The following is a 70,665-nucleotide window of genomic DNA, read 5'->3' on the forward strand; positions in this document are numbered from 1 at the left end:
TTTGAAATGCCGTGCACAGCCCTGGGCCTGCCGGGTGCGGTGCTGTGGCTTCTTCACCCTGGTGTTGATCTCCGTCAGGTGAAGTCACCAGGGCACCCATGCTCGCTCGTCCAGCCCAGCCCCAGCCCCGGCACAGCCTGAGCAGAGCTGCTCCTGCGGGGCCTCCCTTCTGGTCCTTCTGTGGCCTTGGTCTCATCCCACACGGAACTGGCTTGGTTGCATGTTCAGGCTGGGCAGCTGCTATTAATCCAAACAGAAGGCTGAATCTGAAACCCCAGCACGTGTGCTGCACATGTGGCTTTCGGGGCTGCCCTGATGAGCCGTTGTCCACCCCAGAGCCTTCGGTGTCCTGGGGAGCAGTGAGCTTGGTCTTGGCCACCAGAGGTGGACAGGATGGTGTCTGGGAAAGTTTGGGACAGGATCAGTTGTTCATGCTAATATCACAGAGCTGTATCCGCGGTGCCCACCAGGACACAGGCTGCTTCTTAAAACACAGAAGTGCTGGGGCTGTGCTGTGGTGTAGATGGTAAAGCCGCTGCGTGCAGTGCCGGCATCCCACATGGGTGCCAGTTCGAGACCCGGCTGCTCCACTTCCAACCTAGCTCTCTGCTATGGCCTGGGAAAGCAGTAGAAGATGGTCTAAGTGCTTGGGCCCCTGCACCTGTGTGGGAGACCTGGAGGAGGCTCCTAACTCCTGGCTTTGAATTGGTGCAGCTCCAGCTGTTGTGGCCAATTGGGGAGTGAACCAGCAGATGGAAGACCTCTCTCCCTCTCTCTATCTCTACCTCTCTTTCTCTCTCCCTCTTTCTTTCTCTCCCTCTCTCTCCCACTCTCTCCCACTCTCTCCCTCCCTCTCTCTCTCTCTCTCTCTCTCTCTCTGCCCCTGCTACTCTGTAACTCTACCTTTCAATAAATAAATAAATAAATAAATAAATCTTACAAAACACACTGACTGCTCCTCTTCCAGTTCTGGACCTGCTGCCTCCCCAAGGCCTCCCTCCCCTCCCTGCCCGGGGCTCCCCGCTACTCCGACTGCCCAGCCTCCTGCTCACCCTCGCTGCTCCTCCCACCACCCTGCGACGCGACGGCAGGATTAATGCTGGACCTATTCTGGAGACTCACAACGTCGTACCTTTGGCCCCAAGCAGCACACATTTATTTTCAGCATCCAGGTTAAAAATTAGAAAATGCAGAAATTCAAATCAGCCACTTTTGGCAACTTCTCCCTCCCGCTCTCTGCAAGTGTGAATGACTGCTTTTCCACCTTCCGGGTGAGATGAATCTAATGCCCCGATCCTGGTGGTCCTGACAGAACATTCCATGCAGAGGAAGGCGGCTAAATTGCGTGTTACGAAATCCTCCCGAAGCTGAATTGGAGAACGTATAATTAAGCCCTGGCATTATCAAAAAATAGAAAATATTGTTCTTCCAACTTTCCTGTGGTTTGAAAGCTATTCAGGGTTTTGGTGTTCATGATCACAGAACAGGTAACACGCCAGGGCTCCAAGAACAGCAGTGAGATGGTGTCGCGAGCCCAGGACGGCAGCCGCACCGTCGTGGAGAAGCGCCCATCCTCGCGGCTCTCGTCCAGTGGCAGACACGGGCAGTCCCTTCCCCAGGCTGCTCTGAGATTTTGCGACAGGTACAAATCTCCCCCCGCCACGGCCTTGAGACCCCTCCTGGTGGAGCAAAGACTGGCGTGGGCTGTGACGGCGGCTGAGATCCTGGCTCAGGACGGGTGCAACGGCTCCTTGTGGATGGTCCACGTGGGAGACTTCAGTGTGCCTTGTAGGAGGGACAACACACAAGGAAGAACAGACGGGAACGAGCAGAAATGTACAGCTTCCCGATTCTGCAGGTCAGAAGTCCGCCGTGTGACCCGGGCATCCCGGATCTGAGTGCTGGATTGTCTCCTGGCTGAGCCGCTCTGCTTTCAATCCGGCTTCCTGCGAAGGCATGACGGGAGGAGCAGATGACGGCCCAAGTGCTTGGGCCCTTGCCTCCCACGTGGGAGACCAGAATGGAGTTCCTGGCTTCTGTTGTGTGGCCATCTGGGGAGTGAACCCAGGGACGAAAGTTCTCTTTCTCTCCCCCCCCCCCACCTCCATCTGTTACTCTGCTGTTCAAATAAATAAATCACTTATTTATTTATTTATTTATTTATTTTATTTGACAGAGTTAGAGAGAGACAGAGAGAAAGGTCTTCCTTCCGTTGGTTCACCCCCCAAATGGCTGCTATGGCTGGCACTGCGCTGATCCGAAGGCAGGAGCCAGGTGCTTCCTCCTGGTCTCCCATGGGGTGCAGGGCCCAATCACCTGGGCCATCCTCTACTGCACTCCCGGGCCACAGCAGAGAGCTGGACTGGAAGAGGAACAGCCGGGACTAGAACCGGTGCATATATGGGATGCCAGCAAAGCAGGGGGAGGATTAGCCAAGTGAGCTATGGCGTTGGCCCTAATAAATCACTTTTTTAAACACAGGTGTCAGGTGCCAGGGCTCTGTTCCCCCTGGGACTCAGGGGAGGCGGGTGCTCCAGGTGCCCCTGGGCTGGGGCTGCCTCGCTGCACGGCTGTCTCCGTCTCCCTCCCCCGGGCCTGCTTCTCTGGGCTTCTCCGCCCTCTGCCTTTCTCCTCTCAGGGATGCCTGCGGGGGCTGGGGCTCATCTTGGGATTCACAGTCACGTCCGCAAGGATCCTTCTTCCAAATACGGTCACACGGTGCACGGGCACCGAGGTCAGGCCTTGGACGTCTATTTTGGGGGCTCCAATTGAGCAGACTGGAAATGCACATACAAATCCCCAGGGAGAGTCCCCAAGGGATTGGCGACAAGGGTTGTCACGGGGACAGAGGTGGGGAGAGGGGAGGGGGCAGGGAGAATTTTCCTCTATTTCATTTTTATGTTTTTGAGTCTAGTACATTTTTAACTTATTAAATATTAAGTAAGCAAGTAAGTCTACTCAAAAATAATAAACTAGAGGTATTATCAGTTGTGATGGCAATGCAGATCTTTAACACAATAAAGCCTAAAAAATATGCAATTTTTTCGCGTTTATTTTATTGTGAAAGGTGGAGTTACAGAGAGGGAGAAACAGAGAGAGGTCTTCCATCTGCTGGTTCACTCCCAGGAGCCAGCAGCTTCCTCCGGGTCTCCCACGCGGATGCAGGGGCCCAAGCACTTGAACCATCCTCTATGGCTCTCCCAGGCCACAGCAGGGAGCTGGGTCAGACTGGAACCGGCGCCCAGACGGGACGCGGGCGTTGAAGGCGGCGGCCTTCCCCGCTGCTCCACAGCACCGGCTCCATCACGGTGCCTTCGAAAAAGTCACATTCATTCTCACAAATCACGGTCTACAAAAAGTGTCAGCAAAAAGACAAAAAAAAAAAGGCGCCGACAAGTGAAATCATATTGGCTGGCAGGTTTTCTCCTTTTTTTTTTTTTTTTTTTCTTAAGACATTCATCTGTCTGTGCCCAAGCGACGGAGGGAGAAGCCCCTGCCCGGGGAGGCCAGGCTCTCCGTTCACGCAGAGCTCCGGACGCAAGGAGGAGCCAATGGCGCTGCGGGAGCGCCCGCGTCTTGGGGCCCTGTCTCCTGTGTGGTTCGGGTCCGCCGCTCCCGCTGCGAACGCGGACCTGCAGGAGCCGGGAGAGGAGCGGAGCTTGTTCCTTCGGGCTCGGGACGCTCGTGGAAATGCGCGCGTGGAGAAGAGAAATGAGGCCAGCGCAGTCTCTTCGAGTTTTGCAGCATTTCCGATGTTCTGGTAAAACCCAAATAAGAATGTGTGTCCGGGCTGCCAAGGGCGCATTTTGGAGAATTTGCGTGTGAGTTAAATGGACGTACATTTGCATTAAAACCTGGAGTTGCACAATATGAAGCGCGTTGGCAAAATTCGTGTTAATAATTCAATATTTTATGTTTTCTGTACTTAAAATGACACTAAATAGCAAACACACACACACACACACACCATGGCAAATTGAGAGACTGTGGAAGAAAAGAAATACCTTTATTTTATTGCATTTCTTGACGCTCCCTCCTGCATTTTGAACTAAAGGACCCATGTTTTCGTTTTGCACTGGGCCTTGTAGATTGCACACTGCCCCCTGCAGGGAGCGGTACCCAGTGCTCTGATCAGCCTGGGGGGCATGTCCTCCTCTCATCCAATCTGCTTGTGGGCTGAGGCTCATGTGACATTACGGTCCGGCTGTCTCTGCAGGCCTGGGGCAGCATCCTTGTAACAGAGGCCATTTTTTTTAAAGCAATAACGTCTTGGCAATCTCCCACCTCCCTTCACCCATGAGATGGCTGTTGCTTTGCTGTGTTTACACAATACCAGGCCACATTCCTAGCATGACGTCTGCCCCACCTCTCAAACCTCAGAGTCTCATTTTTCATCTGTCACCTTAAACTGCTTTGTTGGCTTAAACTGCACCCTGGGCTTTGCATTAACTAGAAAGTAACCAGTTATTGAAAGAAATGGTTTGAAGGCATTTAAACATTGCAGGGGAAGCTCAGTGCCCCGAGTTATTTCGATAACGGGTTTTCCACGCTGTCTTTTGGAAGGACTACGGATCCCAGTGACACTTGGAGACGTCAGTTGTGTCTTTGCTGTTTAGAGGTGGAGCTCTTCTCTTTCCTGGGCGGTGGGTTCTAACGTCCGCACCTCCCAAGTGCAAGCACTGAGGGTGCACACGGCATCCTTGCCTGGCCGTCCCCTGGCTGGGCAGGCAGAGCCGTCCCCACAACAGCAGGTGCCTGTGTTGGCCCAGGCTGCCTCCACCCTGCTGCCCCCGTACCTCCGTCTCTGCAACCATAACTACAGTCAGGGACCACTGGGCCCACCCCCGACGGCAGCCGCAAAGCAGAGCCCAGAGTCAGGAGGAAGTGAGACCTCCCCTCCTATGACGTCCCCGGGGAGCAAAGTGTCTGGAAGATTCTCTACTCCAGAGGCTTCACAGCTCTTGGTGACCCTGTTCTTTTTTTTGGGGGGGTGGGGGGGCGGGCAAAGCCAAACCGAGGCTCCTGTGTTTCCCCCTCCAGGTTCCACGTGGCGATGATGGCAGCACCCCTGCCAGGCAGGAAGTGGTTGGGTGACCTCCTGGAGCCTCCAGGTCCCCTGGGTTTCGTTCCCTGTCCTCGGCTCTTTGAACTGCACCCAAGCACCTGCTACATGATGTCATAATTGCTCACCGGGGACAGCCGCCGAGCTCTGGTTTCCCAGCATAAAACCCAGAGCACCTGGGCGCCACACACGCGCTCCTCTAAGGCTGTGACTCAGCCCTGGGATCTGGTTCCAGGCCAGAATCTGATAACACAAAGCCGGCGACACTTAACTGGAAAGAGCAAGCCAGGTCTCCAACTTCCCTTCTGTCTCTAGCCTTCACCCACATGGGGGCGCGTTCCCAATACTCCACCTGGCTTTAAGAGAACAACCGCCACCAAACGGAGGCGGTGACACCTAACTGCACCTGCCGTGCTGAGCTTGGAGCAGTGCGCGCGACGGCTGAGATCAGCTGAGACACACGTCCGCTGTGTGACTCTGCAACGCCTCCCACTCTCTGGCACGACATCAGACTAGCAATGCCCACCCCGCGGAATGTTTTCAGGATTAAGTGAAATAGCAAAAGGCTGTGGCTGCCTCTTTGCTCTGGGAAACACAGCTGTGGTGGTTGGAGCGGGCTGCTCCTCGCAGTCCTTCGAATCTTCTCTGCCTGCACCAGCTGCCCAGGCTTGACTGCTATTGGCTCTTCCAGGGCTTTGGGGGGGCGTGTCCTGATTGGTCTTAGCCAATCACATGTTCCTTGTTCCCTCTTCTGCCAGTATGATTGGCTGTGGCAGCTGCTGGCCAGAGTTCATCAGCATATGTTGGTCACGTGGCCACAGGACGGGGTGAGGGTGAGCCAAGCAGGGTGGGCTCAGAGCTGTGTTTGTCCCCATCTGGCTGTGAACAGAACGGCCGCGGCCCTTTTGGAAGGTGTCTGTGGCTTTGGGGGAAGCCTGGAATACATAGCTGGGTCAGGCAAGCGTGGAGCAGAGGCAGGGCCAGGACTTCCCAGCGACAGCACTGCCTTAGCCCTCTGATCCTCAGCCAGACCCCTGGGCTTCCACAGACAAGCTGGCCGGGGACGAGTCTCTCCAGGTAAGAAGGCCGCTCCCTTAGCCGCGAGCAAAACCAAAATCAGGCACCTGGTCACCCGCATGCCGTGCAAGGTGCCGTCATCATGTGGGGCTGGGACTGGAGCCCGGGACAAAGAATGAGGAGGTTCTGAGACAGAGCGGAGTCTAAGGTGGCCCATGCTGTGAAGAGAAGAGAAGAACCAAGCGTGTGTGCCGTGTTGTCCCGTTCCAGGACAGCCATGTCGTGTTAATTGATTTTTGTCCGTCAGTGAGTTTCGATTGAAGTTGCCTGAGAAGATGGGAACTGGCATGTGGTTTGCAGTCTCGTGGCTGGGCACATCTCCCAAGGAAAGCGAGCGGCTGCTGGAGAGGTTCTGGCGCTCCCACGTTCACCATAGCCGAGATGTGGAGTCAGCCGGTGTCGGGCAGTGGACCAAGGGGTGAGAAGACATGGCCCAGTGGAATACTATTCAGCTGTCAGAAAGGAAAAACCACACCATTTGCAGCAGTCAGAACCAACCAGCTGGAGGGTCTTTGTGAAGCGAAATGAGCCAGGCCCAGAAAGACCAGTGCTGCGGGAAGTCACTCCTCTGTGGAATCTAGCAAAATTCACATCCTAGAAGCTGAGAATAGCCTGGTGGTCACCAGAGACCGGGGTGCTTGGTGGGGGGATGTTGGGGAGATGCTGGTGGAGGATACCGACGTGGATTTATCAGGGTGAGTCTGAGATCTGCTGCCCCACACAGAGTTAGTCCACGCTGTCATCTTTGAGAATGCCAAGGCAGTGGTGGAGGCTCCCCCCCGGGAACACTTGAGCCATCACCCGCCGCCTCCCAGGCTGTGCACCTGCAGGGAGCTGGATGGGAAACGGAGCGGGGACTCAACCCGGCCACTCTGATCTGGGATCTGCTCATTGCCCTAAGCAAGGTCCCAACCACTGACCCCGATGCTCACTCCTGTCCATTTAAAAATGGAAAGAAAAAAAAAGGAAGATATTTTGGGGCGATTTAAAGTATTTTGCATATTATGCTCTAGCTTTAGTTGTCCATGCCAGACGAGACGTGGAAAGCAGCTCTCTGGCGCCGCTGCTCCGGATGCTCCTTGGTTTCCACAGGATGCTGCGAACCTGGTCCAATCCACAAATCCCTGCAGGTGCCTTTACATTTCAGCAAATACAGAAGGTTCTGGGAGGGTCAGATATATCTGCCAGAATCCATCTTGATTTTCAATAATCAACAGGCAGGGGTTCTCATTTCTAAGAATTAACAAAGAGAATGAATTTTAATGCATTTATAAAACAATAGTATAGAGAAAACTCCCAACCAGTGAACTGAAACACTTAAAGTCTTCTGGTGAAAAATACAGTTTCCTAAAGCTTAGCAGGAAACGCTGCAAGTTTGCTCCCGTGTGTTCCTTACGACGCTGGGAGGACACTGCACCTGCCGGCAGGAAGCAGCGGGGGGATGCAGAGATCCGGCAAGAATGTGGTGATGGATGCACCACGTGGGGCTGACAACAGCGCGGGGAAGCAGCAGGCAGCGCACCTGAGGCTGTGGCAGACCCATCCCTTAGGCGGGTGATGGGCGTGAGAAGTTGACCTTGTGCCTAAAGCGAAAGTCAGAGATACTGAAGAGATGAGGAACTGAAGATGCTGGGGGCCCTGAGGGGGACAAGGGTGTGTGAACGGCAGTCCAGGGAGACCGCGAGTTCCTGTCGGGAAGCTCAGGACCTGGGAAAAGCAGCAGGGGACAGGAAGGTGCGTCTGGAGCTACTCAAAGAGTTGGACTTTGACTTTGAAGCGACATTAAATCACACCCAAATTAATTAAAAGAACCCAGCGCCTACACTTAGCGTTGTGACGTTGTACATTTCAGGATGAAGAAGAGCATCATAACAGGGAGGAGAGACCACCACACCACACCACTGTCGTAAGCTCAAAAATGAGCCAGCAACCCCCAGAGATCCTAGGTCAGCCGGGCTTCCAGCTCCCCCAGCATTGAAACCAGCAGGCAACGAACTCGTGTCTTCAGATTTCTTTTTCTCAGATTTGTTTTTTTATTTGAAAGGCAGAGTGGCAGAGAAAGCGAGAGCCAGCCATCTTCCATCTGCTGGTTCACCCCCTAAGTGCCTGTTGTAGCCAGGGCTGGGCCAGACTGGAGCCAGGAGTCAGGAGCTCCGTCTGGGTCTCCCACGTGGGTGGCAGGGACCAAGCACTTGGGACAGCTGCTGCTCCCCAGTGCATCGGCAGGGCGCTGGATCAGAAGCAGAGGAGCCAGGGCTTGAGCAGGTGCTCTGAGATGAGATGCCAGCATCCCAAGTGGGGGTTTAACCTGCTGTGCCACAAAGCCCAGACCCTCAGAAATTTAAAAAAAAATTAATTAATTTGACAGAGAGAGAGAGAGAGAGAGAGAACACGAGAGAGCACGGTTATCCTCTAGTCCATTCCAAAATGCCTACAACAGCTGGGGCTGCAGCTGGGAGACTGGCACCCAGCCCAGGCTTCCAGAATGGGTGGGGGGAAGCCCGTTATTTAAGTCCTCACTCCTGCTTCTCAGGGCCTGCCTGGGCAGGAGACCGGAGTCAGAACTGGGACTCAAAGCCCGCTGCTCTGACGGGGGCCTCGGGGGACCCAACCCCTCTGCCAAGTGTCTGCCCAGTGTCCTCGGGTCGTGAGAGAACATGGCTGGGAAACAGAGGGAAGCTCTCTAACGGATACAGTCAGAGCACTGGACAACTAAGGCAGGAGTCGGGCAATAAACACGAGAGAAAAGTACTCCTTAATCCTTTCTGTTCATGAGTGCCAGTATCGAACACCTCTTAGAAATAAAAATATGAGTAAAAAAAGAGGGGTGGGTGTTGTGACACAGTGGACCCCTGCTTGGGAGGCTTGGGTTCAAGTCCAAGCCCCGCTCCCCTCCAGCTTCCTGCTCATGCACAGCCTAGGATGTGCACTGGGTCCCTGAGCCCCGGGTAAGAGACGCCCGTGCTGAGTTCCAGGCTCCTGGCTCCCACCCAGCCTGGTCCTGACTGTTGTGGCCTTTTGAGGGGTGGACCAGCCAGCGGAAGATCTCTCTCTGTCTCTCCCCTGTCTCTCTGTAACTCTGCCTTTCAAATACATAAAAACGAATCAATTAAAAATTAAAATAAGATAAACCTCAAGACAGAGAAAGCAAACGCTTCGGCAGTCCTGGCACCGGCCTGGCTACGACAGGTGTGGATCTGCTGGGCTGTGCATCCTGTGCAGGCAGCGTCTCAGGAAGCTCCCGGTGCTCCGTGGGTGCTGTGGGGCCGCATCTGCACTTCCGCGCTGAGCGAGGCCCAGGTCTCCTGATTCAGCAGGTGCCAGGCTCAATTGGGGAGCCGCTTGCTTCCGGTCTGAGGGAGCCGCCAGACTCCCGTGTGGCACACCTTGCTTCTGACTCTGCTCCAAAATGGTTCGAGTTCAAGGGTCGTGCCCGGCCTGGGAGGAGTGTGCGATGGTGCCAAGGGGTCTCGGCTGAGCCCACCCTGCCTCGCTCACCTGCACCTCTCTCCCCATCTTCTGCCGGTGCTGCCAAGTGCTTTAGCGTAACGTGACCTGAATACCCCTGGTCCCCAGCCTGTCGCCTCTGCTCCTGTCACTTCCACACCTAGAACTCACTGCATCCTCTCCATCTGATGTGTGAGGATTTCACCGCACTGAGAAACACCACCCCAGGCAGCGCCACCCTGGAAGCAGCCCCTTCCCTGGCCAGCCCGCTCTGCGCCTGGACATGGGACAAAGCCAGCCCTGCGACAGCTTTTCCTGGTGGAAAAACCTCACGTTTGCTTCCCAGCCAGCTAGCATGGGTCCCGGTGTATGAAATTTCTACCTCTGTTCCAGTTTCTCATCTGATTGACAGCTGGTGCCTTTGAGCTGTCTCGGGGCCTCCCCTCTGGCCAGTGCCTGTCTCCTCTGGGCTGTGCCTGTCTCCTCTGGCCAGTGCCTGTCTCCTCTAGGCTGTGCCTGGGGCTGGAGTGCCTGGGGCTGGCCCTGCTGAGCGTCTGGGACAATGCTGACCCCACCGTGGGTGCCCCGGGAAGGGAGGCCCCCGGCCTGGTCCTGCCCCTGGTTCTCAGCCCAGCAGCTGCACCTGCGGCCCTCGCCCCTGCACAGCCCACCTTTGAGCGTTGCTCTGGTTCCGTGAAGACCTGGTCTCGGCCTCTGCTCTGGTGCCTTGACCTCCTTCTCTGTCCCTTCCCAGAGAGACCCGGGGCTGCATCCTGTCCGAGGACAGCCTACCTCGCCACTTTGGGACACCACGCCATTCAGCTGGAGCTGGGGCACAGCCCTGCCTTCGATGTGCACTGTGTGTGGCTCCGCTTCCTCTCCTGCCCCGGCTGTGTCTTGATGTCCCCATGCCTCCCGGCCGACTGTCCTCAGATGTGCCAGCTGGGGCCTGGCCAGCTGTCCTTTGAGACCGAGGTTGGGTTGTCTCTGCAGATAAGCTGTGGCCACGTGTCTGTGGCCACATTTTCCTCTCTTAGTTAATACCCCAATTCCTTTTTGTTTCTTTAAATATTTATTGTATGTATTTGAAAGGCACAGTTAGAGAGAGAGAGAGAGAGAGAGAGAGAGAATCTTCCATCTGCTGATTCACTCCCCAAATGGCTGCAATGGCCAGGGCTGGGCCAGACAGAAGCCAGAGGCCTGGACCTCCCACCTATGTGTAGGGGCCCAAGCACTTGGACTATCCTCTGCTGCTTTCCCAGGCCACAGCAAGGAGCTGGATCAGAAGTGGAGCAGCTGGGACTCGAACAGGCACCCACATGGGATGCCAGCTTCGCAGGCAGAAGCTTTACCCACTACACCACAGCACCGGCCCCTAAGACCCCAAATTCTAAGCCACTTGCAGGATTATCCAGCAAGAAGCTGGATTACTGCTCAAGGTGATGAGACCCCCAAGACCAGCCTGTATTCCTCCCTGGGCACTGCTCACAGGGGCCCCGTCCTGACCCTGCTGGATGGGACGACCTTGGGCGGGCCCTGGGACCCCTCTGAGCACCGGTCCCCTCATCCGTAGTGCTTGGATGGCAGCGTCGACTTCCAGGACCGCTTTGAGAACAGAAAAGAATCAAAGGTGAGAGTGCAGGAGACTCTGTCAGTGTCACCTCCCTTTCTTTCCGTGCTTTGTCCTAGAAGCTGGCATCGGGCTGTTCAGGCAGGGGCCCGGAAACAGTAACCTTGACATTGAAACATAGTCTGGTTGTCCCTGATGTGAAACTGTTTCATATTTGTAAAAAAAAAAAAATTGGTCTTATTCATAATGCAGAAATAATCGCCTTCGTGGGTTTGGCAAATGTGAGCATTTTTGCATTTTCTGGGCCATATCATTAATATTGCTGTGTGCACGCCCAGTGCAAAACTGTACAGGTGAGGAGTCTGTGGAATGTCCTCCAGGAATCCGCCCAGGGCTGCTCTGGCTTTTTATGCCATTTCAAAGAGGAGAGGTTTTCCCAGGCATTCGACTGTGAAACATTTTGCATTAAAAATATGCAGAAATTGGTTATTTTTAATAGAAGGACACAGGGCGGGTTACTCAGAGGTGGTCGCCATGGGAAATCAGATGTTTTCGAATGTCCTGGAGCTGAGATCTGTGGCTCCCTCAGCAGGAAGCGAGCAGGGCAAATGGAGACAGATCGGCTTTGTTGGCTCTCCGCGGAGCCAGAGGTGGGAAGTTTAAGCCCAGAATAAAAGGAGCAGCTTCAGCCTGGGCGCTAGCAGATGTGTCTTTTTTTTTTTTCCTTTAAAGTTATTGAAAAGATGGAGTTAGATTAAACCAGTCATTGGCTGGTTTAATCCCCAAATGGCTGCAACAGCCAGAGCTGGGCCAGGCTGAAGTCAAGAGCCTGGAACTCCACCTGAATCTCCCATATGGGAGGCAGGGACCCAAGCACTTGGGCCATCTTCTGCTGCTCTCCCAGGCCATGAGTGGGGAGCTGGATTGTAGGTAGAGCAGCAGGGACTTGAACTGGCACCCGTATGGGATTCGGCCACTGCAGAGGGGCAGCTTAACTCGCTGTGCCACAGCGCTGGCCCTTTCGGGAGTGGCTGACTCAGCGCCTGGGGAAAGGTGTTGCTGCCGTGGACATGAAACGTCACAGAGGCATACACTCCTGGGAAGCCTTGCTCTGATTAAGCACCTCAATAGGGGGCTTGCTTTCTTTTAAGAAGGGCAGGTCAAGTTAGCACAGGCCAAGGTACTGGCATCAAAGGGGGACAGAGCCCGGCACATTAGCAGCAGCCTGGAGAGGGAGCTAGCCCGGCTCCCACGGCTCAGAGGAGGAGGTGAGCATCGCAGAGCTCGGGCTGGGACACTCTGTGGCTGGAAGGAGTGAGCAGGCAAGCGGAGGGTGGTCTGAAGGACCCACGGCAGGGGACACCATTAGACTGCCCCTAGCCACCTGCTGTGCTGGGCACACGCTTTGGGTAAGACAGTGAAACACACAGCAAGAGCCAGCGTGGAGGCACAGACCCGAGTCTCCGTGCCAAGGAGGTGCCAACTCTGCGCCAGGAAACCGGAGGGCGCTGAGACCTCCTTCCAGCAGGCGAGTTGGTCGGAGCTTGCACTAAAATTTCACTTATTTATGAGAGAGGGAGGGAGAGACAAGCAAGCTCCCTTTTGCTGATTAATTCCTCAAATGCCCACCCTCGCTGTGGCTGGGCTGGGGTCAGAGCCAGGAGCCAGGAACGCCATCTCCATCTCTTACGGACTTGAGTCACCACCTGCTGCCTCCCTGGGTCTGCGTTAGCAGGAAGCTGGAGTCAGGAGCCAGAGATGGGATTGAACCGAGGCTGCCTGCTCCCATCTGAGCCATTTAGTGAGCTGTGAGGAATGGCAGGAAGGTGTGGGATGTCAGAGTTTAGGGCCCCTGAGTCAGGTTTAATAAACCAAAGGAAGTGCCGATCAGGATCTCTGTGTATCCAAAGCACGGTAGAGAAGTCCCCAAACCGTCCTCATCAGCTAATTCAGGTCATTCCATAAAGATCAGTTGCATGTGAGGTCCTGAAAAGTGTAAACCAAGATTAGAGTTGTCTGGAGTCCTGGTGATTTCTTGGGAATTCGGTTTCGATTGCATTTCTGTAAACCGTCCAGTGTCTTCTCTCCCTATTGCATGGTCTGCACCCCGGCAGGTGCCCGACGGCCAAGTGTTTATGTTGAGTAGAGCTCACAGAGATAACGTGGATTTTAATGTGTCAGCGGCACATCCACATGGCGTGCGCACAGCGAACGTTCTTTTCTGGTACCGGAGAATCAGTGAAACGGTCAAAGATCACCAAAAAGGAGTCTCAGCCGCTGAGTCAGGAGCACAGGTGGGCATGGCGTCGGCTATGCGAAGGCTCGAGTTGACTGCAAGAGAGTGATGGGTGCTTGGCATAGCTGAACAGCTAAGGTGGCTGGGAGCCGGGAGGGACGTAGCCCAGGTGTGGCCCCGTGAGCCCAGGCTTCTGCTTAGGAAAACACCCCGTGAGAACCTTCTGTTAGCAGCACCCGTCCATCTGGAGAACAAAGGCCCAGAGGAAGCCGCCCCCTGGCTCCGGCGTGGCTGTTTTTAACTTTCCTGCTCCCGCAGGTGAGTCCTCTGAGAACCTGGTAAAGCCATCAGTCATTGCCCCCCAGGAAAGAGAAAAAACGCAGCCACAAGCACATGGCCTGGTGCGGATAACGTCAGGGGGCCCACAGCTGCACCAAGACGACCCCAAGCTGCCGTGCGGGGTCCACAAGTGAAGCTAAGACCTGCTTGACGGATGCAGCTCAGGATTTGACCGTGACCACGTAGGATGGGCAAGGAGCTGACAACATCTGCGAGATAAGCTTTGGTGGATAGGCGGGGGCTTCCAAAAGCATATGGACAAACGTATAGCAAGAAAAAGCCGCGTGGAATTCAAGTAAGCCCTTCCTTTCATTCCACCCTCCAGAATGTTGGGAAGCGCCCAGGCACGAGGCCAGCTGCACACACACACTCTCTCCTGACGGGCGACGGGGCTGGCGAGCCTAGGAGCGCAGTGAGGAGTGGCGGCTGTGGCTCCCCCGGCCCATCTGCAAAGGGCGGTTCTGTCTCTCACGGAGAGAAATGAAGATTTAAAGCTGTTCTCCTGGACGGAGTCTAACATGAAAAATAACTGTTTTTTTTTTTTTTAAAGCACACACGAATTCCAGATTACGAGACGTTTCAAGTGCAAGAAATTCAAATATACCCCAGCCGGAGTGACTTCATCGCGCGGAGCAAGGCGACCATTCATCATCGTGGATGCATCATTAATTCTTAGAAAATCGAGGTGCTGTGAGGGGGGGGCTCCTTAGAGAGTTTGCAGGGGCTTGGGAAGCAATTAAGGTGTCCTGCATGTGCCGTTCAGAGCAGAGTCCTACGTGTGCCAGCTGGAAGCCATTTGCATCACGACTGGAAAGATAACGTTCATTATAAGCAAACCAGGCTCGTCATTCTTCGCCGTGTGCCTTCACGATGGAAGCCGTGCAGGTCTGGTGTCCCAGTTTGTCTTGTGGTCCCGGCTTAGCTGTTGTCCGGCCATAATTAACAGTGCCCTACTTTGCCCTGAAAAGCATCGTGGGTGGTTGAGAGATGATTTGGGCCTTTTATTAATGGACTAATAAGAGAGACTGCTTCTAACTGGGTAGAACCTGGACTTGGCAAGATTTACTGTCTATATTCTTGCTGATAGTTTAAGGGACCAATACAGAAAAGTAACATTCAAGAATTGCTACTTTAATGCCCGTTTGACCCAATTACGATACAATGATGTTTTGTATTCTGTCCTTTATGATCAAAATGCAGCAGGTGTAGAAAGGTGCTGAGTACCGGTCTATTTTATATGGAATCATGGTCCTTTATGCGTTATGTTCTTTCTACCATAGAATTTACCAGTTCAGGTTTGACTAATGAAGATGTAGGGACACCGCTTGCTTAGTTACAGACGTTGCTCCAGGATGCACACAACACATTCACCCAAATTTTGGAGGAAAATTCCAGAAAAATGAAACAAGAAGTCCAGTGACCCTGAGACTGCCTCTCGGGGGAGGCTGGACAGCTCCAGCTGATGCACCCGATACAACTGATTCTCATTTGGCACATTTATCTGCTACTAGGATTTATGTAAGCTCAACATAGGACCGCCCGCACTTTTGTAGGTCACAGCCGAGGGCAGAGTGGCAGCATCGGGAGCCTCCCGTGTGTTTCCTGCCGGGAGTGGCTGAACAGGGCTCGCCCCCAGCACGGCGAGTGCGGTCCTTGCCATGGTGCTGGAGGTGTCACGGTTCCCCCTCTCTGTCCTCTGTGTTGTGGTCTTGCGGCCTCGAGTGGCTCCCACCCGCAGTGCGGAGGAGTGGGCTGGGGCTGCTGAGCGCAGGACGGAGGCGAGAAAACGCTTCCTACAGGCACGAGGGACAGCGCCCTTGGCCGTGAGTTCCCCATTAACGAAGCGACAATATTGTGCAGCCGAAAAAGGAAGAGCACATTTTCCAAGCTGTAGGTGAAGAAGCCTCTTTGGAGAGTGCTGGCAGCGGCATCTGCAGTGTGTGGTGGCGCGTGGGAAGTGGACACGGGGCTGACAGGTGAGGACCAGTGACAAGCACAGTGGGCACGGGGCGGGGAGACTGAAAGCCAAGGAAATCCACGCCCCTGTCCCCCATGGGCGGGGAGGGGGTGACCCCTTCTCCACTGCTGTTTCCTTGTAAAAAAATACTCCGTCTAGTTATTGATTTTTTTAAAAGATTTAAAAAATTTATTTGAAAGGCAGAGTTAGAGAGATCTTCCATCCATTGATTTACTCCCTAAATGCCTGTAACAGCCAGGGCTGGGCAGGCTGAAGCCAGGAGCTAAGAACTCATTCTGGTGTCTGATATGAGAGGCAGAGGCCCAGGACTTGGGCCATCTTCTGCTGCCTTCCCAGGCACATTTGCAGGGAGCTGAATCAGAAGTAGAGCAGCTGGGATTCAAACTGTTGGCTCTCTGATATGGGATGCCGGTGTGGCAAGCAGTGGCTTAACCCACTGTACCACAATGCCGGCCTCTGCAAATAATTATTTCTAATAAATATATATTTACATACACTATAGAGTACAAAAAAATTGAAAAAGTTTTTTGTAAAAAAATTGAAAAAAAAAAAAGAAATCTTGTCTTTTGAAACAAAATGGATGCAACTGGAAACCATTATACTGAGTGAAATAAGCCAGTCCCCAAAAGACAGATACCATATGTTTCCCTGCCTGGAGTAACCAATACAGAACCTAAAATGTAATGTATTGGAGAGCAATGGGCATTTTGAGATTCGATGATTATTTACAGCCCTTGTCTCGTCTGTTGGGGAAAAGTGGTTTTTTTTTTTTTCCTTCTTACTATTTATTGAACTGCATACTTAGTGTAGGGTTAACCTTACAATGATCAAGTAAACTGAAAATAAATCTTTGTAAAAATTAAGAGTGGGAATAGGAGAGGGAGGAGGAGGAAGGGTGGGGCGTGGGCGGGAGGCGGGGAGGGTGGGAAGCAGCACCACGTTCCTGAATCTATGTGTGTGAAATGCTTGAAACATGCATAATGTCAATAAAATTAACAAAAAACAAGAAATATATATTTAGTAAGGTGTCTTTACAAAGAAACACACACACAGACACACAAACACATACACACACAGACACAGACACACACACACATATGTATGCTTGCGGTAGATACTGGCCAGCAGAAGTTGGGACCTGAAGCTCACAGGAATCCTGGAGCCATGGCTTGGGGCAGGCTTGGGGCAGGCTAGGTGACAGTGGACACAGCCGTGCAGCAGAAGGTGGCCATGAACTAAATCCACTCCAGCCCCCGATGCTGGTCAGCGCCTCCCCGCCAGCCACAGCCGGGTGCCCCTGAGCCACATCAGCCACCCACAGGGGCCAGGGGACGTTCCTGCTCCCAGGAGCTGTGAGGCCGAGCCAGGTGGCTGCTGTTTCACTCACCGAGTGTGGGGTCCTTGGAGATGCGGCTGGGAGCAGATGTGCTGAGCCTGGGGTAATGCTCCCGAGTGAGTTATTCTCAACAAGTCCAGGTGAGCAAACCAAGATGCAGAGTGCTTCCGGAGAGGTTGGTCCTGCAGTTTGGAAGAAGTGGCGCCTCGAATCCAACCCAGCATTGATGCCTGACGTGTGCCAGGCCCACGGCCCCGCTGCCTGCCTGCCAGGAGAATTCAGGGCAGTTCTCCCTGAAGCAGCCGCCCCACGTGCTAACGAATAGGCCTCTTTTCACCCTACCAAGGAACGCTCCACGAGTGCCCCCACTCCCAGAGACCCCGACTTAGGGCTTCCCAGAGCCCTGCTGCTTGCCTGGGGGTGACAGGGACCACACACAGCTCCAGCAGAAAGCTCTCCTGCAAACCGGGGGTCCCTCCAGCCAGGGACTCCAGCAGGAAGGCCCAGGTGGCCAAGGAAGAGCTCCCAGGGCCAAGGGGACAAATGCCACGCGCAAAGACCCTGCGAGACTGAGACCCGTGCGTGGCCACGTGGGGCTTCCCCTGCTGCCCCGGGGCTGGGAGGACCCTGGCCACGCACCTGTCTCCTGACAGCAAGGCTGAGTTTGCTTCTGGAGGGGCCGTGGGGCTTGGCTCCCAAATGTCCAAAGGCAAGTCTATTGCCGTGTGGTTCCAGGCAACCCGATGCCAGCAGGGGCGCCCCGAGTGTCCCCACCACCTGTGGTTGGAGTGGAAGGGGGCGGGGGATGGGCCGGGGTCTTGTTATCTTGGTTCCGGGTAGAACAAGGCAGAGGGAAACTGGTGGAAACATGGCGGAAGATGTGTTTTTCCGTGGCTGCAGTGCTTGGTGGCAAAACTGGGCAGGGGTGTTGCTGGGATGCGCAGGTCCTACAGGCCAAGGCAAGACGGCATGTGTCTTCCAGCTACCTGGTGTCTGTGTGCCCACGGGGTCCAGCTTCAGGAGAGAGCCACCAGCCACCGGGCCGGCGTCATGCTGGCAGAATAACGCCCAGCCCCAAATGGCAGTATCCAAACCCTTGGGACCATGACTGCTGTGTTGAGTGTCAGCCTTTCTCTCTCGTTTTGGGATTTATGCTATTTATTTGAAAGTCAGAGTAACAGAGGGCGATGGAATTTTGAAATAGATCTTCCACCTGCTGGTTCACTCCCCACACAGCTGCAGTAGCCAAGGCTGGGCCACGCCGAAACCAGAATTCTGAAACTCCAGCCGGGACTCCCACACAGGTGTAGGGGCCCAAGGACTTGGCCCATCCTCTGCTGCTTTCCCAGACACATTAGCAGGGAGCTGGCTCAGAAGCGGAGCAGCCAGGATTTGAACCAGAGCTTACCTGGGATGCTGGTGCTGCTGGCAATGGCTTACCTGCTGCACCACCACAGCTGCACACGTGTCGGCTTTTCCTGACAGCCACGGACTATGTGAGGAAAGCTGAGCTTACAAGAAGGGCTTGTCTGGGTCACACTCTGGAGGTCATAGTCCAAGGTCAGGTGGACACATTGATTGGGCTCTGGCGAGGGTGCCCCTGCTGGCAGGTCCTGAGATGGCAAGAGGTAGCCAGTGCCTCTGTCTCAATGGCTTCTTAGAAAACTACCAGGGTGGGGGCCCAGCGCTGTGGCTCACTTGGCTAATCCTCTACCTGCGGCGCTGGCATCCCATATGGGCACTGGGTTCTAGTCCCGGCTCCTCTTCCGGTCCAGCTCTCTGCTGTGGCCCGGGAGGGCAGTGGAGGATGGCACAAGTGCTTGGGCCCCTGCACCCACATGGGAGACCAGGAGGAGGCACCTGGCTCCTGGCTTCAGATCGGTGCAGCGCCGGCTGTGGCGGCCATTTTGGGGATGAACCAACGGAGGAAAGACCTTTCTCTCTCTCTCTCTCTCTCTCTCTCTCTCTCTCTCTCTAACTCTACCTGTCAAATAAATAAATAAACCTTAAAAAAAAAAAAAGAAAGAAAACCACCAGGGTTGAGCCACAGGGTCTCTACCCTAGGGACCCACATTCAGAGTCCCCGGTTGGGTTGAGTTTCCACTCAGTTAGCCTAAGCCCCGGAGGACTTTAGGACATCCAACTCCCACACCTGTGGCCGATTCGTAGCTGGCGTGGACCACACCTCACCTGCTCCAGGGTCTGAATGGGGCTGGTCCCCACTGGAACGCAGCTTGAGGTGACAATGCTGACAGGTGTTGGGGCCTTGAAGGCCACGTTCTCACTCCGTGGGACTGGATTGGTCACTGGGAGCGGGCTGTGACAGCTCGGCCCCAGAGCTCCCTCCGTCTCCCACACAGGTCCTTTCATGCCCACACTCCTTGCCTTCCTTTTCTACCCAATGTGAGCTCTCATCGGAAGCCGATGTCCACCCAGCTCCTGGGCCTCCGGACCTGTGGGTGAAGTGGTCTTTGCATCCAGCAACCTGCCCAGTCTGTGGTCTTGAGTTAAAGCAACGGAGTGGACGAAGACACGCAGCACCGGAGAATTCAGGGTGCAGCTGGACCCCTGCTCTCGGCAGATGACCTTAGAACAGGCCCATCACCCCGTGGTATCAGGGGGAGCACCCTGTGTTACCTAGGGGAGCACCCTGTGTTATCTGGAGAAGCATACTGTGTTACCTGGGGGAGCACTCTGTGTTACCTGAGGGAGCACCCAGTGTTATATGAGGGGAGCACCCTGTGTTATCTGGGGAGTACCCTGTGTTATCTGGGGGAGCACCCTGTGTTATCAGGAGGAGCACCCTGTGTTATCTGGGGAGAGCACCCTGTGTTATCTGGGGGAGCACCCTGTGTTACCTGAGGGAGCACCCAGTGTTATATGAGGGGAGCACCCTGTGTTATCTGGGGGAGCACCCTGTGTTATCTAGGGGAGCACCCTGTGCTATCAGGGGGAGCACCCAGTGTTATATTAGGGGAGTACCCTGTGTTATCGGGAGGAGCACCCTGTGTTACCTGGGGGAGCACCCTGTGTTATCTGGAGGAGCATACTGTGTTATCTGGGGGGAGCACCCGGTGTTACCTCGGGGGAGCACAGAGAATCACAGGCTCCTTCTAAATGCAAGCAGCAGGTGGGAGTCAGCAGGAGTCCCCGTGAGAGGGACCCTCGGGCTGGGCCAGCCCTGGAGCTAGGGGAGGAGCCACAAGCCAAGGTCTGCTGCTGCGGGACGGGAGAGGGTCAGGGAGTGGAGGATCCCTAAGGAACACCGCTTGTCTCCACTGGACCTTGAGAGGTGAGACGAGGCGTTTGGGTGCTAAGCCATGGCAGCCAGGACAGTTCGCTGCGGTGGCCATGAGAAAACAATCCAGGCATTATTGCCTGTGCTTCACGGAGGTCCTGCTGAGACTGGGACAGACCCGGGCGTCACCACATCAGCAGCACCCACAGCAGAACCGCAGAGCTGGGACTCGGCCGGGTCTGCGCAGCCCCGGGCACGGGGCCTCCCCCAGGAGCTGCCCTCTCACCCGGGGAATCAGGGCAGGCAAGGGTTAGGGACGCCCGCCTGCACAGGGGCGGGAGGACTTTCTCCGCGTCTGGGGCCACGTCCCTGCAGGGACACTGTGTCATTGCCACGAGCTGTCGCCAGGAATAACTCAATATAAATGCAAAATCTGAGTTTTGAGAGGGAAGATAGAGGATAATAGAATTAAACTCAACATTTTATAAAAGTGCAGCGGCTGCAGCTCCATTGAGCCCGGTTCCTGGTCCCGGGAAGGATGCGGGCAGAGCGCAGCCCTAGGTGTGTGCAGAAAGTGCTGAGCCAGTGGCCATGAATATGCATGAGGCGGGGCTGCTGGGGAGCCCCGGGCTTGGGCTGGGTGGCTCTGACGCCCGTCCTGACTTTTGCTGAGCCCACACTAATCCTCCCCCCAGGGGCTGCCTCTCCTGCCTCTGAGCTTTCTCCCAGTGCCACCCCTGGGGGAAGTGTCGCCCGGATGCCTTTGTCAGATTCTTTCTCTACAAAATGACCCTCCTGGAACTTCATGTGCGTTTCTGCCTGGCTCAAGGTGTCTGGTGGACTCTCAGGGCCGGCTGAGACCGTGGGGCGGCGCTGGGCGGGGACCCTCAGCCCACCCCTCTCCCATCAGAGCAGCCCTATCTCTGCTTGTGTCTAGACAGGTCCACCGACAGGTCCACCGCGACATTTATTGAGACAGTGGCTATGGGTGGCACCATGCACCGGGCACTTTGCTGGTCCCCACAGTGCAGCATTAAACAAACAGACAAAGCCTCCTGCCCTTAAAGAGCTCAAAAGGTAGCTCCCTAAGTCATTATCCATGGGGGAACATCTGGGCGTCCCTGTAGCCTGTGCTCACCCAAGGCATGAGCTAGACAGGGTGGAATCTCCATATTTAGAACACGTGTGTGATTTCTCCCTGTTACGTGGTGGCATCGGGCTGCCCCCCACCCAGTGGCCCTGTGTCTCTAGGAGACACCGCACCTGTGCTCAGACCCCAGCCCTCGCTGCTCTGGCAGCCCTGCCAGTCCCTTCCCTGGGGGAGGCTTCCTGGGGGAGCACGGCTGAGCACGCTCAGGGAGAGGAGGGAGCAGCCCCAGTCCCCTCCTGGTGCCCCAGGTCTGGCCGATTTGTGGCGGGACACCTCTTGTCATCATTCCTGCAGGCGTCTCTCCCCGGGACGTGGGCCAGATCCTGGGGGCGGGACAGGGTCCCGTGGGCCGGCCTCGTCTGGATGACTCAGGGTTCGTCTGACCTGACCTTGCCTGCCTGGCTCTCTGCCCTGGGGAAAGTCATCCCCAGAGGCTCATCCATCAGTCCCTTCTCAAAAGCGGCTCCAGCCGGGTGGTCCCTCCAGTTCGCAGGTGAGTCCCGCCCTGCTCCTGCGTCACTGGGGGATTCAGCTTCTCTGGGGCACCCCTGCCCCCACTGCGTGATCTCTGCCCCCAGCTCCTCTGTGAGGGACTCAGGTGGCCCTGAAGGGGACCAGCTGCTCCTCCTCACTTGCTCACCATTGACCTTGTCACTTGTGTCAGTCACCACCGAGAACCACGGCCAAGTCCCGGCAGCCTAGGAATCCTGCAGCAAGAGTCTCTAGTCTGAGGATGACGGCGGGAAACAGCCTTGCCTGCCCCTCTTCGGTGGAGCTGAAGGTGAATGGACTCAGGCCGCCGCCCAGCTGTCTGGCCAGGCCTTATCAAGTTCAAATGCAACGTCACAATCAAGCGATTCAGCACTGTCCCGAGCTCCTTGAAGAACAGGCAACTTGGCAGCCCTTCCTGAACACCCGCTGCCCTGGGGCCTGATAAAGCTACCGCTTATAAAGCCAGCGCCCGCTGTGTCCCCTATCGGAGTGCCTGGCTCACATCGCAGCCACTCTGTATTTCCTATCCAGCTCCCTGCTCACACGCCCCACTAGGAGGCGGTAGACGATGGTGGCCCAAGTACTTGGGTCCCTGCCATCCACATGGGACACCCAGATGGAGGGCCTGGCTGTTGGCTTTGGCCTGGCTCAGACCTGGCTGTTGTTGCCATTTAGGGAGTGACCCAGTGATGGAAGATCCCTGTCTCTCTCTCTCTCTCTCTCTCTCTCTCTCAAACCTGCCTTTTCCCTCTAGCGGCTGCAGTCCCAGTGGCACCGAAGGGGCCAGCCCTGTTGGATTGCAGCGGTGGGGAGGGTGGGAGGTTGGAAATACCACCTGCTAATCCTCTCCCTTCCCTTTGTTGAGGACGGAGCCCATGCAGTCCCTCAGGGCCCCCGCTGCCTGCTTTGCCCTGGGCAGGCACAGTCTCTGCGTCCGTGGCTACCAAGCTTGAGAGCCAAGGCCGAGGGGGCCCCGGGGCACAGCTGATGTCTCTGCTGCCTCCTGCAGGAACATCCTGTGGCCCTGCGCTCCCTCCCCAAGGCCGAATCCCGGAGCGGACAGACGTGGTCGGCGCCTGTACCCTGTCTGACCCACAAGGGGGTTGGACACTTTTCTCTAATAATCATGTTTAAAGCTCACCTTTCACATAAAAACCCGATTTCGGGCGTGTCGGGAGAGGTCGGCCCGCTGGGGAGCGGCGGCTGGGAAGGCTCCCTGCTCGGCTGCTGCCTCCAGCCCCATCTTCCCACGTCCTGCCTTTGTTGCAACAGCGGTGGCGTCGGAACAGCCTGAGCTATTTCTAGAGCTGCCGTTTATTTCCAGGCCACACACGTGTTGACCCGAGGAAGACTTGTGACCCCAGCTCCGGAGGAGGAAGGGGAGGACGATTTATTTATTAGCTGGGCAAAGAAGGTCGGGTTGAAGGTCACCGATCGCCTGCCCTCACCTCCTGGCTCGAGCCCTGGAGACGTTTCCTGCAGTGCCTGGTCTTTAGTTCATCTCTGGGGCTGTAACAGAATACCCGAGGCTGGGTGATTTATAAGGGATGGAAGGTGGCTCGGCGCGAGGTCCCAGATGTGAGAGCCAAGGGCCTCGTGCTACGTCGTGCCACGGAGGGAGGCAGCCGTACAAGGAACAGGGTGAATGCAGAAAACGCAATGGGCGAGAGGCGGAGAGACATCTCTGTCCCCCAAAATCCCCTCTCAGCAGCTCCCGCCCTCCACGCCACCACCAGGCCAATCCCCTGGGAGCTGGGTCCCGCAGGGCACAGGGCCAGCCTCAGCCTGCTCCTTCCTCGCCATCCAGGGGGCCGTGGCAGAGGAGGGAGCAGCGTGGCCCCTCCCGGACCTGTCCTGGCTGCCCAGGGTGTCTCTGTGTCCTGCTTGCTTAGCACGGCCGAGTAACGGTGTCCCCCCACCCCCCAACCCCGCAATGGCCACCAAGCTGGATGCTGCCTTCTCAGGACGCTTTGCTTTTGTCCCTGTCCCAGGACGGGCACCAGGAAAGCAAGAAGCTGAGCCTGTGTGGGGTCCTCTCCTCCCAAGACGCTCTTCCCTCTGGCTCATCTGTCTTTTGGGAAACACACAGTAGGATCACAGCACTCCCGTGGCGAGGCCACGCCGGACTCTACGGAATCGTCTCTGCTGAACTAAGCATTTAAAGCAAGACACGGTCCCCACCTAAACTACAAGCGCCTCAGTAGCAGTTTTAAAGGCTTTTACTCTGAAATAGCTGCAGATGCACAGGAAATGGCAAAAGCCATAAGCAGGAGTTCTCTGTCGCCCTCACCCAGCGTCCCTCAGCGGCCACATCTTCTAAGTTTATAATGCGATAGCAAAGCCAGGAAACGGACATTGGTGGATTGTACTGAGTTTATGCACTCGTTTGTGTGTGTGTAGTGCTGGATGATTTAAGAATGTGTTTATCTTCATTGTATCTGAAAGGAAGAGAGAGAAACAGATGGGGGGGTGGAGAGAGAGAGAGAGAGACATCTTGCATCTGCTGATTCACTCCCTAAATGCTTGCAACAGCCATGGTTGGAATAAGCCAAATCCAGGAACATGGAACTCCTCTGGGTCCCCCACATGAGTAGCAGGGACCCAAGCACTTGGACCGTCTTCTGCTGCTTTTCCCAGGCCATTAGCAGGGAGCTGGTTCTGAAGCAGAGCAGCCAGGACTCGAACCAGCGCTCCAACATGGGATGCTGCGTTGCAGGCGTTGGCTTAACCTACTGTGCTACCATACTGGCCCCTGAGACTTGGCTTCTAAGCCCTCTTTCTCTCTAGCCAGGAACCCCCACTCACCCGGGAAGGTATAAAATACATGCGGGTTGATGCGCCATCCAGCTGTTGCTAAGAGTTCATCACCGGCTGGGCCTGCCCCGGCCTCTGTCCTGCGCCTTCTTTCACCCTCGGCCTCTGGCAGCTCACCTGGGCCACGGCACAGGCTCGGGGAGGCTGCAGAAGACACCGTGGGTGAGCTTACCTGTGGGGAGGGTCAGAGAGGGACAAGGGTTTGGGCGATGACAGGTGCATCACTTCCCTAAAAGAGCCTGGAGCGGAGTGGTCATGCGCAAAGCCTACCTCTGTCATTCTGCGCCCTTGCCACCGTGGCCAGCCCATCCTCTGCCTGCCAGCCGGGAGGAGCACTGCAGGTCAGGTCAGCGGGAGAGACGGCCGCCGCCCAGGGCTGCTGCAGGGGGAGCCTGCCGGGGACCTGGCTCTCGGCTGCAGGTGGCTCCCAGGCCCAGAGTAGACGAGGGGTGCCCTGGAGACTGTGGGTTCTGTGCAGCAGCCCCAGGGAGGTGGGGACCAGCAGCGGCCACTCCTGGGTCCTCTCCCAACCACAGGACGCCACAGGCCTGGGAGGCGTGGGGAGGCACCGTTTTGCATGAGGCCACAGAACGTTGGTGCCCAGAAAGGAGTTGTGATCCTTATCGTATCTTGGGAATCCGGGTGAAGGGCACTTCCAGGGGGCTCAGGACTAGGGTGGGCTGGGGGGACAGGAGGGGAAGTGAGAGACCGGAGACCCGTGCCCAGGCCAGGCCCACAAAGTCTCTCCCCTGAACGTCCGGCCTCCGCCTCGCCTCTGCCGCCATCTGTCTCCCACTCCACAAAGACCTTGTGAACCATGTGTTACCGAGGGCAGCAGGCTGGGTCCCTGAAGGGTCTGGATCCACCTCCTGTTGTGTGACACATCTACCTGTGAGGTCCTGCACTGTGTTGGCCTACGGCAGAAGGAAGAAGGGAAACTGGACATGAGCAGAAGAGGGCCAGGCCCCAGGGGCCGGCTGGATTCTGACAACCCACTCTGTGAGAACTGACCCAGTCCCGTGAGAAACGCATTAAGCCCTCTGCGCTGTGTGGCCACCTCTTACAGATGCCCCACCCAAGCCTGCCGCAGTGGCAGTCAAATTGCGACCTGAGTCTCGGAGGGCAGGGGAAGGCGTGGGAGAGCCCCTCCTACTACAAGCTCCCTCCCTGGAGCTGGCAAGACCCCTGTGCCGCGTGAAGCCAGCGAGAGTCCCTCCCTAGAGGACACAGCCCTGCACGCCTTCCCCTGGGTACAGGACTGGGCAGGCGGAACCTGGTGGGAACCTCAGCGTGGTCCAGCGGGTTTTGCGTCCACTGGACCGAGGCGGCCTGCCCAGGAGCGAGCCGAGGCGCAGGGCAAGGAGAGGGCAGCAAGGGTCTGAGAGGCCCTTACAGATGGGGTCTCCCGCACCCCTCCTCCATCTTCACTTAAGGAAGCCGCCATCCTCCACTGAACGAGAGAGTGACCCACGGGCAGTGTGGAAAACACAGGCCATGCACAACCGGACAGAGGGACACAAGAGCAGCCATGACTTCCCTCCACAGAGACCACCACTGGCGACTGTCTGGGGTGTTATTGCAGTCCTGGGGTGCCGCACGTGTGTGTGTGTGTGTGTGTGCGCTGGACAACCTGCGCTTATGTAGAATCCCGTTGTACTGCACAGTGAGCAGTTTCCCACGTCTAAGCTTGAAAGCGTGGGTTCACCGGGTGAAAAGCACTCGCTTGGGGGTCATAGTCTGATTTATTTAAGCCTCTTCCCAATGCCTGGCATTGCTTACGATCCACTCTAAGCAAACTGGTTTCTAAAAATATTTTATTAAATCACTGATAATTAGGGCTTTTTTAAAAAACAGTTACTTATTTACTTATTTATTTGAAAGGCAGAGTGACACACACATAGAGGGGGAGAGAGAGAGAGAGAGAGAGAGGTATCTCCCACCTGCTGGCTCACTCCCCAAGTGACTTTGGTCTCTGGGGCTGGGTCAGGCTGAAGCCTGCAGCCGGGAACTGCACCTGGTCTCCCATGCGGAGGGGAGGGCCCAAGCACGTGGACCTTCAGTGCCGCCTCCCAGGCGCATTGGCAGGAAGCTGGTCGGGAAGTGGAGAAAGCCAGAGCTCAAACAGGCACTCTGATATGGGATGCCGGCACGGGCACGGCTTGAACTGTTGTTGCCACAACACCAGGCCCCAAGCAAACTGGTCTGAGCATCTGTGTTCAAGTCTCTCTCTCTCTCTCTCTCTCTTTCCCCACATATATAGAGAGAGTCTTTATTCAAGGGGAAGGGAATGAGACTCAACCTTTGGAAAGAAGGGACAGCAAAGATTTTTTTGAACCTATTTTTTATTCTTTAAATTTTTATTTGAAATTTATTTCTATTGTATTTATAAGGCAGATATATTTATCTATAGTTTATATATATGTATATATATATATCTATATATACACACACACATATGGAGAGAGAGAGGGAGAGGGAGACGGGAAGACACAGAGAAATATCTCCCATCTGTTCAGTCACTCCCCAAATGCCTGTAACAGTCAGGACTGGGCCAGGCTGAAGTCAGGAACCAGGCGCTCCATCCAAGTCTCCCATGTGGGTGGCAGGGGCCCAAGCACTCTGGCTACCACCTGTGGACTCCCAGGGTGTGCATTGGTGGGAGACTGGAACAGAAGCAGGGGCAGCACTCAAACCCAGACAGCCCAGGGCAGGATGTGGGCCCCACGAGTGGTGTCTGAGCCGCCGTGGGAAACGCCCACCAGTGGACTTGGCCCTCAAGCCTACACGAGGGGGAGGGAGCTCCTTTCTCGAGGTCGTGGGGACTGTTCAGCTGTGGTTGCCTCTTCCCGGCTGCCCTTCTGCCTATGACTTCCCTGGGCCAGTCCAGTGTGGCAGAATTGAAGAGGGGCTGGACTGAGTGAGGCCACGGGGGGCAGTGGGCACGTTCACTCTGTGAGGGTAGAGTTCACGGGAAAGTGGAATGAAAAGATTCATTAATTTTGGTGCAAAAGTTTGAAATCCACGGTGCTGGTTTGCATCATCACTGGTGAACTTTTAGAGACCCCTTGTGTCTTGGACAGCTCCCCTAGGATGAGGACAACGCAGGAGATGGACGATAGGACCCACGTTGGGAGGGGAGCGCTAAGTGGGAGGGGCAGCCACAGCCAGGGAGACCCAGCCATCCCCAGCTGCCAGTCCGCTCACCACAGAGGCCTGAGCAAGCAGAACCCGGGGTCACCCCAGGTGGGCTCAGAGACACGCAAGGAGCCACCAACAGTGGTTGCTTCGAGGCGTGAAGTTTTGGGGGGCTTTGTTAGGCAGAACCTTGACCGATAAAGCTCACACACCTGATCAGTCATGAATTCTCCAGGCAAATCACCAACAAAACCAGCGAGAGAACCAGCAGATCCCAGGGGAACTTGTGTCCTTACTGCTAAAAAGAAAAAAAAGGTTTTAACGGTCCGAGTTCTTTATGGCCTACAATATAGTTCACCCCAGCAAAGCATTCTATTTTAATCTCACAACCTCCTGGATTCAGACGGGCCAGACACAACAACGGATGACCTTTAAAAACTGCCGGCTCCATTGTCCAGATCGTGGTTCTTCTGCAGAATTACGACTGCCATGTACCTTTCCCTAAGGGAGCTGAAATGCAGGCTTCCCAGAAAGCACGCCGCCACCAGCTGGCCCTGCTGAAACGTGGCTTCTCTGCACGTGGCGTGGGCAGCCGTCAGAATCGCCGCAGTAACACCCAAGGGTGCTCAAAGGGGTCGCCACCCACCTGCTTTGCTCTTTTTCTTTCTTTATAAAAATAGTGCCGCGTTGCAGGGAGGGTGCCTGGGCCACGCCTGTGCGAGGCTCACCCTCGTCCCGGGCGTCAGCAGTTTGTTGCGAACACATTGATTTTTGGTTTTTCAGTTATCAGTGGAAGCAAGAGATATATTCCACCCTGGGGTCTTTGAATTTGGTATCAAACTACATTGTAATTCTTCTGCTAAAGAAACAGGTTGGTCTATCTGGGGAAAGCGTGAAAATGAAAGCAACGCACTGGTTTACTTTGGCCTCGGGATTAGGATGTTAAAGCAAATGCTAGCAAGTTCTTTTTTAATTACCTTTTTAATGCCTAAACATTGAGCCCCTAACATTGAGCCAAGGATGCTGAGACAAATAGAAAAGTGGAATCGCTGATTCCTTGCTCCCAGGGCTCAACTTCCCCACGAGTGTAAGAGCGAAGGAAGGAAAAGATGCGGCAGCCAGAGGGGGCGCCTGGCAGGCGGAGGGGGACTGTGGCTACTGAATGCTACTATGTAGCCGCTCGGTTTCCCAGTGTAGATGTTTTCCATTAGGATGTCCAGAAGCAGATAACATTGACACAGAATTTGAAAGGGGGGCAGTCACAGGGCTGGGGCGAGGAGCATGCCTGCCCACGGCGCTGGCGCTGAATCTCGCTTCATATCTGGGTCTCTGTGGAGAAGGGAAGCCTCGGTCTGTGTAAAAGCCGCCCGCTGGGATGAAGAGGAGCCAGGCTTGGTTTAGAAAGAGCAGCTCAAAAATCCACAGCGAATGCCAAGGTCTGAGGTTTCCAAAGATCGCAAATTACAGTTCCCGGCGCTGATGGAAGGATCTGTCCTTGTTCTGCCTGACCTGGGAGAGGGGCCAAGCACTTCCCTTCTGGAATATTCTGAGCCAAGGATGCAAGGAGCAGGGAGGAGCCCAGGGCACGGGAGTTGAGCGACGCAAGGAGAATGACTGAGGCTTCAGAGCTGAGCCTCCTGGGGCGCCCACAGCTGGCGGCCGGCCGGAGCTGGAGCCGGTGGGGCCGGGACTGCTGACTGCGGACCTGTCCCACACCCTGGGTGACATGAACACGTGGACACTGAGTGTCAGAGGGACTGCCGCAGGTGTCCACCCAAGGGAGAAGCCGCAGGAGGGTTTGAACTAAGTTTTCTGTTGCCACCAAGGCCATGGCTCCTCCTGGGACCCGGACACCCTAGAGGCCAGCCTGGGAAACGCGTGTGTGTCCTCACAGAGGAGTGAAGATTCTGTCGCAGGAGCAAGCATTTGGCTAATGGTTGGACGCTTGTGTCCCATATCAGTGCCTGGGTCGGACACTTAGTTCTGGCTCGATTCCAGTTTCCTGCTGGTGCAGACCCTGGGAGGCAGCAGGGACAGCTCAGGTGACCGGTGCCTGTCACCGACACGGGAGACCTGGATGGAGTTCCTGCTCCTGGCTTCGGCCCTTGTATTGTGCCAGCTGTGGCTGTGGCAGGCATTTGGGGAATGAACAATGGATGGCAGCTCTGTCTGTCTCCTTCTATCTCTCTGCCTCTCAGAATAACAGGCAAAAGAAAGGATTCAGACACTACTGGGGAGGCAGGGATTGAACTAAGCCCAGCTCCATGGGAAGTTTGGAAAAACCTGCCAAAATCGACCATTGCCTTAAGACTTTGGCCAAGCAGTTCCACTTCCAGGAACTTATGATATAGATGCATCTATGAATTGAAATGACATGTGACTTTGGATACTGTTCTAGCATTGTTTGCATCCAGAAAGGTTGGGACCAACCTCAATATCCTTCCGTGAGCAGATTCAGATAGGTTGGAGCACACGAAGTGGCATCCATGAAGGTTTTTAACTAAAAGGAAGGGGGGCCGGCCCTGTGGCATAGCAGGTAAAGCCGCTGCCTGCAGCACCGGTATCCCATATGGGCGCTGGTTCAAGATCCATCTCTCTGTTAATGCACCTGGGAAAGCAGTGGAAGATGGCCCAAGTCCTTGGGCTCCTGCAAGCGCATGGGAGACCTGGAAGAAGCTCCTGGCTCCCGGTTTTGGATGGGCCCAGCTCCAGCTGTTGCAGCCACTTGGAGAGTGAACTAGCCCATGGAAGATATCTCTCTCTCTCTCTCTCATAGGAGGCGAATGTGGGGTCAGTGGGTGCCCCTGCAGGTGCTTAGAGCGGGTCCCGCTAGGGCTGTACTGGGCACGCCCTGCTCTCCAGAGGCTGAGGCAAGAGACAGCAGTGGTCGCCTCTGGGACCCAGCGAGGTGGGGGTCTGGGGTCTGTGGGAGGTGGGCCTGACACTTGCTGTCTAGCTTTCAGCATCTCTCTGAATCTTGTCCAGTGTTGTGTGTTGTCTATTTAGGCTTTCAGGAGGAAGATAGGAAAGCCTGGGTCGGAGGGCTTCAGCCAGCTCAGCCAGGTGCATGGTGTGGTTTCAGGAGACCAGTGCGTGGTTGGTAGCCACCAGGGTTGCAGTGGGAGCTAAGAGGGGTCCTGAGGGAGGCGAGCAGAGCCCCACCCCCAGGGAGGGGTGATGGGCTCCCACTGGCTCCCGGGGAGGGGTGAGTGGGCTCCTGCTGGCTCCCGGGGAGGGGTGAATGGGCTCCCGCTGGTCCCTGGGGAGGGGTGAGTGGGCTCCCACTGGCTCCCGGGGAGGGGTGAGTCCCTCCCCAGGGACCAGCGGGAGCCCACTCACCCCTCCCCGGGAGCCAGCAGGAGCCCACTCACCCCTCCCTGGGAGGCCACTCACCCCCCCCTGGGAATCAGTGGGAGCCCACTCACCCCTCCCCAGGAGCCCACTCACCCCTCCCCGGGAGCCAGTGGGAGCCCACTCACCCCTCCCCGGGAGCCAGTGGGAGCCCATCACCCCTCCCTGGGAGCCAGCAGGAGCCCACTCACCCCTCCCTGGGAGCCAGTGGGAGCCCACTCACCCCTCCCCAGAGACCAGCGGGAGCCCACTCACCCCTCACCGGGAGCCAGTGGAAGCCCACTCACCCCTCCCCGGGGGCCAGCAGGAGCCCATTCACCCCTCCCTGGGAGCCAGTGGGAGCCCACTCACCCCTCCCCAGAGACCAGCGGGAGCCCACTCACCCCTCCCCGGGAGCCAGCGGGAGCCCACTCACCCCTCCCCGGGAGCCAGCAGGAGCCCACTCACCCCTCCCCGGGAGCCAGTGGGAGCCCATCACCCCTCCCTGGGGGCGGGGCTCTGCTCGCCTCCCTCAGGACCCCTCTTAGCTCCCACTGCAACCCTGGCGGCTACCAACCACGCACTGGTCTCCTGAAACCACACCATGCACCTGGCTGAGCTGGCTGAAGCCCTCCGACCCAGGCTTTCCTGCTGGTCCCTGGGGAGGGGTGAGTGGGCTCCCGCTGGCTCCCAGGGAGGGGTGAGTGGGCTCCCACTGGCTCCCGAGGAGGGCTGATGGGCTCCCACTGGCTCCCGGGGAGGGCTGATGGGCTCCCTGGCTCCCGTGGAGGGGTGATGGGCTCCCACTGGCTCCCGTGGAGGGGTGAGTGGGCTCCCGCTGGTCCCTGGGGAGGGGTGAGTGGGCTGCTACTGGTCCTGGGGAGGGGTGAGTGGGCTCCCACTGGCTCTTAGGGTGGGGTGAGTGGGCTCCTGCTGGCTCCCGGGGAGGGGTGAGTGGGCTCCTGCTGGTCTCTGGGGAGGGGTGCGTGGGCTCCTGCTGGCCCCTGGAGAGGGGTGAGTGGGCTCCCGGTGGTCTCTGGGGAGGGGTGAGTGGGCTCCTGCTGGCTCCCAGGGAGGGGTGGGTGGGCTCCCACTGGCTTCTGTCTGAGCCGTGGAATCGCAGGCTGGCACAGACCTTGGTGTCCTGTGATTCAGTTCTCGGCCAAAGGCAGGAATTCCTGCCACACTGTTCCCTGACACTGATCTTCAGCTTAGTGCTTCTGTCTACAGCGGTGCTGGTGCCCGTCCCACGTCTGCCAGGAGCATGCGTGACAAAGGCGCCTGGCACCGCCCAGACGCTCGGGGAGTGGTGGTTCTGTTAGCAGGGTGCGGGGAACGCAGCAGGTTGGCTGCTTCAGGCAGATCCGCGTGCCTGGGTGTTCTGCCGCCCCCCCAGAGGGGCCATTGCTCAGAGGGGTGCTCCGTAATTTACGTCGCTGCATATCTTGTTTGCTTTGACATTTTCAGCCATAAATGTACAAGAGCTGATTGCTTGTATTTTTAAAAAGATTTATTTTATTTATTTGAAAGACAGAGAAAGAGATCTTCTATCCCCTGGTTGGCTCCCCAAAGGGCCACAGCAGTTAGGGCTGGGTCACCCCAGAAACGGGAGCCTGGAACTCCATTCGGGTCCGAGTACTCGGTCCATCTTCTGCTGCTTTCCCAGGTGCCTTAGCAGGGGGCTGGATTGGAAGTGGAGCAGCTGGGACTCGAACCAGCGCCCTGTTAAGGGATGCCGGTGTTGCAAGCCCCAGCTTAACCTGCTGGGCCACATTGCCAACCCCTTATTTCCCAAATATTCTTGTTTCAGGAGCTCAAGTATTCAACCCGGAGGGCGGGAGTTGTGGACGGACAATAACTGTCATGGTTGCGGTGACACTGACATTCTGGAGCATCTACGGGCGCGAGCAGGAGGGGCAGGTGTGGGTGCCAACAAAAAGCTCGAGGCCAGCAGGGGTGGAAGAACGAGGGGCGGCCCGGGTATCGATCCCCACAACTTCCCGGGACAGGCAGAGTCCCCTGGCATTTGGGGACCCCTACAGGGTACTTCAGCTAAAAGCAAAGCCAGCAAAGAGGGGAAGATGAGGAAGAGGGTGGTGGAGGCAGAGTGGGCGGCTCCCCTCCCCCACATGGGAGCACTGCTGATGCCGGACGTGGGGCTAGGCTGCAGCACCCACCGTGTCAGCCTCCTGGGTCCCTGGTGCCCTCTTCCCTCTTAATGAGACTGCCTTCCAAAGCTGAGAGCTGAGACCCCAGGGGAGCTCGGCAGGGACCCCCCCAGTGCCTGGACTTGCAATCCCGGCTCCTCTCTGGCTCACCCCTGCTCCCGAGATTTCTGGGATCTCCTGCCACGGCCTGGATGCAGAGCCTGCATCCAAGCCTGTTTGCCTTGGGATTTCTTCCTGAAGGGAGCAAAGTTGCAAACACTGGGGTGGGGTGGCGGGGACTCTCAAGTCACTTTCCTAATAGCTGGGCAGCAGTAGCCAGCAGCCACTCAGTGCCGAGTCTCTTCACGTGTCCCTAACGCCCGTCCTGTGAGGAGGGCGCTGATGGGACCCCAAGACATCCCCAGGGCAGGGCTCTCAGTCGGAGTTAAACAAACACCTGCTTTAGGCTTAAATCCAAATCCTGGGACCAGCACAGTCAGGAGTCCCCGGAGGGGTCAGGAGACAGAAGGAGTGGCCGGGGACAGCAGAACAGCCTCCCAGGGGTGTACAGATGTGGGAATGGAGACCCGGCTGGCCCTGCCGGGCGCCAGGCTGGGTCAGATAGGCCTGCTGCCTGGGAGGGTAAGGCAGGTGTTCAGGCGGCAGACCTGCACCTCGGCTACCCCGAGGCCCAGTCACTTAGGCAGGCGAGAGCGAGGAGGGCTGGAGGCTCATGAAGCAAGGAGGGGCCTCTGGGTTCCCTGTGATCCCACGGAGCTGGGGGCAGCATCTGCTGGCGGGCGCGACTCCTGCCTCCTTGGCAGTCTTGTGCCCAGTGTACGCCTGTTGTTCTGATGCCTGGCCAGGGTGGGCACTCCAGGAGGCTTTGTAGATCGACGGCGCCCCGACCCCCAGCCTGGGAAAGATCTGCTCGGCGAGTTTTTGCTGAGTGAACTTGTTGAGCGCTCTTCCGCCCTTGGCTGTGGGGAAGACGCTCAAGCACCCCCCTTCCCACCCCCACCACTCCCAGCCTCACCTCTGTGCACTCTGTGCTCACTGTGACCCCCACCCCGAACCTCCTCGTGCCTGTCACCACCCCAGCTGCTCACAGCGGCTCCAGTCTCTGCCAGCATCCCCGGCAGGTGCCACCAGGCCCAGGTCCCTGAGCACTGCTTTGTGTCACCACCACCCTCTCTAGAGCTTAGTAAACTGAGGCCGAGCTCACCCAAAGGCTCCTCAAAGCCCCCGCAGCCTCCTGGTGGGCGGCCCAGCGCCGGCCAGATCCGGCCACAGAAGTGAGTGAGCACAGGGCACAGTCCACTCTCTTCCTTCCCACCCCCTCTCCCTGGTGGCCTCGCCTGCACCTGCTGAACGCAGATGAGACCCCAGACTCACACATCAGATCCTGGGTGGAGCACAGGTGAGTGCCGGGGGGTTCTTTCCCGATTCCATCGGCGTCACGGCCTCTGCAGAGACTCAGCCCCAAGCACTCAGCACTGCGCCGTGGAAGCACGCTCGGCACCGTGTTCCATGGACCACAGAGCTGGAGGCGTGTGCACCCAAGACCGGCAGGGAGGTTTTGCTCTACCGCACCATGCCACGCTCTGCTCTCTGGGAGTTACCTGCCCCCCTGGCAGCCCCTGAGCCAGATTAGGGGCGAGGGGGTGGTTGCTGCCTTGCAAAGAATTTGTGGAACCATAGGTTGTTCTGGTGTCCCGTTCACCTCATGCTGGGGAAAGCCAGTGAGTGCAAAATGGCTGGGACAGCCTGCAACCTGGGCGGGCCTGCCGGGTTAGGGCGCCCCGTCCTCACTAAGCGAATGGTGAGCGGACCACGGAACCCCTTGCAGGGCCCCTCTGGAAGACCGTTTGGCTGCCACAAGACCGACGCTGGAGCTGGGCTCCAAGTGCTCTTGTTGGCCTCCGGGGGAGAAGGAGTGAGCTGAATTTGCACTTGACCCTGGCGTGAGAATTAAGTTATCCAAGAACAAGCTCCCGTTTTCTCGTGGAGTGCCTGGGTGTTGAAGTCAGTGTAGCTCCTTTCTGTAGCGTCATCGAGTGACTTTTGGCAGTCGATATTTTTGTATCTTCGTTGCAAAACAACACAGTAATATCATGATAAACACTTCAGTCAACACAGAAGTGGGTGAAGTGTGAAATTTCCCAGTTCCTTCTCACGGCCCCAGCCTCGCTGCCTGCGTGGCCTGGCAGGAGACTGCTGGGTTTTCATTCTTTTTGGAGGCTTTGTCTTTTGGCGGATATTAAAAAATGTGCATAATTAAATGTACGTGATTACCCACAGCTAACCTTCACAAATGTTTGTTTCTTTATTTTATGTATTTGAAACACAGAGTGAGACAGATGAGAAAATGCCCCCATGTACTGGTTGACCGAATAGCCACAACAGCTGGGGCTGGGCCAGGCCCAAGCCGGAAGCCGGGAGCTCCATCTGGGTCTTCCACGTGGGTGGCAGGGACCCAGCTACTTGAGTCATCCTGGGCTGTGTCCTCTGGTGCACATTAGCAGGAAATGGACTCAGGAGCCGGGGCTGGGACTTGAACCTGGACACTCTGCTGTGGGATGCAGGCATCCCAAGCAAAGTCTTAACAAGTGCACCCAACACCCACCCTCGCACATAACCCTTTTATTAAAAAAAAAATGGAGCCTCCCTCACTGCGCCCTCCAGCCTGGCGGTCACTGGCCGCTCTCCTAACTGAGGGTGGGGGGTTTCGAAGGTTGCGGTGTATGTGCTCTGCTCTGTGCTGGTCCCGTGCGCATGGAGGGTGGGCTCAGCCTTCCTGTCACCCTCACCGTGAGAGGGAATCTGACCTATACCCTAAGGGGGGTGGCTGAGCCAGGGGCGCCCCTCCTGGAGAACCAAGGAGAGCGCGGGAGGCGAGGACTGACAGCTGCCTCACCTGTGTCACCTGTCAGGGGGCGTGTACGCAGGAAGAAGCTTGCTTCAGTCTGCCGGTCCCCAGGGGCCATGCCTGTGAGCAGCCGACAGAAGCAGCAGGGAGGAGGGAGCCGGGGTCCCAGGTGGCAGCCAAGACAGCTGGGCTGTCACCTAACAGAGGAGTAAAGTCTCTGTGCCTCGGTTTCCTGGTCTGCAAGGCCAGGCAAGCAGCTGCATACTCAGCGCTGGTCCAGGAAGAGCAAACGAGATTCCCCGAGCAAACCCAGAACAGTGCCAGGAGCAGAGTCCTGCACGAGTATAATTTCCTTGGGGCGGGGATCTGCACGTCCAGGGCTCTCTCCTTGTCCACCATTGTCCATCCTGCCTTTCTTTTCTTTATTTTAAAGATTTATTTTTTTACTTTGAAAGTTAGAGTCCCAGAGGGAGGGAGAGACAGAAAGAAATAGAGGTCTTCCATCCGCTGGTTCACTCCCCAAATGGCTGCAACGGCCAGCGCTGGGCCAGGCTGAAGCCGGGAGCCAGGAGCTTCCTCCAGGTCTCCCCCATGGGTGTCAGGGGCCCTAACACCTAGGCCATCTTCTGCTGCTTTCCCAGGTGCATCAACAGGGTACTGGCTGGGAAGTGGAGCAGCCGGGACACAAAGCCGGCGCTGCAGGTGCAGCCTTTCCCGCTACGCCACATTGCCGCTCCCCGATCCTGCCTCTCTGTGCTCACATGGGTCACAGTCTCCGTCACTATCCATTGTGACCTCAGAAACTGCCGTGTCTTGGCAGGTGCCTCTCTCCACACCTTTCTGACTCTCCTCACTCCGGGCATTCCTCACTCGAAGGTCTGCGCCCTCTTTCTTGTCACCCCCAGCTGTTGGGGTTCCCACCAGGCTCCCTGGGGGCAGGTTGCCACTCGCTGAACCTAAGTCTACTTCCTGCAACATGGCGGCCCTTCCTGTCCTGCCCGCCCACCCAAGCACGGCCCCAGGTTCCCTTTCATCTCCTGCTGCCCAGCCAGGAACACGCTGGATTGTGTCACACGCCTTCTCAACCCAGGGCACAGCCTGACCCGAGGCTTGCTGGTCGCCCGCGTGGGGGCCGCGGCCGCCGTCCACCTGTGGCCCTCATCTGCGGGTGTGGAGACGCAGCCTGGGTTGGGCCCACCAGACAGTGCTGACTTCCCGTTGGCTTATGCTCCCTTCTGCTCTTTCTCTACAGAAGAATCCAACCTCTGTGGTTCGCCAGTTTCTGCGGACGGAGCCCTCCCAGCCTGGTCTACTCAAGCCACTGATGCTGGAGCAAGCAGCCTGGAAAACCCTCCCCTGTCTGATTCCTGGGCCCAGCGGTACCCTGTGGGCACTGGCTTGTGCTGCCAACCCCTGGCGAGGCTGGTTCTGGGGATACCACGGGGTTCTCGTCAGTAAGAAGGCAGCGGGCGGGGAGCTCAGTCCACTCGACCCAGAGTTCCAGAGGCGGCCCCTGTGCCTTGGGTCCCTCCCTCCCTTCCTTCCTTCTAAGATTTTATTTATTTATTTGACAGGTAGAGTTACAGACAGTGAGAGAGAGAGACGGAGTTCTTCCTTCCGTTGGTTCACTCTCTAAATGCCTGTAACGGCCAGAGCTGTGCCGATCCGAAGCCAGGAGCCAGGCGCTAGGTGCTTCCTCCTGGTCTCCCACGTGGGTGCAGGGGCCCAGGCACTTGGACCATCCTCCACTGCTTTCCCAGGCCATAGCAGAGAGCTGGACTGGAAGAGGAGCAACCAGGACTAGAACTGGTGCCTATATGGGATGCCAGCGCAGCAGGTGGAGGATTAACCTAGTGCACCATGGGGCCGGCCCTACCTTGGGTTTCAGAACCAGGGTTTTGGGGCTGGAAGTGGAGAATGATTCACACTCTCTTCCTGATGGCCCAAGTCCTTGGGCCCCTGCACCCTTGTGGGAGACCCGGAAGAAGCTCCTGGCTCCTGGCCTCAGATTAGCATAGCTCCAGCCATTGCGGCCAATTAGGGAGTGAACCAGCAGATGGAAGACCTCTCTCTCACTCTCTCTCTCTCTCTCTCTCTCTCTCTCTGCTTCTCCTTCTCTCTGTGTGTAACTCTGATTTTCAAATAAATAAATAAATCTTTAAAAAAAGCCCTCTCTTCCTTTCTTCATTTTAGTCTCCTGTAGGGCGGCCGCCCTGCACACTGACACTTCTCTTGCATGGATACGGGAGCTCTAGTTGGGAGAGAGGATACCATGGCCAGTTTTCTAGACTTTTCTATGCTGCTTTTATTTGCTGCAGGTAATTGAAAGAATCACTCCCTTTGCTTTTCACGAGGCTTCATGAAGTGGGCTTCTTCTTCCTTTTTTAAGATTTATTTATTTGAACGGCTGGGGAATGGAGGGAGAGCCAGAGAGAGATCTTCCGGGCTCTGGTTCACTCCGTAAGTGGCTGGGACAGGCTGAGGCCCGGAGCCCAAAATGCCATCTGGGTCACTCACATGGGTGGCAGGGGCCCAGGCACTTGGGCCACCATCACCGGCTGCCTTCCCAGGTGCATTTGCACGGAGCTGGCTCAGAAGTCGAGTAGCCGGGACTCGGAGCGGCGCTGCGATGCAGGGTGCTGGCATCCCAGGTGGTGGCTTGCTTCTGAAAGTCCCACTGTGTCCTAAGAGCAATCGACCGACAAGCTGTTCAAGAGTGACCAAGCCGTAGATTCTGGGGCTCAGAGCCGGAGCTGTTCCTTGCTCACGTGCCCCTCCCTCCACGCATCCGCACCTGCCAGACTTCTGGGCTGCGTGGGTTGCTTCTCACCCAGCACTGCCAGGCTCCGCAGGACAAGCAGCTGCTTCAGCTCCAGAAGGAATGACGTCCCCGCTGCCTCCCACCGCCCTCCCCCACAGCCCCAGGGGGATGACACAAGCAGAGAGTTTCCTCTCCCTGGCTGCTCCTCCCAGGGAGCTGAGGAATTCTTGGAGTGTGAGTCATGGACCTTCCTCTGGGCAGTGCTCCCAGACCCTCCAGGGGAAGCTTAGCAGAGTGAGACCACCAGCCATGGGGACCCCAGGGGGCTGAGAGGCCCAGGAAAGACGTGGCCCGGCCAAGCGCCACGTCTGTTAGCAAAGCGATTCCGCACCACGTCATTAGCTTCTTTAGGCCATGTTGCTTGGGATTTTTGAGGCTCGGCTTCCGGTCTGTTGGCACTGGGCTGGCGAGGGAAGCCTGCAGAGGCCGGTCAGGAAGGAAAGATTGGTCCTCTGGGTTCGCCGGCCCTGCTCTCCATCTTGGCTGGTTTTGCCGACAAGCCAAGCTCTGCAAAGCCGAGGGACATCGGTGCAGGCTTCCCACCACTCAGATCTGCAAACGCCTGGGTGGTTACTGCCAGTGCTTTGTGAGTGCCCTGGAGAGAGTCACGTCACAGCCTCCAGGGTCTTATTTGCCAGTGTCCCTGTGGGTCTGCACCTGCTCCTGCTGGCCCCGTTCTGGGCGCAGGAGTCCGCTGCACAGTGTGGCAGGGGATGCACCCGGGAAGCGCCTCTCTGGGAGCAGGCCTATCTGTTTTCATGAGGATGAGTGAAAGGTGAATAACTCCCGTCTCTGCTGCAGCCGGGTCACCCCAGAGCGGGATCTGCGCACCTGTTGATCTCATTCCTCCCCAGGGGCCTGGCCCCAGCAGGACTGGGAGGGGACCTTGCAAATGTGCAGGGGTTGGTGTCACATCCACCACACATCACCCACCACCAGGACCCGCCCCTCCGCCCGCCCCCGGGAGATACTTCCTCAGCTCTTTCACAAGTCCGGTGCAGCGCGGTGTAGCCTGGGCTCCGCCCAACAGGGACAGAGGTGGAGTCTCGGCACTGCTGTGGAGGTAGCCCCATGTCTCAGGAATGCGCTGGTTTCTGGAGAGTCAGCCAGGTGTCCTGAGCGCGTGGGGGTGGGGCAGGTTCCGTGATCTTTCCATCAATGCCCTCCTCTGCCGGAGGCCCTGCACCTCCCACTGGATCATCTCCTGGGATAGGAGACTTATGGTCAACCGCGTGCTGTTTGCTGTAAAGTGGTCATCCGGGTTGGGACTGTGAGCATAAACTAGGCTTTGGAGAGGCCATCAGGAGACCCTCCCCCGGCTCATCTCCGGGAATTGGCCTTCTGCGGGGAGACTCCAAAGCGCAGGGAAGCAGCACCCCCCCCCCCCCCCAGCCTCTGCAGGCAGAAGCCGCGTGCGTTTCTAATCCTAGAGCCATGTGGAGTCAGACACTAGAGCCGTTTTCAGAAGCTTCTTTCGTTTCCCCTGTGTCATCCACCTTATGCGGGCAGAATTCACAATTCTTCTTTTCTACCATCAGTGTTTAGAGTGAGTCGGTGTGTATGTTAAAGGAAAGGGACTGGCATTGTGGGGTTGTGGCATGGTGGGTTAGCCTGCCACCTGTAGCACCGGCATCCCATATGGGAGCGGGTTCCTGTCCCAGCTGCTCCACTTCCAATCCAGCTCCCTGCTAATGGCCTGGGAAAGCAGCAGAAGATGGTCCAAGTGCTTGGGACCCTGCACCCATGTGGGAGACCCGAAGAAGCTCCTGGCTTCAGCTTGGCGCAGGCCTGGCTGTTGCAGCCATTTGGGGAGTGAACCAGCAGATGGAAGATGTCTCTCTCTAACTCTGCCTTTCAAGTAAATAAATAAATAAATAAATAAATCTTAAAGAAAGAGAACAGCACAAAGAATAACTGCTTTGGGGGCACGTTTTAAGATTTTAAATGTAGTTATTTGGCTTGAAAGTGACTCAGCTCTTTGTCGGCTGAGTATTTGGGAAGCTATACACCGTGCCTTCTTATCCTACTTTGCAGTGAAAAGACACGCCTCCTTTTGTAAGGATTCGTGTACACATCGGTGGGACCACCACAATACCGGGTATGCTGATGCTGGGGAACGTTTGGAAGTGCCACTAGGACAGCGGGGCGCTCCAGGGCCGGGTCCCGGCTCCTCTCACCGCTGCTGAACCTCATGCGTTACTGAACCTCTCAGCGCTGTGTTGCGTCTGCACCACGCAGTGGACCTGTGACACCTCCTCCTCTGTGGCTCTTCCACTGGCTCCTTCAGCGACAGCTACGCCCTCAGCTCACGCACACTCGGTAAACACCGGCGCGTCCCCGAGTCAGTGCAAAGGAGCCAAGAGAAACTCGTGCCGTGTGAGTTTCCCTTCCCTTCCATTGTAGCTTCTGGAACACAGAATGGCCCAACGAGGACAAGGGAAGTGGCAAGAGGCTGGCGAGGGAATTGCTGCTCCACAAAGCGCCTGTGAAAGCCCAGGGTGATGGACCACGAGGCTCCCAGGAGCCCTGTGTCTCAGCTCTCGGTCAAGTGCTTTGCTGGTCTCCCTCAAAGGACATGGACTTACCCCGCTCCCTGGCACGCTCGAGAGACAGAGCAAAGAGAAATGTGACGGACCTCGTGACTGGGTGGGGTGCAAGAGGCAGAGTGTTTTACACCCGGGAACTGAGGGGGTAAAGGTGGGGGTGGGAGTGTCGAATCTGCTGCATGAGGTGCGGGGGTCCTGAGGCCAGAGTTGGCCGAGGGAGGAGCCCGGCATCTCCCAGCAGTGGGCGCATCCCGTGTCCCCACTGCACACGGTCATCTGCAGGGCTACTTGGGGCGGGGTGGCCTTCAGTAAGCTCAGGGATGGATTTTGGAGTGAGGCCCTGGGGACACCTGTCCTTTGGGGTCCACAAGCCCTGTGTTTGTGGCTGCCACAGTCAGATAACACCAAGACACTCCCCTGCGGGAGACAGGCAGCAGCCTGGAACCAGATGGCGTGGGTCTTGGATCCTTACTTAATACTTCTGGAAATCTGGAAGACTAGTTAGCATTTGTGAATCTCTGTTTGTCAGCTGCAAGACTGGGATAATTATGGGATTAGCCACAGAGGGCTGTTGTGAGGATTATCTGAGTTAATAAACACAGGTGCACTCAGGAGAGGCTGCAAACATCCCTGAAGCTCCTGCTGCCCAGGTAAGCAACACCTTTCAGGGGCTGCTGTACAGCGGGAAGGGATCCAGGCAGAGTGTGTGCGTGTGTGTGTGTGTGTGCACACCAGGTGCTGGCGTGCTGAAGGTCCTTTCTCACCCTTTGGATGTGAATGAAAAGCTGTAGCCCTGGTTGTTGCTGGTAGCCATTTTATGAGGCTATCATAAGGGTAAACATCTTATATCCAGAGGGCGGCCATCTTGTATCCAGAGGGCGGCCATCTTGTATCCAGAGGGTGGCCATCTCGTATCCAGAGGGCGGCCATCTCGTAACCTGCTGGGAGTCATATTTTGCAGTAATTATATTATAGCATGAAGACAGCCAACACGAGCATGAAGCCGACATACAGAGACGAGTGGAAGGAGAGGCTGAGAAGCAGAGCAGGAGCCTGAGCGTCAGTTTTCTGGTGCACATCATTTACTTACATCAGTTCTTCAAGCCAAGTTGAGTGTGTTGAGGGGGAGGTTCTCTGTCACTTGGACCTTAAGAAAACCTGGCAGACTTGTGGCTGGCGTTGTGGCACGGTGAGTTAATGCCCTGGCCGGAAGTGCTGGCATCCCATATGGATGCTGGTTCGAGACCCGGCTACTCCACTTCTGATCCAGCACCCTGCTGTGGCCTGGGAGAGCAGTAGAAGAAGGCCCAAGTCCTGGGGCCCCTGCACCCGTGTGGGAGACCTGGAGGAAGCTCCTGGCTCCTGGCTTCGGATCCGTACAGCACTGGCGGTTGAGACCAATTGGGGAGTGAACCAGCGGATGGAAGACCTCTTTCTCTCTCTGCCTCTCCTCTCTCTGTGTAACTCTGACTTTCAACTAAATAAATAAATCTTTTTTTTTTTTTTTAAAAAAAAGAAAACCTGGAAGACCAATCAGCCCGAGAACAGGGATTGCGGAGTCCCATTTCATCTGAGGTCTTGGAGAACGGCTTGTGGTCCCCTTCCTGGCTGTCCTGGCTCCACCTTCAGCCACAGATGTCCCGCCCCTGTCTCTGCTGTGCTTGCTCCTTTCTCCGAAGTGGCTTCAAGTTTTCTTCTCATAGCCAGCACAGCAGACATCTGGGCTTTGGAAGGGGCCGGCCCCATCCCTCCCCTCCTCCCAGTTCTCTCCCAACAAGCTGACATATGGGACGTTGGGAATAAATCGCCCTAGCTGCGAATGCTGTAGACGTCGACCTGCCGGCAGGAGAAGTCAGCATCCTCCCTGGGGTCCCAGCACCTGGCACCTCACCTACTCTTCTGCCCGCTCAGTCATGAGGTCGTGTCAGTATTTCTCTTTGTGTTGTTTCTTGAATCCGTTCCTTTCTTTGTGGCAACAATGGCTCCAACTCTCACCTGTTGGCACTGGGATTATTTAATTTTTGCAGATTCACATCTATGGTAATAAGTTACATGCCATGGTCCTATCGCCTCCATCTGCATAACCCAGGACTGTGACCTCCTGCAGGTGACTTCCAGGACTCGGGGGTCTCCACTGGCTGAGTCGCAGGTTATTCTGTGTGAATCTGTGTTCCTTCTTCATGGCCCTCACATGTTGGCCATTCTTCATTCATGGCAGGAAAGCTCTGTAGCCAGGGATTTAAAGATGTATTTATGTATTTGAAAGGTGAAGAGAGAGAATCTTCCATCTGCTGGTGACTGCGACAGCCAGGACTGGGCCAGGCTGAAGCCTGAAGCCCAGAACTCCATCTGGCTCTCCCAAGTGGGTGGCAGGATCTCGAGTACTTGGGCCATCACCTGCTCCTTCCTCGGGTGCATTAACAGAGTGCTGAATCAGAAACAGACCTGGGTGGGGGCCAGTGCTGTGGCACAGTGGGCTAAGCTTCTGCCTGTGGCCCCAGCATCCCATGTGGGCACTGGTTCGAGTCCTGGCTGCTCCTCTTCCAATCCAGCTCTCTGCTATGGCCTGGGAAAGCAGTGGAAGATGGCCCAAGTCCTTGGTCCCCTACACCCATGTGGGAGACCCGGAAGAAGCTCCTGGCTCCTGGCTTCAGATCAGCCCAGTTCTAGCCATTGATGCCATTGGGGAATGAACCAGAGGATGGAAGACCTTTCTTTTTGTCTCTCCCTCTCTGCCTGTAACTCTACCTCTCAAACAAATGAATATTTTTTTAAAAAAGAAGCAGAGTTGGGACTTGAACTGGCACTCATATAGTACGCCGATGTTGTAAGAGACGGCTTAACCTTCTGTGCTGCAGCGCCAGCCCCACAGGTGGCTGTGAAGGGAGACTAATGAGGCTGTGCTGTGCTTGCGCGGAGCACCCTGTGTGGACGAGTCTTGGCTTCCCATTCATGCGGTCAGATGTATTTGAAAACTTGCTAAACCGGGACACTCCAATGGCAACAGTGAAGACCACGGGCTGTCTGTATTTAGACTCTGCTGTGTCACACTCCCCTCCCCTCGCGTCAGGTGGTGTTGGAGAGTTAAGTACTTGAGGCTCCCTCTAAGGAGAAGGCACGTTGGGGTTCATTTATGGTGCAGGTATGTATGCTGTTTGCGGTCACTTCTCTGTAGAGTCAGATTATTCTCAGCAAGGTGCACATGCTTGTTAATCGCAGAGCTCGGATTTGAAGGCTGGTTGATCTGATTTTAACGATAATGACCTTAATGCTTGCTTTCATGTGGTTGGGTCTGAAAAGAGCCCTCCTTTGAAGGACAGGGCTTTGTCTCAGCCCCGGCCAGCACGGGACCCACTTCCCACAGCCTTATTTATCCCAGCATTTTCTCAGCTCTGTCTTCCAGTGTTCCAGTCCCGTGGCCCCACCTCCGGGACATCCTACCATTCTGTCACCTGCCTCCATGACATCCTACCAGACCGTCAGGGCAAACAGCACGTTGCTCAGGTCTTCCCCCGGTCTGAAACGGCCGCGACGGATCACAGGGCTGTGGGGTCGTATGAACGTCTCCCTGAACTAATACAAACACTGACATTGTGAAGATACGTGCACCCACAATGCATCATTGCAATAAGGACATCGGGGACAAGTCGGATAAAAGTGTCATCAAGTCAAAGAATATTTAGCATAAAATAATACACTGGGAACCCGGAATGGCCCAACGTCTGTCTTCCAATTCATGTGTGAATACATCTGACAAAAAGAAATGTGATAACATTTCTGGAAACTTACCCGGCATTGCCCACAGGATTTGTGGAGCTGAAAGAAATTTCCCTCGACTACTGATTTCAAAAACTTACCTTCAGTCCTGCTAGAACGAAGACCAAACTATCTTTTCTTTTCTTTCTTTCTTTTTAATCATTATCTGTATTTTGGAGATTGGCATTTTCTTTCCTTTTAGATTTATTTGTTTATTGAAGGGCGGAGCTACAGAAAGAGTAGGAGAGAGAGGGAGAGAGAGAGAGAGAGAGAGAGAAAGAAAGGATCTTCCAGTTGCTGGTTCACTCCCCAAATGGCCATAGCAGCCAAGGCTAGACCAGGCCAAAGCCAGGAGCCAGGAGCTTCTGCAGGGTCTTCCCTATGAGTGCAGGGGTCCAAGCACGTGGGCCATCTTCTGCTGCTTCCCCAGGTCATCAGTGAGCCAGACAGGAAGTGGAGCAGCGGGGACCCAAACTGGCACCCATATGGGATGCTGGCTTCACAGGCAGTGGGTTTACTCACTTTGCCACAATGTGGGCCCCTTTTTCTTTCTAAATGAAATGATATTACAAAGTTGCTGATACATTAAAAGGCAGTGGGTGTGTACAGCCAAAAAAGTCTGAAAAAGAAAATTAGACAACTGCATCGAGTAGTTAATTAATAAAATACCGTCAGTGCGGACTGTGCAGTTCTTGTGTGGTTTGTTGATTTAATGGTTATTTTGCTCGCGTGTCTGATTGCACTGTGATGTTGTATCCATTTTCGGAAGGCAGAGGCTCCTGATGTACAGACACCAGTGCCCCTGCGACCTGGAGGCTCCCCTGTGCAGGGCCCCCGGCCCCCTGCCGACAGCAGGAGCCAAACCCACGTCCCTGCAAGGCTGCACAGAAGCACCCCCTGTGGGTCTCGCGGCAGCCTCTGCTCCCTGGCCCTTGGGGGTGATCTGGCACCAGGCGTGGTTCCCTCCCCTATCTCCAGGGTCTCAAGTCCAAAGTCTTCCCTGGGAGGATTCCTGCTTCTTCCATAACCCCCTCGTGCCTGCAGGCCCTGGGTGCCCCCATGTGCCCGGCCAGAGCTCCTGGGCCACCTGCTGTTGGGTCCCCCATTATTCCCGGGACATCTGTCATCTATTGCTCACCAAGGCCAGATTCATGTCCTTGAAACATCACTGTTCATAGGTCAGACCTGCGCCCCAAATCGCCAATGGCCCCTGTTCTACAAAAGAATAAAATCCGCATTTCTCAGCTCACTGTTCCAGGGTGCTCACAACCTGTCCCCTCCCTGCGCGAGAAGGGCAGTCGCACACCGTGCACGGACGCCCCCTGCCTGGCGCTCCCTTCAGCCAAGCAGCCTCAGCCCTGGCTTGCCAGTCAGCACCGTGAGCCCTCACAGCCAAGTTCCTTCCCAGCTGACCTGAGCTCTGTGCCTTTTCCACAGCCCCACCATGAGCTTCCCAGGAACGGCACAGGGCAGAATACCTACCCCCTGCTCTCCGTCATTGTCCCCAGGACCAACTTCATGATGAAGTGTTCTCCTCTATGACAGGACTTCAATGGCCTTACATACAGCATCTAAACCAATTCAGCAGACTTTAAGACAATGCGACACGCATCTGATTTCTGAGCTTGTCTACTTTTTTTAGACATCATTAAAAGAAAAAACTTGCTACTCTGGCTTTTCCTTCTTTCTCTTTCTCCCTCTCTCTTTTTAAAGATTTATTTAATTGAAAGGCAGAGTGACAGAGAGAGACGGAGAGACACGCACAGAGATCTTCCATCTGCTGGACCACTCCCCAGATGCTGCAAATGGCTGGGACTGGGCCAGGCCAAAGCCAGGAGCCTGGAACTCCATTCTTCTCCCATGTAGGTGGGATCTGGGCCATTTTCCTTTGCTTTCCCAGGTGCATTAGCAGGGAGTTGGATCAGAAGCGGAGCAGCCAGGACTTGAACCGGCACTCAAATGGGATGCCGGCACTGCTTGTGTTGGCTTAACCCCCCGGCTTTTCAAACACTCATTGCAAACCTTAGGTTTTCATTTCCACTTCCTCAAATACTCTATACATCACCACATTGCATCTACTGACACAAACAGCTGTGCCTCTCGACTTGCTGAAAAATCTGGAATGAAAACGTAAAACATTATGGAAGACCAGGGCCCATGCTTGGCTTCTACACTCACCTGTGTGGGAGCAGCGTGAGTCATTCCCCAGGTCCCTGTGGGCCCAGGGTCACCACGTGCCGGCCACCATCGTGGACTCCACCTCGGGAGCCTTGGGCCTGCGTCATCGCTGAGCGCTGTTCTTGGCTCTGAGAGCGAGGTAGCAGATCTCACCTTGCCTGGAGGGAAGGAACCAGCTGGGGTCTGCATGGTGACACCCCGATCCAGAACCCCAAGAGTGAAGCCAGGCGTTCCAGGTGCCCTGGGGGGGTGGCCCTGTGGGGTGGCATCGTCTGTGTGCACACACTCAGGTCAGTGCATGCACACTGGCACCCTCCGTCATCAGAGTCACTCCCCCCACGAGTAGGCGTCTTTCTCGTGGGGTCTGACCAGACCTGGCCACACACAGGCATTAGGACAGAAGAACGGCCGATCGAGTCTGGCTGTGCGGGAGTTCGGTGAGAAACAGCCAGCTGGCTGAGCACCGGCTCCCTCCTGTGCTGTCAGACACGGCCGAGACCTTGCCGTCCGGCCAAGAGGGAGCCTCAAGCCTCTGGCGACTTCTCCGTTGACTCACGGCGCTCGATCATGAGGCAAAAACGACTTCTGCCAAAGTCCCGATTGAATTAAACATGACGACTTCTAATTTTAGACCTGAACTTGGACCTCTCTTCCAGTCCTTGCTGCAAAGCAGTGCTCCAGGGAAAACGAAGAGGCTTTTTGGCGGCCAGCTCTCCGTCTGGTCTGGCGGCCCCGCAGCCCTGGCCTGAGGTCGGGGCCACAGAATCTCCCGATGGCACCGCAGTGACAGGTGCAGTGGGCTGGCAGCTACGTCGGAGGGGCTGGGGTCACGGTGAGTGGCATGGCCACCTGTGCCACCTGTTGAAGGTGTGAGAGGGTGAAGAGGGTACCAGCCTTGCCAGATTCGGGGTTTGGGGGGTCTTTCCGGATGGAGGGAGTTGCCCTGTCTCTGCCCGGACGCTGCTCTGTGGGAGCTGGACTTCGCAGGTGGAGCCGGCCCAGCCAGCCACAGCTGCGAGGGCTTTGCAGAGAAAGCAGTGCTTTGTTCTCCAGGGGGCTTTCAGGAGCAGGGGAGGGACAGGCGGGATCGGCTCACCCTCGCCTGGCAGGACAGGGCGGATCCAGGGCGGATCCAGGGCGGATCCAGGGCAGGAAATTGGAGTCACCAGCAGGGCAGACGGGGGTGCTTGATTGAGTGCCGAGGACGAGGGGCCCAGGACTGCAGGGCGAAGCCTGCTGGACCCAGCTCGGCAGTCCTGGGTGTAGACCACGGGAGGTAACTGCGCGAATGTCGTCTCCATTTAGCCGCCTCACACACTTCTCAAATCAGCGCCTCCTGTGCTCGGATCCACCTCCACCCTCCCGCGCTTCAAACCTGTGCTGCCTGGACGATGTTTCTCCTCCCTCAGCAGAGGCACCTCGCTCCTTTACTCCGTGAGCTGCCTCCCAGCCGTGCAGGCTTTCCCTCGGGCACTCATCTGTGACTGCATCCGGCCCCAGGACCTCCGCACGTGTGCTTTTGCTCCTTGGGATGCTCTGCCCCCCAAACTCCTCTTGTCTCCAGCTCATGCTGCTCGAAGAGGCGGCTCCTGGCTCCCTGTGAGTCCTCCTTCTAGGCTGCACAGTCTCCCATCATGGTATCGCAAGGGCGAGAGGAAGCTTCACCCCTGCCCCTGAGGAGGCTGGAACCACCCCGGGAGAGGCTGTGGCCTCAGTCTCCTTTGCTGGACAGACAGGGAGACGTGGGGGTGAGGCCGGGAGGTGACTGTGCGTCTGTGTGCAGGCCGGCTTCAGAGCAGATAAACGAAGTCCAGAAAGATCTCCCACTTCACCCCGTGCTGGGAAGGGGAGTAGGGACGGGAGAGGGACCAAGGTTCCAGGGACCTGGGCTCTGAGCCTCTCCTAAGGCCTTTGGCCTCCTGTGGGTTAAATGGCTCAGCACGCCCAGGCACGCAGCATCGGGGAGCCGCTCCGAGCCGCAGCAGTGCCCACCACGGCCTCCCAGTGGTTCCTCCCCACCAGCAGGGTGTGGCCCACCCAGTCTCACCCCCTGGTGCCAGGCACAGAGCAGGTCTTTCTTGACTGGGTGGCTGGAGCCGGGAAGCACACTGGTCAGCTGGCAAGTTGCAGCGTCCCCCGCAGAGTCTCTTTGCACCCTCTGGGGTTTTGGCCCGAAAAAGCTGTGCAGGAAGTGCTTGTCCACGGCGTGTTCCGAGGTTGCTAACAGCTCCACCTGCCCTCGGTCCACAGGAGCAGGGTCTCTCTCCAGGGAATCCTCACTCGGACAAATGCCCCAGGGAATTCTTATGCAACCCCAAATATGGAGCTGCTGGGTGTGGGAGCAGTCTCCAGAGTGGGTGTGGGAGGGGGCTCTGCGGGGGAGGCAGTGATTCGGGTCCCCGGCTGGTGCCAGGCCCCGCGCTGCCGCCATCATGGGGGGTGGGGGGATGCTCCGAACCCAGCTCCCGCCCCCACCCCCCCACCGTCTGGTGTGATTAATGTTGGGTGGGTTCCGGCTCAGCGTTGGTTCAGACCTCCCTGTCGCGGGGGTAACCAGGGCTGGGAGGTGTGGGCGGAGCCCTGGGCGCAGGGCCAGCAGAGAACCCTTCTGGCGGCCGTCCCCACGGGTTCTGGGGGCCGGAAATCGGACAGCTGGGTGTGAGAGGGCTGGCTCCACCGCGGTTCTGAGCGAGAACCCGCCCCTGCCCACCCACAGGGCCTTGACCTGCCTCTGCCTCCGTCTTCCTGCTCTGTTCGCCCCTGCTTGTCTCCTCCGACCTCAGGTCTTGAGCCACCCTCTCCTCTCTATAAGGACCCCAAGCGCTGGACTGAGAGCCCACCCTAAGCCGGCTGAGCTCATCTTGAAACCCTAGCTCGCCCTGCTGATGAATAAGGCAAGGGCCCAGCCACGGGTCCTGGGCAGACCTACCGGGGGACACAGTGCAACCCAGTGTGGACGTCGCATTCCCACCGAGCTGGGTGGCGAGGCTGGTGAGGCTACTGGGGAGCAGCTGTCTCAGCGAGTCCCGGGGAGGCGCCAGGCAGTGCCTCTTCCAAATCCGAGAAGACAGTGGGGGGGAGTGGGGGGTGGGGGGGCAGGAGTTCTAAGTTGAATCAACAGTGGTAGCATTTTCAAACACACACACATACACACACATGTACATATACACATAACAGATACACACACCCACATACATGTACATTTACATATATACACAGAGACACATGCACATACACAAACACATGCACACATACATATATGCATACTCATACATAAACACAAAATCACATACACATCAATATACACACATATGCATACATATACACTTATACATGTGCACACAGACACATGCAAATGCACACACATATATGTACACATACACATGTACATACAGACCCAGACACATAAACTCATACACACACTCACATACACATATACAGGCACACACACATGCACATATACACATATGCACACATATACACACTCACATACATGTTCACTTACACATATATACACAGAGACATGTACACATACACACAAACACATACATACAAACACATGTGCACACAGACACATGCAAATACATACATACACATACATGTACATATACACACATACATACCCATACATACACACACTCACATACACACATACATATGCACATAGACACATGCAAACACACACATACACATACTACACACCCAGACCCATACACATACACACACATACTCACATACACATACAGATATGCACACGCATGCATAAACACATACACATACATCTACACACTCACATGCATACACAGATACATGCACACACATACATACACATACATAGACATACATACATTCACACTTAGACACATACTTACACACACTCACATACACACTCACACACATATACACACACTCACATACACTTATACACATACATATACACAGACACACGTACTCACACATGCATATACACACGCACACATACGTGCATACACACACTCAAATACATACACAGACACATGCACACACACGTACATACACATACATACACACAGGTGCACATGCACTACACTTACGCCTGCACACACAGAGGAGCCTGCAGGAAGCTGGCAGCCGCAGTCTTGGGCTCAGTCTCCCGTCTGGTCCACTTGCTACATGTGGGAAGTGCTTTATGCACACGTGATGCGTGTCTCAGACACCCGTGGGAGTCTGTGCATTTCAGAGTGGTCGGGCAAGCTCAGGGCGGCACGGCCGTGCCCAGAAAACCCACACAGCCTAGCTTTCCAAGGACATCGAGCCCTCGGCAGACCGAAGGGCTTTTCCTTTGCAGGGCCTTTCCCGAGGGTGTGGCCGGCATGCTCGCATACAGAAAATTCTAGAAAGGCGCTCTCCAGCCCCTCAAAGCATGGCCCCTCCAGCTTGCGATGGGCGGCGAGGCTGGGAGGGGTGTGCCCCTGCCCAGGACTGCGGGGACCCCAGGAAGTAAAAGTTCAGGGACGGCAGATGCTGTAGTTGGAACGGAATGCAGACCCAGTCGCCTGCTCCCTTCCCCACCGCGGAGACTTCTGGTTTCTACTTCAGGGCGAAGCTGAGGACATTGAGTCCAATTTGCTCGATAGACTGAAGCTGTCAGTTCCGATCGAGCAAGTGTTTTCCTGCCGTCTCAGCAGAGGGATGTAGGGTGGGTGAGCTGCTTGCGTGACCAATGGCGGTGCCGAGAGTAAGAAGGGAAACCTCACGGCTCTGAGCGCACAAGTGTGCACACCAGGACGATGAAAGAGGTTTAAAGGTGCCCGAGGCGCAAAAGGCCAGAACCTTACATCGCTCACACGGATCGCAGGCGTGTTGCACGGGGAGATGCCCTTCCTACTCGTAAGTAAGGCAGGTTTATTCTGGGAAACACTGGCAGACCCAGAACAAGCACGCGGACAAGAGAATACAATCACCCGGAAGCCCTGCCTCCAGTCCCCGTGGGTTTCGGTGCCCAGCCCGGCAACGTCACTGGGCTCCTTCTCGCGCCTGCCGCTTCTTGTAGGACCCTCTCCTGCAGGGTCTGATCCTGGGTCCCTCCTGGCCCTCCCCGCCCCGCCCACAGCCGCCACCACGCTGTGTTCCATCTGCAGACTTCCCTCTCGTCTGGGTGCTTCTCCTAAGCGGACCCACAGCAGGCACGAGCTTTTGTGCCTGGCTTCTCCCAAGCAGCGTAAGATTCTCCATCTTCTCCATGCTACAGGCCCGTCACTGGTTTTTATGGCCGGACAGAAATCTCCCAGCAAGATCTCTCCCAGGGTCCCTGGTGGAGGTCTCCGCCTGTTTTCTCACGTCTGAAGCTGATGGTCGACCCCCGGGTCTGCCGATGCACTTAGCACAAGGTCATTCTGCAGGGCAGTGTCGCTCCTTGGGCACACCGTGACGGGCAGGGGGACCCTGTAGGAGATTGAGACTGGGGGTGGGGAGTGGATTTGAGCAGTGAGACCCTGTGCCTCCCACAGACACCGTCCCCCAAGTCTCTGATGTATTTTTCCTTTAGAACCCGGTCATTTTGAGGAAGCACGTGGTTAGCATCGCCATTTGGTGACGGTGCCAATACTCGTCCCATCATTTGCCAGTGTCTTCATAGATGGAATTTACAGAAGGATGTCTTTTTAAAGTATTTACTTATTTATTTATTTTATTTATTTATTTATTTATTTATTTTATTTTATTTTTTTTTTTTGTTAGGCAGAGTGGATAGTGAGAGAGAGAGACAGAGAGAAAGGTCTTCCTTTGCCGTTGGTTCACCCTCCAATGGCCGCCGCGGCTGGCGCGCTGCGGCCGGCGCACCGCGCTGATCCGATGGCAGGAGCCAGGAGCCAGGTGCTTTTCCTGGTCTCCCATGGGGTGCAGGGCCCAAGCACCTGGGCCATCCTCCACTGCACTCCCTGGCCACAGCAGAGGGCTGGCCTGGAAGAGGGGCAACCGGGACAGAATCCGGCGCCCCGACCGGGACTAGAACCCGGTGTGCTGGCGCCGCTAGGCGGAGGATTAGCCTAGTGAGCCGCGGCGCCGGCCTAAAGTATTTACTTATTTATTTTAAAGGTAGAGTTACAGAGAGGCAGAGAGAGAGAGAGGACTTCCATCGACTGGTTCATTCCCCAAATGGGCGTAATGGCCGGAGCTGCACCAATCCAAAGCCAGGAGCCAGGAGCTTCTTCTGGGTCTCCATGTAGGTGTAGGGGCCCAAGCACTTGTGCTATCTTTCACTGCTCTCCCAGGCATAGCAACAAGCTGGACCTGAACTGGTGCCCATATGGGATGCCGGCACTGCAGGCAGCAGCTTTACCTACTATGGCACAGCACCGGCCCCCAAAAGGATGTCTTTCGGAAAAAAAATCCTTGCAATGCCTAAGCACCTTAGGCAGAAAATGGAACAGAAGAGGAGCGTGAAGAGGTATTTGTGGAAGGCAGCTGCCTCGACCTGTGATCGCCAGCCACACCCTCCGGTCCCACTGCCCTCCTTCCTGGGGGTGGGGGGCAGCCGGGTGTGGTGACAGGAGTGGCTCACGAGGCTGGGGTGGGGGATGCACCCCCGCAGCTGGGAGCCCTGGAGCCATGTGCCGGTCAGCTGGAGAGGAGGCCAGGAGGGGCTGGCAGGGGCTCTGGTGCTGGCCGGTCATGGAGTCCTGGGCTGGTCCATTTGTATTTTTTTACACGGTGCTGCTCTGACAGCTCAGGGCTGCAACCAGCGGCAGAGACCATTAGGACAGGGACTCCAGGCTGAACACAACCCAGTGTCAGGTTGTGCCTTTGGCGCCGTTGTGTCGCTGCTGGGGGCCCCTGCGCTCCACGTCGGAGGGCCTGGGTTTCTTTGATTCCCGGCTCCAACCCCTGACTCCAGCTTCCTGCGAATGCACACCCTAGGAGGCAGCAGGTGATGGCTCAAAGCACCTGGGTCCCTGCCGCCCGTGTGGGAGACCCAGATGCGGTGCCTGGCTCCTGGCTTCAGCGTGGCACAGCCGTGGCTGTTGCAGGCATTTGGGGGAGTGAACCAGTGGATGGAAGCTCTTTGTCTGTCTCTCTGATTACAAAGTAAAAATGAAAATAAATTGAAAACATCTGTAGTCAAAGTTTTAAAAACATTTTTTACCTTTCAGTTAAAGTCATAACAACATATAGGGGTTCTGGGGCCGGCACTGTGGTGCAGTAGCTAAGCCTCTGCCTAGAGTGCCGGCATCAAATTTGAGCACCAGTCCGAGTCCCGGCTGCTCCTCTTCTGACCCAGCTCTCTGCTACGGCCTGGAAAAGCAGCAGAAGATGGCCCAAGTCCTTGGGCCCCTGCACCCGCATGGGAGACCCAGAGGAAGCTCCTGGCTCCTGGCTTTGGATCAGCTCAGCTCCAGCTGTGATGACCATTTGGGGAGTGAACCAGCGGATAAAAGACCTTTCTCTCTGTCTCTCCCTCTCTCTGTCTGTAACTCTGCCTTACAAATAAATAAATAAAATCCTTACAAAACATATACAGGTTCTTCAGAGTGTGTATAAAAATTGAACTGAGAGATGAGTTTCTTGGTGCACAGACTGTCTTGAAATCCGGGGGTGCATTTTGTGTGGCGCTGGCTTTCCTTGGACCTGCTGGGACTTCGCGCACCCGTGGTGCTGTGGGTGGAGTAGCACCTGTCTCCACCAAACTCACGCAGACGTCTGCACCCCGTGACCTAGTGTTCACCGTGGCTGTGACGCCATTGTGGTGTCGGAGAGGCGGGCCCGTGGGAGGTCTCCGGAGCTCCCGTAGAGGGTGGGGCTTGAGAGGGCGCTGGTGACCCGAGCTCAAACAGCACCCGGCGGGCTCTCTGCTTCCTGGTTCCCCACGTGACTGCTGCTCCACGCACCGGCCGCAGGGGCCTCTGGATGCTGAACCATCCGCTGGAATCACCCCTCTCCTTCCAAGAAGCCCCTCCCAGGGGTCTTAGTTAAAGCAATGAAAGCAGACTGAATACGCATGGGTTGGCTGCAAAAAAGATGCATCCACTCACGCCGTGTCCCGTGATCTCTGCGAAGCACCCTTGTCAAACGCTCGGATTTTCGTGTTTAATTCGCCGTGTGACTTACAGCTGCGCGGCTGTCCCCGGATCCTCGAGTGGAGCTGAGGCTGTCCAGCGGGGCCGGCCTCTGAACTTGAGCTTCATGAATATGGACAGCGAGGCTGCCCGCCACATAAAGGTTTGGCCCTGGCCACCGAGGGCAGCGCTTTGTCAGCCTGTCCTGCTTGTTGCTTAGGAACGTGGACTATTTCGTCAAATACACGCTGGCCTCTCTCCTGACCGTCCATTCATCATTCCCGGCGCTAGGGCCCGCCTGACCTTGGGGCCGGCTCCAAGTCACGGAAGTGTCAGACGGGATTTCTCCGAAGTCGCGGGAGTGACTGACAAGGGACGTGACTAAACCATGAACTGTGTTACAGCTTCCTTCGTCCTCGGCGCCAACCCCAGCGCACGGAACCTGACTCCCGCTCAGGCTGGGCTTGAGAACCCGGCACGTGACGCTTGCTCCGAGAAGGGTCAAGCTTCCCGAAAACCTGGTGCCCCGGGCTGAGCAGCGCCACTGGGGGCAGGCCCCGCCAGCCGGCTTCTCATGGGAGCCCGAGCATGGCCATGCTGGCGCACCTGCTCAGCCTTTTGCGGTTGTGTTTGGTGAAGACGGCCAGTGGTGATGGTGGTAGACCCTGCCCCATGGCCACGGGTGAGCCCTCAGCATAGCAGAGTGCCAGCCACTGAGCAAGGTGCCCATCGGGTCCAGGGGAGGGGAGGAGACACTGAGAGAGGAGAATGCAGAGAGAGTGTGAGTCTATACACCTTCAGGAACGAGGCACAGCACATGCAAAGGCCCTGAGGTGAGTGTGTGCAGTCAGGGGCCCAGAGCGGTGTGGGGCTGCCTGCAGGGCAGAGCAAGGGGCAGGGGGTTTGCAGACGGCAGACTCTGGTGTGTGAGTTTGCTGGGGGCCATTGAGCCCTGGAGCGGCACGGGGGGCAGCACGGCATCCTAGCCGGATTCCCGTTTTGAGAGGACTGTTGTGGCTGCCAGTGGAGAGAAGCAAGGATGGGCAAGAAGGGAAACAGAGACGTCAGGAGAAGAACGAGAGAGAGAGAGAGAGAGAGAGGACCAGGAGGGAAAAGCCTACAGCCCTGCGGAGCCTTGTGAGGTGCGGGCAGGTGTGGGGGAGGGAGGGGTCGGGAGCTTGGGCCAAGGTCACTGTGACACACCCCTCAGACGTCCTCGCGCGCCCTCAGAGCTGGATGTGGACGGGCACTTTCCAGCCCCGCCTCCAGGGCTCCGTAAAGGCTTTGGCGGGTTTGCACCTGCCCTTTGAGGCACTGACCACCTGTCCCAGGTGTGCAGGGAAACCAGCACAGCTCCCCCACCCCCACTCACCCTTCTCTCCAAACGCCCTTGGAGCGGCATTGCAGTCTCACCCCCACCCCAGTGACCCTCTAAGTCTCTACGACCTTTCCAGTGAAGCGCAAGCCCAGGGCCCCTCCTGACCTGGCCCAGCCCCCGCCTGCCCCAGCTTGAGCCCTGTCCAGCGTCGCTCAGGAATGGCGGTGACAGCAGAGAGGGTGCCGAGTCCACGCGGAGGCCCTAGGCTCCCTGTGTGCTCAGCTCTGCACCCAGGGCTTCCCGTGCATTGCCCCGTCTGACCTCACGCCCACCCCCTCAGGACTTCCTTGAGGCCATCACAGCCAGTTTCCGTCCAGGGAGCTGACCCGTGGAGGACTAAGAACTGCGGGCAGTGCTTTCTCAAGGCTGCACCGCTTGTGGAATGCTCTCAGCTCCTCCCCAGCGTCGCTCGGTGGAGTCCTGGCCCTGCACCTGTGGGTCCCAGACGGCAGCCGCTGCCTTGCCTGGACACCCGGCAGAAATGCAGGCTCTAGGGTCCATCACAGACCTGAGGCAGAAACCCAGGGTGGGTCCAGCAGTTTGCCCAGCCCCCAGCTGCAGCCACTGCATTGGTGCTGCAAGGCACTTGTCCAAGTGCAGGTCGACCCTGAGTCTTCCTCCCACACTCCTCTCACGGGCCCTGGGCGGTCTCCCCTGATCCCTGACCCACAAGGGTGCCCCCTTTCCATGCTGTGCGTGGCTTCTTCACAGGACCCACCGCCCTGGGTCCTGGGTGCTGCTTTGCTCACCTGTGTGCCGGACCCAGACGGCACGTGTCACAAGGCCAGGGGACAGGGGAACAGACCGCATTTCCTGATGGGAGCGGCTGCCCGTGAAGGGCGCGTTGGGATGCAGGGGCCATAGTTGCCATAAATGGACCACAGTGGACGATGTGGAAGAAGTATTCAAAATAGGCTGTTTTACTTTGTTTTTGAATGAGTGGATGGTTTTCTGAGCACGCAGTGGCAGGAACTATTGAAACTGTTTTGAGGATCTTTCCAAAAGCCATTACAGTTCGTGGTCTGCTGAACGGACCCTCTCTGCCTGCACAAGTATTTTGCGGGTCCAGCTCGCCGTGGCCTTGCGCAGAGCATCAGGCTCCCAGGGAGCAGCAGCCGAGCCGCTGGAGATGCCGTCGGGGCCTCTGTCTTGGAGTCTCTGCCACCTGCAGTGTCAGGCCCACCTCAGAGCCGGCTGCCTTGACCGTGGAGCCTTGGGAATTGCCCTAGGCACGTGAGAGTGAGGCTGCAGGTGGATGCGTGGTGGGAGCCGGCACGGGAAGGGGCGCCCTTGGATCCGGGGACTGTGGTGCTGTTCCTTCCCCCTGGTGGTCTGCCTGCAGGGGGGCCCGGCAGCAGTGCTGTTTCCACCAGGCTGTAGCAGGTTCACCACTAGTTCTGCTGGGGACTTCATACACCCGTGGTGCTGTGGGTGGAGCAGCACCTGTCTCCACCAACTCACGCAGACGTCTGCACAGCCTGGACATGAGATCCCCGGCCAGGAGGGGCTGCAGATCAGAGGGAACTCGGGAGCAGAGCTGTGTGGTGGGGTAGCCAGAATGATCTGGAAGGAGACTGCACGGAGCTGCACCGGGGGCTTGTCTTGTCCCAGGTACGGGGCTGGCCTGGCTGACGGCAGCGCTGGGAATCTCCCGGGTGGAGGGCTTGCCCCAGTCTGCATCCCCGCGAAGTCCGGCCCCCAGAACTGAGTCTTTTCTCTCGCTCTGAGAACAGGGATTATTGTTTTCTGGCTAAAGAACAGATTAATAACAAAAAGCCTCCCCTCGCCCCCTTCCAAAGCAACAAGCAGACAAACAAACCAATCTCTTAGCACACTGGTGGGGAGCAAAGCAAAACAGATTTAGAACTCTGGCTGGGGAAGAGCTGCCTTCAGCTGGATCCCAAGCCCGAAATTATGAATGCGTAAGTGCAGGCAGTTACGAAAACAGAGTAAATGAAGCAGCAGTAACACAAAAGCCCCGAAAAGCAAGAGGCGCTAAAAATTTATACGATGCATTGAAAACTAGAGAAAACATTTGGAACCTACGTGACAGGCAAATCAGTAAGACGGGCGACAAACCAAGTCACTTTCGGTAAGGGTCGTGAAGAGGAAATTCACCAAACAAATCCACATGGACAACAAGCCGGCGAGAAGGCATCCGGTTTTGCTGATGGTCACCAAAACGGAACACCTGAGAAACGGGACACTGTGCACCCAAGTCAGGAGAGGGAGGGGGGTCGGAAGTTCTCGGCATCGGTGCGATGGGAGGCAGAGGAGGCAGGCCCCCCTCCCCAACCCGGCTGCAGCTCCCTCCCTGTATGTGTGCAGGGTCAACCTCCACGGAAATCGAGTGTGCAGCATGGCCGAGAAGTCGCACGTCTCCAACCCCAGCCCGGGTGCCAGCGTCGGCAACATCACTGCCCAGGGCCGGCAGCCTCCCTGGGCCCCAGCAGGTGCTCTGCTCCCTCGCTCCCCACCCTTTCAATACGCCTGTGCTTTGTTGTTCCCATTCTTGGCAGCGAAACCTGTGTCGGGCCAGTCCCGCTGTCCTGTGAAATCCTGGAGGTCCCTGTTTGTTTTCCTAGCTGGCCGGGCTTTGATGAGCAGGAGACAGCGTTAGCAGGAGCACAAGCAAACAGGATGTCGCACTGAGGGGAGGGGAGGGGAGGGGAGGGGAGGGGACGGTGAGCGGGTCCGGAGGTCCCCGGAGGACCTGGAACCGAGGTGGGATTCTGAGACGCAGACAGGAAAAGCACCCTGGAGATGACGGCCAGGGAGAGCTGCCACGTGAAGCCTCTCGTCTCCTCTCTGCACACCCCGTGCCCTCAGCGCCACTGAGAAGGGGCAGAGTCCCGCTCGACACCCCTGCAGGAGTGGTCCCTTTAGGACCCCAGCAGTCACCTCCAACCCCAGGTAAACATCCCTGCCTCGGATGTGAGGCCAGGCCTGGATGGAGCAGTGCTCCTCTAGACTTGGACGGCTCCTGTCTGGGGATCGGGACGCAAACCCCCCAAGTCTCACTTGCCAGCTCCACATGGAGACCTGTGTCCCGGGCACGAGCAGACTCAGCACCCCAGGGTGCCCAGTAAAGCCGTGATGTGCAAGTGAATGAGGGGTTGCCGTCGAGGTGAATTCCTGCAGGTGTGGGCACAGGTACCGTCTGTCTGGCTCCTGGTGGTGCGTGACCCCTGGGGCCAGGTTACGAAAGACACGGATGTTCCTGGTTCGCTTGGTGCCGTGTGCTAAGGATACCACGGGGGCCAGTGTCCCTCGGCCACCCTGTGGGTGAACCATGCTGGACACAGATCCTCCAGCCCCAGTCACGCCTTGGGGTGACGGTGGCCTTGGCCAACAGCCTGACTGACATCTCATGGGGGTTTCCAGTCTAGAACCGCCCATCAGGCAAATTCCCAACCCCAGACACTGCTGTATGATGGATGCTTGTTGGTGTTTTGAGCCACAGGCTCCGAGGTCCTGTTTGTTTCACAGCAGTGGGTCACCGATGCGCTTCCCAGCTCTGGGTACGGAGAAAACGAGCTAAGCGCTTGGAAGGAAACCAACGCACCTGCGTGAGAGCACACAGCCCAGGACTTGGAGCTGCCACCTTCCTCGTGGATCGAGACCTTTTTAAAATAAGATCTTTTTCTTTTGAATTAATTTACTTTTATTTATTTGAGAGAGAGAGAGAGAGAGAGTACTGGTTTACTCTCTAAAAGGCTGCAACAGCCAGGACTGGGCTGGGGCAAAGCCAGGAGCACGGAACCCGCGCCGGGTCTCCCATGTGCGTGTGCGTCAGCAGGCAGCTGGACTTGGAAGTAGAACCTTGACCTGACCCAAGCTCTCGGATACGGGGTGTGGCCACCCTTGCTGCGTCTTAACTGCTGTGCCAAACACCAGCCCCAAGCACAGAATTCTTCTGGGGGATTTGCTTTTCTCTGGATGCCCCCATCTCAACTGTCACTTACGGTCCTTTGTGTGCAGGGAACCAAGTGTATCAACACTTGAACGTGCCGGGTGTGCTTGGCTGAGGCTGCCTGGAAGTGATCAAAGATTGCGTTGCTCATGCAGGGCGCTGAGTGAAGAGCCAGAGATGGCTGTGCAGGCGCAGCCGCGCACAGCAACCAGGGCCCGGGTCCCTGCACTGAGAGGGGGTCAGGCTCACACCGTGGGTGGCACAGGGATGATCCGGGTGCTGAGCCTCCGGTTTCCCCGTCTCCCAATCTCTATTGATTTTCTCTCTGCGCCTCCCTAAAGACTGTGCTAAGAATACACTACTTCTTAAAAGCAGCTATTTGGAAGTGGTCCTTAGCCTCGGCTAATGCAGTAGCTGCAAGTTCACTTCCAATGGAAATCGATAGATTCCCGGAAAGGCTCCGCCTCCCTCCAGTCTGCGTGCACAAGATCTCGCTGGCGGCTTGAGTGGTTTTCGCCAGGGTAACTTCTGCTTTTCCTCCAGTCATGTCCGTTAGGGTGCCTGGGCTTCCCGCGTGGTCCTGTGAGCTCCTGGGCCGAGGGACACAGGCGTGGTGGATCTCCTCTCCCCTAGAGGAAGAGGGAGCGCTTCGCCATTGCGGGTCCCACCTGAAAACCAGTCCTTTACCCACACCGTGGTGCAGCCCCAGTAATGCCAGCAGAGGCTGCCTGGAGCTGCGGGGCCGGGCCTGGAGGGTGCCCCAGCCTCTGTGAAAGCGGCTTGACGGATGCGTGTGTTGAGTGAAAGGCTGATGATGTTCAAGCGCTTCTGCCAGGACTGTGTAGCTCATCAACATCTCGCAGCAAAACAAGTGCATCTTGCAAACAGCATTTGCATATTCGGCAGGTATTTAATGGACCCCAGGGTGGGGTGAGGCTCCCTCCCTGCCACCCACCAAACAAGGAGCACTCCGGCCTTCCGGGGACGACGTCCACACCCCACAGAGGGCCTATGCCTCCCAGCCCTGCCCAGCATCATGGCTGCTCACCGTGGCTATCTGAAGTTCACGGTCATGTTCTCAGTCTGACCCTGGCCACTCAGGCCCTGTGGCAAGCACGAGCCTGAGCAGGTGGCACCGTTGTGTCTCCAGTGCCTGAATGAGTGACAGGGAATAAACGGGCGAACCAGATGGGCGGGCACTTTCTCTCAGAAGCCATTTGGGGAATTTTGGAAAAACTGGCTGTATAGGTGACCTGCAAATGCAGGGCCCTGTGTTCAAAATTTGTTAAAAATGTCAAGACAGCCACAGCAGAGAGAGCATTCAGACCGGCATGGACTTCTGAGTGTGGGGCCTCAGAGTCTGCACAGACCACGCCCCGGGAGGCCGGCTGGGAGCCTTAGGCAGCCTGTACCCCTGGGCTTGAGCAGAGATCCCATGATGCTCTGGGAAGCCTTCTCAGAGGGGGGCTGGTGGCAGCGGAGCCAGGATCTGAACCTCAGGGGCCTTGAGTTTCAGGCATTGGAATCTGGGTGGTCAAACCAGTCCATCCAGTTGCTGCTCTGTGCAAGCAATTTTACGATGATCCAGCCAGCACACACACACACACGCACACACCCCGAGAACTGGGCTGTCTATGCGGGAGGCGGCCTGGGCTGGCTGGTGAGGGCAAGGGGACGAGGTGTGCGGTCCCGCCTCCTGTGGTCCCCTGTCCTGCTGCTGTCTCCAGTGTCCCATAGAACGTCCCCCGTCTGCCTGCTGCTGGTTCCCATGACAGGTGAGCTTTTGGGTCTTGGCAGTCCCACAGAAACACCGAGAGATGTGCCAGCCCTCTCACAGAGGGGGCCGCCCCCGGCCAGCCCTGCCCCCTCTCCGCCACTGGACCCACCCCAGCTCTGTCTGGCGGAGCATCGGAGAGCCAGGCCGTTCTTCCTGCCTGGGCAGTGTTCACCGTGCTGTGCAGACCTGGGCCAGTGGGGCAGGCACCGGGCAGCACACCTGGAACCTTCTCCCTCGTTCCACAAATATCTGGGCGCCTGCCAAGAACCAGGCACTGTCTTACGTCCTGAGGATTCAGCGGAGGGTGGGGCAGACAGAATCCTTGTTCTGATGGAGCTCGGAGGGGACGCAAACTGTAACCAAGACGGTGAGAAGCTCGTGAGCATTACTCCTGGGCCAGTCTCCAAGCAGGCAGCTAATGGGCTGCTGGGCGGGAGCAAGACAGAAACCCAAACAAAGCAGAGGAGGTGGATGGCATTAGTGGGGGAGGTGGAATTTCGACGTAGGCTGGCTGGGAAGGGCTCCGTGGGGTGATGGCTGAGTAGGCCTGGAGGAATTCCAGCAGGACAGGGTCCTCCACGCACAAGGGTGGCTGCCTGGGAGCCTGCACCGGGGGTGACTCAGAAGACTGTCCTTTGTGGTCTTGGCCTCCCCTGCGTGCCCCAGCACTGACCTCTGCTCCCTGGGCTCTGTGATCCTGCAGTGGGCGGAGTCCTTGGGTCCTGTGCATCTCTCCGCCCCAGTGCTGAACCCTTGCTCATCGGGAGGCCGTCCACACCTGGGGCTCAGGTGGGTGGCTGGTGTCTCGGTGCCATGGCTGCTGGGGGGAGATCCTGAGCTGTGGAAAGAATCTGGGCTGTTGTTTCATTTTCCTTTCCTCTAGCATGGCGCCACACGAGCCACAGGGTAGTGTCCCCCCCAGTGAGAGTGTCCACACAAGCCACAGGGTAGTGTCCCCCCAGTGAGAGTGTCCACACGAGCCACGGGGTAGTGTCCCCCCCAGTGAGAGTGTCCACACGAGCCACGGGGTAGTGTCCCCCCCGCCCCAGTGAGCGTGTCCACAGAGCCACGGGGTAGTGTCCCCCCCAGTGAGAGTGTCCACACGAGCCACGGGGTAGTGTCCCCCCCGCCCCAGTGAGCGTGTCCACACGAGCCACGGGGTAGTGTCCCCCCCCCCAGTGAGAGTGTCCACAGAGCCACGGGGTAGTGTCCCCCCCCAGTGAGAGTGTCCACACGAGCCACGGGGTAGTGTCCCCCCCCCCAGTGAGAGTGTCCCCCCCCACGGGGTAGTGTCCCCCCCCAAGTGAGAGTGTCCACACAAGCCACAGGGTAGTGTCCCCCCAGTGAGAGTGTCCACACGAGCCACGGGGTAGTGTCCCCCCCCCAAGTGAGAGTGTCCACAGAGCCACGGGGTAGTGTCCCCCCCAGTGAGAGTGTCCACACTAGCCACGGGGTAGTGTCTCTCCCCCCCAGTGAGAGTGTCCACAGAGCCACAGGGTAGTGTCCCCCCAGTGAGAGTGTCCACACGAGCCACAGGGTAGTGTCCCCCCCAGTGAGCATGTCCACACGAGCCACGGGGCAGTGTCCCCCCCACCCCAGTGAGAGTGTCCACAGAGCTGTGCGTTTCTCATTTTTGTTCAGATCACCAGCGCATGGCCCAGGACCCGATGCCGTGAAGACACTCCGTACATGTTGGCTGGACTACACGCAATGTGCTTGCCCCCGCCGACTGTGTGCGGTGCCTTGAGTACAACAGGTGCTGCAGAAACGCTTGTGAGATGGAGCTGCTCACCTAAATGATGAAATGAGTCCAAGGGAGCAAAATCCCGCCTCATCCGGCATCTCAGGTCGGTTTCCTGGAACCTGAGATGAGAGCAACATGCAGGAGGGCTGGCGAGGGGTGATTGGAGCAGGCCTGGCCCGGGGGAGAGGCTGAACCACGGCGCACCTGCCACAGCCCCACAGGACGCACTGGGGCCGGTGGGGGGTAGGGGAGGCGGACAGTGTAGGGGGCACACCGTTCAGAGATGTTCTGAACTGATGGGAGAGCCCGAGTCTTGTAGTTTTGTATAAACTAGTTGTTCACTGTAGGCTGTCCCCTAGGAGGGGCTGTGGCCTTGGACGAGGCGGCTCCTTGCATCTGAGGGCAATTGTCACAGAGAAGCTCACTGTGGGTGACCTCCAGCCACCGCTGGGGCAGCAGGGGGAGTGCGTGTCTCACCACAGCACCCCCTACAGTCCACTCCTTGGGCTGGGCCACACATCTCAAGACTTTGGTTGGTCTGACTTCTAGAAGAATCTTAGCAGGAAAGGGTGAGGCCATTAATGATAGTTTCTCCCACGGCTCGTCTTGCAGCCTCAACCCCTCCTCACTGCGTTTCCCACTTGCTCCCATTCTGCCTTGGCCAGCACCCCGGGGTGTCTCTGTGGCTTATCCCGTGGTGTGCCCAAAGCCCTCGACACGGAGGCATGGAGCCCGGTCACCATGTCCCTTGTACGCCGTGGCTGCTGGACTTGTCCATTCACCATCAAGTCTGGGCAGAGGGATTCCGAGAGACCGTCCGTGGATTTCTTGAGCACTCGGCATATTCTTCCCTGAACCTTTTACGGAAGAGTAGCCCCGCCTCCCGCTGAGGTCAGGGTCAAGGCTACACAGTGCTCTTTCCATTCCCTGCCGTGTTCTCAGCATGAAGAGCTTGGGATTTGAGAGTCTTGCTGTGGCTCTGGGTGGACCTGCTTCACTTCTGAGAACCGGGGCCTCCAGGCCCACAGACTACGAAGAAGATAGGATCCCGTCGTCCCCAGTGGGACTCTGAGAATGCCGGAAAGTGGAGCCCTCCCGCTCCTACCCGCTGGTCACTGTCGTCTGCTCCCTGGGACGCAGGACCACACAACACTTGCTAGTTAAGGGCGGATGTTGCACTCTGAAAGACGGGAGTCCTGGCTTTGTACGGTGACATCTCTAAGGCCGGTCTACCATTCTCTCTTGGGCCATATGGTGCTGTATGGGACTGGGTCAGTGAATCCCAAGACCCTATCCTCTCCCTGGTGAATCAGGGTGAGGTCAGGGGGTGTGTTGTACGGATGGAGACACACTTCTGAGTCCTAAGAGATTGAAACCTTGTAAGCAAAGGCCAATCTGCACCTGGAAGCAAGAGAAGCCCCAACAAGACAGAGCACCAGGCCCTCCGGGGGGTGCCAGGGCTCCAGGTCAGCAACTTGGCTGTGAGCGTCTGGCTGGACTGAGGCCGTGCCCCCGCAGGTGCCCCAGCACTGGTGCCCATGGCTGGCAGGTTTGACGCTGGGCAATGGTAGTGGCTGGAGCAGCCGAGGTGAAGGAGTCTCTCTGGTAGGGCCAGAGCTGTGCACGGCCTCCGTGCCTGCCCATGCAGCTGTCACTTGAGTGAATCCACCAGGCGGCACTGGCCGGGCTGGGTCAGGACAGAAGCCGGCTGGCCTCTGCCCACGCGTTTGCTGCTGCCTGTGCGTCTGTGCAGACCCTCACTGTGGACCACGATTCTTTCCACACAAAGTGGGTGACAGGGAAGGCACTCACGCTCCAGGATCTCCTTAACGTGGGGACTTTATCTTTAGAATCGTGTCTCACTCAGCACTTCCCAAGCCAATCATCTGAACAGCTGGTTCCCCCAAATCGCCCCGACCGGGACTAGAACCCAGTGTGCGGGCGCCACAAGGCAGAGGATTAGCCTAGTGAGCCACGGCACTGGCTCATTTCATATATTTTTTTTAAGATTTATTTATTTTGAATGTCAGAGTTACACACAGAGAAAGAAGGAGAGAGAGAGAGGGATTGTCCATCCCCTGGTTTGCTCCTCTGATGGCTGCAACAGCCAGTACTGGGCCAGGCAGAAGCCAAGAGCTTCAACAGGGTCTCCTACATGGCTGGCAGGGGCCCAGACACCTGGGCCATCCTCTGCTGATTTTCCCAGGCCATGGCAGGGAGCTGGATTGGAAGTGGAGCAGCCAGGACTTGAACTGGAGCCCATATGGGATGCTGGCACTGCAGGCGGTGGCTTAACCTGCTGCACCACAAGGCCAGCCCCACCAGCCCCTCTTAAATGTTTTCTTTTCAGACAGAGTGAGTTAAAGCAGAATAAAAATTCTGGTTGGGGGGAGGAGCCCACGTGGATCTCGCCACGCTCGCTGTCTCTCTGCTCTACCCTCCGCCAGCCACTCTGGTTGCTAAAGCAGCCTGCGCCGACGTCTGTGCAGCAGTGGCAGTTTGTAGAAAGATCTTTCTGAGTCCAAGATTAGCGGCAGGATTTATGGCGGTGCTGGAGATAGCAGCCTACAAAGCCTGGCCGTAAATCGCAGCCCGGGCTGTTAATACGGAGAAGGAAGCCGTGCGCAGAATCACCTTGGAGACTAATGGCAGCTGCAGCCTGGTGACCGTCTACCAAACCAGGGAGCTGCAGGGACCCAGAGAACGGGTCCCACAAAGGCCCGGGGCTGCTGGCGGGCTGATGCCTAACAGCTACTTAACTGGGTCCCTTCAGCAGGGACCACGTGTGGCACCGTCCCGAAACCGCTCCTACACACACAAGCATTCTGCTGGGGCTGTCTCTCCTTTGTCTGACGGAACACTTGCGGCCCCAGGTTATGCTGGATATAGTTCATTAATATTGATAATAGGAAAACGACTCTGCGCCGGCAGAAATGCAACCTTCCCGAAGGGCGGCTGTGTCTAGGTTTTAGTGTTGTGTTCATAGTGAGAGGACACACTGGGAAACATGCACGGGGCAGAATCAGATTTTAGGAATGCAGACTTGAAGGTGCAGACTGGACTCTGCAGTCACACAGCACACGGCGGTGCAAAGAGTTGGCCAGGGAGTGGACAGCAAACGCTGGAGACTCGTGCATCGAATCCAATGCCACTACACTTATGCATATACACACACACATGTATATTTTATATAAAATATGTGTATTACACTCACACTTTATAATATGAAGGTTCTTCAGTTTGGGTGAATATGGAATTAAAAATATGAGATTATTTTGGTGCACAAATTTTTTGAAACCCATGCCTGGCTTTGTCATAATATGCACTACCAAAAAAAATCCTTTGTATACCATGTATTTTTCATAATTCATGTTTCAGAAATTTTGGTGCCAGAATAAGCCCACACTTTCAATTCCATGCCTTGTGAACTTTTCGCGTCCTCCCTGTCTGCTTCTTCAAGCCGGGGTCAGGCTGCAGCTGCTGATGGGAGGGTGGGGAACGCCGGCTCAGGAGACCCCTGGGCAGTGACAGGGCCCCGTGTGCATAGGTACAGAAGTCAGCACGCAGCCACATATGTGCGCATGCGCACACGTCTGGGGAGAGCTGCTTCTGTGCGTCGGCGCCCCACCCAGCCTCCAGGAAGCAAGGGAGTGGACAGCTCCGTGTGAGCCTCGGGGAGTGGCAGCTCGCGTTTGCCCAGAACAGACAGGTGCTGCTGTGGACATCGGTCTCAGGGGCAGGGCCATCCACAGCTGATGGAGACACAGGGGCTGTGCTCCAAGTAGGGGGTGGGGAGGAGAGAGAGGGCAGGTGGAGGAGGACAGGGCAGGAAACACAGGGGGCCACGGGCCACAGAAAGACAGCAGCACTTAGATACAACTAGGGGCAGGGATTAGGGAAGAGACTGCCCCAGAGCAGAGGGCGGGGTTTCTCCGGTTGAGAGAGCATCACCTGCCCCGGCCACCCTCACACTGAGGTGACGTTGTCAGTGTCCACCCTTCATGCCGCACCAGCCCTTTCTGCTAACTTGGCAAAGTTTGGGGTGCAAAGCAGCCTCCGGGAACATGCATCCACCATGATGTCCACCTTTTATTGAGTTCTTGCCAAGCACCACCGGGCGAAGCATGCGAGAGCTCCATGAACTCCCACAGGGACTCGAGTCAGGCACCACTGTTTCCAGCATAGCTGAGGAAGTGGACATTAGGGAAGGGAGGTACCACAGGGCGCCGGAGTGGGGACCGGGGATTGGAGCCCAGGTCTGAGCGTAAGGGTGAGGGCTGGAAACCAGGTAGCCCCAGCTGGCGATTAGAGCCGAGGTTCAAGTTCCTGGAATGGACAGATAGAAGTCCTGCCCAGAGCGGAGCCTCAGAAAGTCCTTCCTGTTTGGGTTTTGCGTTGCAGTGTCCACGGGGTTTTTCTTAACAGTTAGTGAAGGTGTTTACAGGGTTGTGCTGCTTCCCAAAGTTCCACGCTGTGAAGTGGCGGTGCTGCCACGGTCCACTCACAGCCTAGCGCCCTGCAACAGTGCACTCGCTCTCGCTCTTTAAGATTGATTTTTATTTCTTAGAAAAGCAGGTGGCAGACACACACACACACACACACACACACACACGGATCTTCCATCCGCTGGTTCACTCCCGAGTGACCACAACGGCTGAAGCAGAGCCAGGCTGAAGTCAAGAGCCAGGATTCCCATCCCGGTCTCCTACATGGGTGCAGGGGCCCAAGCACGTGGCCCATCTTCCCCTGTCTTCCCTGGCACATTAGTAGGGAGCTGGATTGGAAGTGGAGCAGCCAGGACTCGAACTCATGCTCATATGGGAGGCTGGCACTGCAGGTGATGACTTAACCCACAGCACCTGCTCCTGCAATGCATCCTTGGTCAAGTGATCCCACACCAAACATAAGGAATAGATTTTAAACATTGCTACAGGGGGTCTAGCACTTAACTGTTTACATGAGTCCATTGGTCTTATGAGATAAACGTTTTGGTATATACATCCAAAAAAATTGAAAAAAAAAAAAAAGAAAAAGGATCTCAACTGGTTAAAGCCAGCCAGCTTTTAAGTCTAGTCTCAGTGTCATTTCTGCCTTGGTTTCCACTTTGTGGGTGCTCTGTTATATTCCCTTTGCTACCCTGGGACAAATTCAGCTCTCATTGGGCACCGGCTCTTCAGCTTGGCAGTGAATCAATCTAAATCGTTTCCTGGTCCAAAGTGATTCGTGAATCCAGACCACCCCTGGGATAAGCGGGAGCCCAAGTGCCCAGGCTCAGCTCAGCAGCGCCCCCGGCTGGCCGAGTGCCTGCTCTGTAGCTGGAGCTGCAGAACACGAACATGAACTTGCTCGCTTATAAAGAGAGGAAACTTAGTTGCCACGCTCTGGAGGCTGGGAGGCCTGCCAGCACAGTGCCCACCTCTGTGTGGCCTCTGCTGGGGGTCTCTGCTGCGCCACAACCTGGTGGCCCCACCAGGACTGGGGTTGGGACACAGATGGGTGTTGTTCCGAGGCCCGGGGGGGAAGCCCGCACTCCCAGCCCCAGCCGGCGTGAGAACCGCAAGGAAGCATCTTCATCGACAGCACGATGCTCTTGTGGGGAAAGTCGCCTTGGTGGGGCTTCGTGAAAGGAAAACTGATGGGGGTGGTGGCATCGCTTTGGTGCCCCGGGACACCTGCGGGGCCTGTGGGCAGGGTCGCGAGCCCTCTCTCTGGGGTCTGTGCCTGGCCTGAGGGTCTCCTGCTCCCTGTGCGTGGGCCAGGGTTCCCGGGTGATGTGAGGTCGGCCTTAGCTTCGTCACTGGTGCCAGTGTGACCTGGTGTGCTGTCGCCAGCAAGGCAAGGCCAGCGTCCTCCTGCCCCAGGCACTCCTGGGAGACACTCGTAGAGAGGCCACTGCCCCGCCCCTCCGAGCCTGGATCATCTCCCGTGTCTTCCCTAGCAGGTGAGCCGTGGGAACGCTCTCCCGGCTCCTCCTTCCTGGCTTGCTCAGCCACAGAGCAGCTGGGACAGAGTTGCACTGTACTCTGTGCGTGTGCATAGAAGGGCGTTTGTAAAAAGCCGGGGCCCATCTCAGTTTGGAGGGGGCAGAAGTTTATAAAATCCTGGGGCTCCTCCCTCAAAACAGAGCTCAGCAGCTAACTTATTTTAGACATATATTTATTTATTTGAAAAGCAGAGTTACAGAGGTGGACAGAGAGGGAGAGAGAGAGAGAGAGAGAGAGAGAGAGAGAGAGAGATTTTCTATCTGCTGGTTCATTCCCCAAATGCCGACAATAGCTGGGGCTGGGCCAGATCAAAGC

The sequence above is a fragment of the Oryctolagus cuniculus genome, chromosome 3, assembly GCF_051225735.1.
Source record: "Oryctolagus cuniculus isolate XC-2025 breed Fujian yellow rabbit chromosome 3, ASM5122573v1, whole genome shotgun sequence".
Lineage (NCBI taxonomy): Eukaryota > Metazoa > Chordata > Mammalia > Lagomorpha > Leporidae > Oryctolagus > Oryctolagus cuniculus.